Source organism: Ixodes scapularis, unplaced genomic scaffold (genome assembly GCF_016920785.2).
Source record: "Ixodes scapularis isolate PalLabHiFi unplaced genomic scaffold, ASM1692078v2 PGA_scaffold5__190_contigs__length_132052651, whole genome shotgun sequence".
NCBI lineage: Eukaryota > Metazoa > Arthropoda > Arachnida > Ixodida > Ixodidae > Ixodes > Ixodes scapularis.
In genome coordinates, this window is record NW_024609880.1 from 85,370,192 (window position 1) to 85,442,280 (window position 72,089).

Genomic DNA, 72,089 nt, shown 5'->3' on the forward strand with positions numbered 1-72,089 from the left:
TCGGCCAAATTCGACAGGAATACCACGCACGCAGCTTGTCGCCGTATTTCATCGGAGCGTCGCCGCTTCTATAGGTGGTTTGACGTAACGACACTCAGTTCATCTGTTTTAAATAAAGTTTTGATCTATTTTCGAGCAAAAAATAGGCGTCTTTTTGTGGTGTGGCCAGAGCGCGGCTGACATTTAAACGATAAAATATGCGTTAGAATTCCGTTGGAGAGCCCCTTTAGGATGGCATATGCGGTCTCACAATGGCGCTCACTTGCGGTGGAAAAAGTTGCCAGACCATGAGCATAGTTTACATCCCCTAATTGAAGCTCGGTGTGAGTCAATGCGCCGTGAAACGCAGGGAGAGGAGGAAAGAAGAGCGCGCGGGGATGTAAAAATGTCAATTTCAGGTTGGAATGATCAGTGGGTAGACCTAAAGCTAGCTGTCTTTGTCACCATGCGAGAGCCATACGCAGAATGCCGGCATTCCGCGTTCTAACGCGTTCTACGAGCGCAGTGGAGACAAAGGGTGCCCCTGTTTCCACTGCACTCTTCGAACGCGGTTGAATGAAAAAGCCAAACGACGGACGCCGGTGCTCGACGTTCTAACCCGTTCGATGAGTACAGTGTAGACAGGGGCAGCTGTAACTTCAGGTCTACCCACGAATCCTTCTGCTCAGAGCTCGGCGTGCTGACGTCCCCGCGTGCCCTTGTTTTTTCCTCTCCCTCACTTTCTCGTAGCATTGAGATGTTCCTCCTAGAAAAACCTTTCAAAATATAACCCTATATCATTCCTCCTCCTTGTTCTTCTCGGAATAATTTAAACCATTCTATGAGTTACAAAAAAAAAAAAAAAAAAAGTACAGAATTTACAACTGGTAGTTGTGTTCGGCAACAAAATTTTTCAACGCATAGTTGTCTTTTAGTTTCTTTTTGAAACTGTCGGCCTTTTGCGCCAACTTCAAATGTATTTTTATCTTCTGACCTATACTTGATACTTTATAAGTTATACTGGTATAACGATGTATGTTCATACTCGAATTTCAGTACACGCTACCGGGGCTTTTTCTTCTACCTTCCCTGTCGCAGTATAGTCAGTCAGTGTTGGCGGAAGTAGCGGCGTTACCGGTAACGTGTAACGTACTCGTTACATCTTCAAAACAGCAACGGGTAACGGACTTATGTTCTTTAGTTCGAGTAACGGGTAACAGAGTAACGTTACTGGTTATTTTTTCTTCCTAGGACATGAAAATAGTTACACTTCAATTTTTTCTTGTTTTAGTTGCCAAGCTGCGTGCGTTTTTTTTTTAAAGTTTTTTGCGTGTATATTTACGTTTTCAGAGCGCATCTCTTAGGCGCCCGTTTCCGGCTTGAGCGGCCTTGCCGTCGGCGTCGGCGTAACCGCGCGGTGCAGTATGCGGTGCAATTACCCCACTAAACGTAGCGGGGAAATCTCCCCCCGAAATTTATTGGAAACAATTGCCCGTTAAATCTAGCGGAAAAAATTTTCCACTGAACTTAGCGGAAAATTTCCCCGCTAAATTTAGCGAAAAAAATTCCCCCTTAAATTCAGCGGGAAAAATTCCCCGCTAAATTTAGCGGAAAAAATTCCCCGCTAATTTTAGCGGAAAAAATTCTGATAAATATAGCGGAAAAATTTTCCCGCTAAATTTAGTGAGAAACGTTTTCCGCTAATTTCTTCGCTAAATTTTGCGGAAAAATTTCCCCCTACATTTAGCGGGAAAAATATCCCCGCTAAATTTAGCGGGAAAATTTCCCCGCAAAATTTAGCGGAAAAATTTCTCCCTACATTTGGCGGGAAAATTTCCCCCTGAATGGGAGGAAAGGAGGAGGGGCATAGGCTCCTCTCTGTACCTTCCCCTCTTCCTCCTCAAGAGCTGCGCTCTATTTCGCCGTTATAGGGGATTCTAAACGTCTTACATTTCTTAGAGCGCAGCTCTTAGGCGCCCGTTCCCGGCTTGAGCGGCGTCGGCGTCGCCGTCGGCGTCGCCGTCGCCTTCGGCGTAACCGCGAGTAACCCTCGTAACCCTCGTGAGGGTTACGAGGGTTACCCTCACGAGGGCTACGAGGGTTACTAACCCTCGTAACCCTCACGAGGGTTATGAGGGTTATGAGAGTTACCCTCACGAGGGTGACGAGGGTTATGAGGGTTGCCCTGACGAGGGTCACGAGGGTTACCCTCACGAGGGTTATGAGAGTTACCCTCACGAGGGTCACGAGAGTTACCCTAACGAGGGTCACGAGAGTCGCCCTCACAAGGGTTACTAGGGTTACCGAGGTCACGTGACCCCCCGAGGGTCAAGTGGCCTGGGGATACTCCCCGGTTACGTGACCCCCGTTGAAGTCATCGCCACTGATGACGTCATCAGTGACGTCTCTAATGACGTCACCGACATCCGGATTGTCATCGGCATCATCACTGATGACGTCATCAGTGACGTCACTTATGACGTCACTGGCATCCGCATCGTCATCGTCACTGATGACGTCACCGACATCCGCATCGTCATCATCATCATCCCTGATGACGTCATCAGTAACGTCACTGATGACGTCATCGGTATCCGCATCGTGAGCGTCACTGATGACGTCATCGGCATCGTCACATGACCCCCAGGTCACGTGACAGGGGGGTCACGTGACCTGGGGGGGTCAAGCGACCCCGCCCCCCGAGGTCGCTTGACCCCCCCAGTACCGTTCCCCCCTGCTCCTCAAGGGCTGCGCTCTAATTCGGCGTTACAGGGAGTTGTAAATGGCTTTCATTTTTTTTGTGAGTATTTAGGTGAAACAGTAAAAATCAATCAATTAATTTTAGTCAATTTCTGCATGGACATAATGTTTCTTAAAAATGTGTCTCTTATGCATACCTGGGACGTCAAAACGGTAAAACGTGTTAATACATAATTTAACGAGAAACGCAAAAGTCATTCTCGTTACTTTTCCTATCGGTAACGGAAACGCGTTCGTTAACGTTTGAAGTTAAGTAGGAAGCTAACCCGTTACTTTTGTAACGAGTAGCGAGTAACGTAATCCATTGATTTCTATCGGTAACTCCTACAACACTGTATTCAATGCACCTCTCCCATTATAGTCGTGGCGTTTTTTTTTTTGCGCCAGGCAAACATATATAAGCAATCAGTCAGTCAATACATCAATATAACTATTTTATAAATTTGACGATTTCATGGCATTTATCAAATGTGCTCAGTGACTTGTGTTTCCGTTTTTCTTGACCGAGTTTAAACTTCTTCATCTGCTGCCTTGGAATTATCTTTTGGCCGCAAATGTATACAAAATCGATAAAAGCACGACGTCTTTCATACCACTGACCTCACGACATATGCGGTCCATGTAAAAGTGAGTTTGTGATCAATTAAAATTCCAGCCTCTGGGCGCGATATCGCGATTCAGGTTAAAAGACATCATTGACAATTCTTCTGCATGTGGTTTCACGGACTGTGTCATATTCAGAACACGATCTTACGGGTACTAGTGTTATATTTATTTGTATTTGTTCATAGTCTTTAGTCTTTAGTCTTTATTTTTTTGGCTCTGGAGTGCCGCGGCACCGCGGAAAGGCAGCAACCCATACCATGGAGACCCGCGGTACCGCGTCTAGTGAACATGATAATGTGATGAGTATGTACATGCAACGTGACGACGACGTGGGTTGCTGGTATAGGGAAGGATGGCAGTCTGATTCGCAGAAGTCCAGATTTTGTGGACGCGGTTTGGGCGTGTCAGCAGCGAGCCATGTGGATCTGGCACGCCGTTCGATCGGTGCACGAAGGAGCCCCAGGAACATGATGGAGCTGTTGCTCATTGGTGTCCATTGGGACCGAAGCATCAGGCTCCAAGGAGGTAGCCCAGTTAAAGTAGAAGCTGCCGCCTCCGAGGAACCGACGCCCAGGGCGCAGATTGAGGCACCGCCGTCGCCCGGTGTGTCATCCCCATCGATGCCCGCCTTAAGCAACATGCCTTCCCGGTGGTTCACCACGGCACAGGCGAAATGGAAGCACACACGCATACACATGAAATACCCTAACATTATACACACACACAAAAGAAATAACGAACAAAGTTAAAAAGAGATCGAAAACAAAATAACATATCCTAATATTACTTTTTTACATTCCCAAGCTTTCGTTTCGATAGCTGAAAGCCATACAGATATCAATTTGAAGTGTCCAAACATTAATAAACATGGCTTACAATCCGGTGTACTATTGTGTCAGTCTAATATTTCAATACAGATAACGCGAAAAACAAGAATTGATATTTTTAAGCCTGACTACACTGCCGGAGCCAGTGTTAATATACTGTAGATTAAAAGGCGAGAGAGTCATTGTTGCACCCGTCACTTCAATACCACCTTATGTTTAGTGTAAATATTGCAAGGTAACAAAATATTAAATACATTATTTTTTTAAGTTACAACTGAGAAAACGGAGCCGCCTCTTTTGCCTCACGTGTTTCAAAGCACTCATGCACATTTATAGGGTCTGGAGCCATATTTCACTCGCTAGAGTGCAGCGAGAACGGTTGGCAACGATACCTCTCGGCGCAGATGTTGCCTTTTTACAGGTCAAGGTCGTAAATTATGGTAGGTGCAACTGGCATCAAATTCATTTATTACCCTCGAGATAAATAATGGGGCACTAGAAGTTTCAGTAGCGAGGTACCATGCAAAAGGTCAGCTATGTTCAGCTGTAAGTATAAGTATTTGTTCCCACATTATATAGCATTGTGTTGCAACTTGTGCTCGTTAATTCTAATCCAACTGAAAATATATGTTCGGAAATACCTCCAAAATGTGATATATATGATCACCAGAGGTAATCATTTTTACACTAACGTCCGCCTAGTTCAACAACGTTATTTTTTTATTATTTGGAGTTTCTTTTAAAAGAAATATTCGCAATCTTTGGGGAAACATTTTACCTGAGAGAGAAGAAAAAGTGCAGCAATCAAAATCGTTTGCCCGCGTTAGTGAAGGAGGATCTTGGAAAGATAGCAACAAAATAAAACCAAGACAAATCTCTGGGCGTAGATTACTACTTTAACTATTTTGTCATTAAAAAAGACTAATATAAATATATTGTCTTTCCGTCCAATTACTTTTTTAAGCGTACTGACGAAGAATATTGCATCTTATTCACATTCAAACAAATTATTATAAGTATACTTGTACAATTTTCGTTAAGCGACAACGTAAGAATTTTATAATCATAAACTTCAATTATAACGGTAACTTGTTTTAGGGTGAACGACGCGTATTTTGCAATGTCAGCATGGCGGGCATACCACGAAAAAAAACAACTTTGTTTTAGTTAAAAAGGTGTGTATATTATGTTCCAACGGGGTCACGAATTATAAGCATAATATAATCCCAGTTATTCGCTTTTCTCTCAAGTAGTAGACACGGCAGGATGATGCACGCTTAAAGCTTAGTGAAAACAAAAGCATTCACGCCCATAACAAGCTACAAACAAAGAAGGACTTTCTTTCCTCATTTTGACGTGGTAGGAAAAATTTCAAATAACCTCGCGTGAACCTAAATGTAGCTTTTATAGTAAAAACTTTTTATGATAAAATATAAGAAATGCAAGATATTGTTTACACGAATTTAATAATTGTTATTATTTGGCCCCCACTATTCAAGTCCTATTGCCTCACTTGTATAAGAAATTGTCCTCCGGGAATCTCCATTACACAATCCCAGCTCCCTGTATGAACATGCGGCTACAAATATTGAATGCTTCTGTTTCAGCAAATAGTGATCCAACACAGCCAGAAAGCTTGATTTAACGTTTAAATTGCATTTGGATTTTACACTGCGCAAACGTAGAACCACAACTGGAAATGACAAACACCTGCACACAAAAACACAAGTTCACTTTAGGGACAATTAAGGACGAGGAAACTTTCTTCTAAAGTCATTTATCACAAATTTGCAAGGCGGAACCATCAGGCCCATTAGAAACAAAAAGAAACGAGCGCGAGCGAGGCTAAAACAGTAATTATTGCTACAAATTTCAAACTCCTTTATGTATCAGAACCCGCGATAATCAGAAACAGGCACAACGTAGAGTAGCCAAAAGAATCTGGCTGCTCGCAACAGGCCATGTTTGCCAAATTACGACAAACAAACGCTATCATGAATCAGGCACATTGGTATTAAGGCGTGCAATTCATTAAGGCCAGCTACTGCGAAATTCATTAGAACAAGCTTCAGATGCGTTTAACGCAATTACGGAACGCTCCAGCATCCCCGGATGCCCGGTGAAGTCAAAACGTCTCCTAAATTTTGCAACATAAACAAACCTTTTGTAATGCCCCCGATAACTGCGCCCAGATTTTTTTTTCTTAACCATTTAACGATCGAGTTTTTTTGTTTTTTTTATAAAATGTTGTTATTGGTCGGGTTCTGTTTCTAGTGAAATAGTACAAATAAAAAGTCGGCGCACGGGTTTTTTCTATCCTAATTATCTAACGAGAACACGTAAAGTTCTTGCAATGTATTTTGTTTTAAAGCATTAACTAAAAATTTTGATGGCGAAAAATTGTCCTCTTTCTTTCATTCGGATTAATTCTGCGGTCTTCACTTGCGCGACGTTCTGGCGGTTTTAAATTCCGAATTGGAGGTACATTAGAGAGGGTCTCCACCGGATGGCAAGCCCTCATCCTTTGAATATAATTTTGAGAAGTCTTAGAAGTCTGCATGGGAAGAGTGAGCGCTCCGATTTCCACTACCCCCAGAACAGCCGACATGCGAAACAACCGTTTTGGCGCGTATCATCTGCGCGGAGCGTCTAACTTAACAACAATAAATATTGTCACGAATGACAATTGATGAGGCGACGGATAACGAAGAAACCTAACCGTTTGATGGGTCGAACTTGTGCCCGGAACGAAATAGAAGAAGGCTAGCATCGCAAGTGTTGATGGCGACTTGACGGCAGGATCGAGCTCTGGGGGGGGGGGGGGGGGGGGGGGGGGGGAGGCTGACTCAGGATCGCCACGCGGAGCACCTTTTGCACACGCGTGGGTTTCTGGAACATTCGGCGTAGAACGTTCGGCGCGTAGAACATTCGTAACTCGATCAGACGACAGGGTTCTCAAACTTACGCGAACACCAGTTTGAAAGAATAAACGAAAGAAGTGTCCGCTCCCCTGGGAATCGAACTTGGAGCCACGGCGCAGCAGCTAAGCACGGTAACACTCGGCCACGCACGCGCTCGCTCGGTGACACGCGTGGAGATATCTCCTGTGAAAGCGAAAAACCCTGCTTACATAGCAATTATGCCTGAGTCCCACTATAACGACAAACAAAAACAAACAACAGCAACAGGCCTCAAACCAAAGTCTTTCGCGATTTGACAGGCTCTGTAGAATAAAGGAGGCTACGCGCAAACACGAGCACCAGGCACAGGAGGGTATCTTTGGCAGGCTTGCAATCACTCGTGCTTACTTCGTGAACACCGAACGGCTAAACGCCTGCCAAGGGTACAGTGCTAATCACACTTGTCTATAACGCGCGAGCGTGCGGCTTTCTCCGGGGAACGCTAGACTGGTGGCATTCGCGGAAACTAAGCTAGTCACGTGGTGCAACATGGAACGGCCCGCTCGAGGGGTGTCCTGCGCACTCTATCAGCTGGCGGCGAACGCGGAAGGATGCTCGCATGCTTTTTACAAACATCATTGCTCGAGCAATAAACAAACTAAAGCATGAAGGCGTATCAACGATTTCGTCATCAAAAAACAAAAATATATCATAAAGCGCTTTACTTTTATCGCTTATCAAGCTGGTAGAGTAGGCAGGACACCCCTCGACCGGGCCGTTCCATGTTGCGCCACATGACTAGCTTAGTTTCCGCGAATGCCATCAGTCTAGCGCTCCCCGGAGAAAGCCGCACGCTCGCGCGTTATAGACAAGTGTGATTAGCACTGTACCATCGCGAGCATGCTGCAAGTGTTTGCAGCTTGTCGCTGTCGCTCGTTTCTGTTTGCCGCTCTGGGAGGACTCAGGCATTTTAGTTCGCCAAAGAAAAAAACAAAATAGTAACGCCGCCCGCGGTGTGCGAGGTTTCGTGTTTAGCTGTGCACTTCCTAATGTGTAATCGACGCCGTACACACGTACGGCGGCGACCGTTAAAGAGTTAACTCACCGTTTGCTTTACGGCGTGCACTATGATACATGGGAAGATTCGAATGAAGTGTATTTTCTTTATTTATAGTAAAAGCTGTTTGCCGAGACACTATACTCCGTTTAACGTCATGTAAGTTCGTCTGCTTCTTGCGCAGGGGGTAGCGGTGACGTCAGAACGCCGAGCCCTGATTGGCTGATCGCGACCCCCTATCGGAGCGTCGTCTGCTCCTTTGCAACGTCGTCTGCTCGCAACGTCGTCTGCGTCTGTATTACCTTCCCTGCAACTTTCGGAAGCGCAGAGGCCAAATTGACGAAACGATCTTACGCCAGAAATGTGCGTAAGACAAAACTTAAGAACAAATTCGTATTCACGAAACAAAAGTTTCGTAAGTTTGGCGCAGGTTACGATGAAATCCTACGACAGCTCCGAAGCTGTCTTACGCACTTCTTACGATCAAATCAGCATGGCCGACAGCGTCGAGGTCGCGACGACCCACGGACGTTTATTTTTCTACTTGCGCTTCTCACGCGTCCCGACTTCAAGCAGCAAGAGAAAAGTAAAAAGTACTTGAAACAGACCCCGACGAACAAGAACGCAGGATCCACAAACACCCGGGAAAAGCTCCAACGGCCACGATTACACCGAACACGACCAAGCGAGTACGGTAGTTAGACCTAGCAGGCACTCCGAGACTCGGCGACCGTCTGCCCACGACCGGCTGGCGTGCCGAATGGAATATGCCCGCGCGACCCTTGTGAACCCTTCACGTATTGTACTTTGATCGCTGACATCAATTTTAGATTAAGAAGTCAATTTCTTCTTCTTGTTATCTCCTTGTTTCCCGAGGCAACGGTGACTCGCGCCGGTGAAAAAGTGGTGAATCTCCGACAGACGGAGGAAAGGTAAAGCAGCCATCGCTTTGACTAGCAGACGTAAAGCAGACGACGTTAACTGCGCCAACCCGCCGACGCCGTTAAAGAATGAGGGGTCTTGCCGCACACGAAAGGAGGGAAAAAGTATTTGGGAGGGAACTTGCGGGGGTTTACTACGGTTGATAGAATGCCATTTTGTCGAAGCACGTTTTAGAGAACGGGCACGTTTTATCGAAGCACAGTTTAGAGAAAGCAGAGCCTCAGTTTAGAGAAATGCCGTTTTTCGAAAAGGGGACGCTATTGGAAAAAGGGTTTTCTACTTCGCGCGTGTATCACTGGTGCGCGTGTTAACCCAAGCCCCCCGCTGCGCTCCCGCCGCTTCGCGGCGGCAGTCTGCGGCGGCTCATTACAAAAATGTTAACTCACCAGATTTATCCGCACACGCCGCTTCGCGGCGACCGAATTCGCTAAAAGGAGGCTCATCGCCATTTTCTCTAAACTTGGTTTCTCTATAAAGGCATTCGATAAACTGGGGTCGGTAAAACGACGTTCGCTAAAACGAGCTTCTCTAAACCGCATGACTCCGACTTGCGGGCACTAACACGCTAACCTCTCGGTTCTTAGCAAACAAACCTCGCCGCCCCGGGACACCTCGCCAGTGAGTCCTTTGACTTCCCTCCTTGATGCGCGTCTGCTAGTTGTTAGACAAAAGCAACGTACCGCTCAAGTTATTTCGTCTGCCCTCTCTGAAAGGCGAAGTCGAGCTCGCTCGACTCCGAAAGTCGCAGGAAAGGTAAGACAGACGCAGACGACGTTGCGAGCAGACGACGTTGCAAAGGAGCAGGCGACGCTGAGATAGGGGGTCGCGATCAGCCAATCAGGGCTTGGCGTTTTGCCGTCACCGCTACTTCCTTTCTCATGCGCAGAAGACGAAAATGAGGCCACTTGCGAGGCGTATATGATTCGATATAGCTAATGAAGCGAAGCAACGCCAAACGTGGAGCGTCAGGGCGCTCGCAGTGCTTGTGCGTTTACTCTCGCCACCTAAACTAATCACGCAGAGCGAATGCGGCGCGTGGTCCCGCGCTTTGGAGTGTGTGTGTGGGTAATTGGTGTAGCCGATAACTGGCAAATGATCAAAAGCGACGAGCAACATGACGATACACTTTTTTGAGCTGCTTGATTGGTTCCATGGGATCGTAGCGTTGCCTGCTGTTGGACCTAAACCGGAACGCAAGCAACCACTTTTACGCCATACTCCTACGACCATTAAGAAAATATCAAAATTTATATTTTTTCCATCTGCTTTACGCCTTATGGTTGTATTTGCGCCCAAGCAATGAACATTATAGAACCGACCAAATAAATTATTTTCGCTCAAGCCTAACTTTGTTTCGGGGTTTTGATTTGATTGATCCCCGGTGCGGTATAGAGACATATGCTCGTAAACAAAAATGGTTATTTTTTTTTTATCTCGCAGAGAGTCTAATAAACTAGAAATCTAAACCTCACATGCCGCCACAAGCAGTCGAGGCACATCACAACTCCTTAATGTTTGCTCCTAGCATAAGATTTAAGAATTAACCATCTCATACGGCAAAACTCATTGTTGGCGGATATCTCCTGAACATGCGGAATGCCACAACAACCTTTAATTAATTGCGCATTAATTTGTTTTTATTGTTCTTTAGTCGAACATGAATAAGGCTAAAACCTGCTCTCAATATCTTTTTTTTCTTTACATTTGACAATGCCATGATTTTTTTTCTCGTTTGTTTGTTAATAGCGTTTGTTGCTCACGGTAGCTTCATACCACAGAATCTTCGTTCTTCTACAAGTCCAGCCATCGATACATCTAGTATTTGGCCATACTGCTTCGATAATACCCTGTTTAGTGTTGAGTACACTCCCAAGAAAATTGACGTAGTAAACACATTTCGTTTGTCTGCAAAGCTAAGGAACATTAAACAATTACTTCGTAGCGTAGTGACATGTTAAATGTACTTACTGAAACACACCTGATTGTGAAAACATTCTGCTTCAGCATTTCATCTGTTTGATTGAAGGTAACAGTAAATTTGTACTTCACGTACACCTTAATGCAAGTTGTTAATGCGCCAAGGTTCAGCCTTCGTTTTCTAATCTTCTAAACGCGCGGTGAAAACCTTTCTTAAAAAATCTAAATAAAATAACAAAAAACTGAAAAATTACTCATTGCCACTTACAGACTTAGAGCTAGAGGGCGCGGTCGTCTTTGTGATGGTTGATCCTTTCGTCGCATATTTTTTTCTCCTCGTTGTATGCCGACATTGCGTGCATCGGGTACAAGGTGATTGGGGTGGGAAAAAACCTTGGGGTCATGAGCGGTCAAACGCACGTTGGGCGACATCATTAGAAACGGTTTACTCGACATCATCATGGATGACAACGTTTACTTCCTAGCGCAACCCTGTTGGTGATTTAAAAACAAAAAAAAAATTCATACGTTTTTGTTTTGTTTTTGTTTTTTGCTTTTTACGTAATACTTTTTTTTTTTTTGCAGCGGCTCCCGAGATCTAAAATATTTTCAAGTACGTTTTAAGAGATACGCTTCATGCAATTTGACACCAGGTTGCTCATATGTATGGAAGTTCACCATAAACATTAAATAATTTATAGTTACCGTTCTTTTTGTACGAGTACGTTAAAAAACAAGGACAACTAAAATAGGTGACGCACACTGCGTACAACTCACTTTATTTACTTATTTTCACTGGCATTATTTGTCTTCGAGCACTGTGTAAAACAGCTCGCCCGCCATAATGCATCATTTCGTACGCTATGGGTCATAATACTGTGTAGAAAAAATACTTACTCAAAAGAACACAATTTTTAATAGAGGAAACAATTTGAAGCGCTGATCAGTATCGAATGTTGAAGAGAACGCAAGAAGTAGTGCATATATTATTACGTTAAGCTGAAAAAAAAAAAAAAAAAAAAAACCTTTCATGCATCATTTATTGGCTTTTGTCATTTTCATTGAAAATGTCTCGGATGTGAGAAATACTCGTCGTCAGAGCAGTAGCTAAAGAATAGTCAATTTGTCCCGAATAATACGCAGATAAGTGTGACAAATCGCAATCCACACTGCAACGAGCATTCGATGCCATCTTCACAGCTATGCAGGGCTTTGCGAAAGGCAGCATTATTCTCTGAATTAGGCCTTGCACACTCTTATTATATATTGAAGGCACCGATCTTCTATAGCGCATTATATATTTTTTTAACATACATGCAATAATTACATAAATGACAATGCGTTCTTAGGAGGCACCCAAAAAGCAGCGCCGGCCCTTTTTAAAAGGAGAGTCACTCTCAGGTTTTACCTTTCGGGAACACCTTCATATCCTTTAGGCCTTCAGCAACCATTGTGACAACACGCAATCTCGAGTAAAGATAACTAAACGCGCTAGACATCCGCTGTCGATTTACAGCTTTTGTTATTTTCTCTAGAATGGCGCGCTCAAAATGAATGTTTCTTTTTTTTGCTTAATATGGGTAAAATGAGTATATAGACATGTTTATTTTTGCTAAGGTTGTGGCTCATGGTTCGAGTTGTTGTTTGGCCGTTTTACGGAGCTGGGTGCGTCAAGTACAAACATCACACCTTGATTGCATCAAGGTGTCTGTAACTTAAATATAAGTAATTTGTAGATATATGTCCACCAGTTGGCGAAGCTAATTTGTCTGAGCAGCCCAAATCTGGGAAACAATTGGGCAATAAAATATTGAGACTGGTTAAGATATGATGCGGTGGCATATGAAAATATGTTTGGCAAAACCGAATGTGAATTGCCAAATAAATAAATACTCAACAGGTATTTTGCAAATGAACAAACATAAATAACAGTATTTGATACAATGATATGGTTATTGGAATTGGGAGTGAAACATCTCGTTTCTACTTTTTTAATAATAGGTCTTAATCCCCGAATAAAACACTAAAGCGTCGTAAAAAACTATTAAATATTATTTTTTAAAAGAAATATTTTGTTTCAATATTTTTTGCACTATAAAGAATTCCTGCGATTTGTCATTAGAATTACAAAGTTTAAAAATATATGTTATAAAAACAAAAAACAATAAAATGGCGAATTTTATGCAGAGAGATATCTTAATAAAAAAAATCAAATGATACCGTTGAATACCAGTCCTGCGTTCACATTGTTCCATTCCTTTATTTCGTCTGATCAAGGAGCCTGCGCGCTCTTCTCGAGGTCTCAATCCCAGATGGCCCCACACCGCTGCGGCTCCAAGAAAAGCTGCTGGCCTCTCCTGGGTGCTCACGAACGACAACGTTAAACCTTAACATCGTACACATAACGTTTTATTTAGAACTCGAAAATATTGTTTTAAACACAGTGGGTGAGAGTTAGACGAGTTTTGGGTCTTCACCGTGTATTGTATCCGGGCTAAACGGACATTAGCTGAGGGAATCATGGTAACGATAAGTTGACGTAGAAAACTATTTTTGATAACTTTATTAATTCTTCGTTTGAGGAGTCATAACGGAGATGCACTATTGGGGACAATTAATATTAAAATCAAAACAAAAATTAAAAAAAAATATCTTGCGAATACCTAATGTTTTGTACGATATTAATCGATCAATGTTTGCGGTTTTGTTTTAAAGCAGGTTTGCGAGTACGGTGCGTCCTTCCGTTACGCTATTGCTGTGCGTGCTGTCTGATTTACTTCACATGTGAGTACTGTACTTTGGTACTGTTTCCAAGCGCCTGTATAAGCGCGTGTTTTTTATTGAACGGTGTTCGCGTTCAAAATGCAAGCGCACAAAACAAAATTAAGCATGTCTTTGTTTTACTCTCCTCGTTTTCGCAGCACGGCTTCTGATAACCTTATTTCCTTAAATGCGTTTAAGTAAAGGGCAACTCCGGCCAAAACTCAATATGAAATAAATTACTGGTATCGCTGTAGTGACACAAAATACGACCCCAGCCAAAACATTACGTCCGTGGGACGCCGCATTCTCAACTAATGCCGATAATAAACATGCGACCCGCCGCGAGCTGCCGCTCCTTAGCGGGCGGCCAGCGGGTTAGTGATCGCTAAAGCAACATTGGGCCGTGACGTCAGTATCGTTCTCTTTTTTTCCTCCGGTCCGGGCGTTGGCTCAGTGCGCTTCTTTCAACCGCTACCACCGCTACTTCGGCTTCTGATTGGCGTGTTTAGCCATTGCTTTTATCTGTAGCCCGAGTAGCTTCTGTATAGCCTTTTGTTTATTTTCCTTGTGAGGACTCCAAAACTCGTTTTAGCGAGCAGCTCGGGTCGCCCAAGACTGCCCAGCTGTTCCTCGAAAGATGCCGAGCACACCTTGTAGCGCTGTGGGCTGCTGAAACAACCCGCTGCACAACCCGGAGGTGCTTTTTCACCCGTTTCCAACGGACCCGAAATTGGAGGTGTGGGTGAACGCTGTTTGACGAGCGGACTTTGGATTTCGGCTTTTACGCGCCCGAGGAAAAATGAACGAAAAAACAGACGTGTACAGCCCATGACACGTGTGTTCGGGCGCCGCGGCCCACGCCGGACAGCCTCAAAGCTTAGTGTCTGGGACTGACTCGCAGCGCGAAAGCGAGAGGGCTCCCAGTACTATACGTCACTGGCAGCGCGGCGAAGAGCAACGCCGCTCCATCCACGGAGCCTCGATGGCAATTAAGGCCTAGCGACGAGTGCGGTAGACCGCACGCACGGCGACAGCCGCCGAGTACGCCACCGAACGAGTTCATTCGTTTTCCTGTCGCTAGCTTTTGGGTATAGAAGCGACGAGTACGGCACAGCGCACGCACGGCGGCGGCCGCCGAGTACGGCACCGACCGAGTTCACGGGTTTTCCAGTCGCTAGCTTCTGGGTATACCCACTAACTCTAGCTACATATGCTGGATAACTACCACGTTTACAGAATTAAAACAAAATCAGATACCTCCTATCTTTAGACGGCTAGCGCAACAGAGTTAGGTGCCGCTCGGCCTGCGTACTCGTTGAACGAGAACGATCCTGACGTCACGTTCACATAGCGGCTGATTTCCAGTGTTGCCGGGGCCTCGAGCGGCTTGTTTCGGTTTTGTTGGCCGCGCCGCAAACAAACTTTGAGGTGTCGATATATTTAAAACTACGCACAATAAAATAACGTGAAATAAATTACACCTTGCAATTCAGGGACGCTGACTGCACTAAAAACAGGCATAATCCCAAAATCAAAAATATGGACCGGAGTTCCACTTTAAGTAACGTTTTCTTCTTTTCAATAACCTGCATTTTTGGAATGATTTTTTAAACCGGTTATCATCTTTTTTCGTTTGATGGAACCGGTAACCGAACTGTTATTTCAAACACATCACTGAACCAGAACCACAACGGGACAAATTTCAATGCTACTCAACCCGAACCGAACCGGAACAATGACCAGTTCGATTCCCTGCTTTGAACCCTCGTTTACGTTTACGGTTACGTTTTTAGGCAGGTTTCCATAATATGCTGCTACACTCCCTTATGCTGGCGCCACGTACCAATACCAACTTGTCAGCGGTTTTTTGTTCTTGCCGCAGTGCGTGGAGATTTTGGGCACCTATACGCGGCGTCGCTTCTAACAGCGCACCAGCGGTTCTGTTGTGCAAGTATTCGAAGCAGTGAGCATGGTAGGTTCTCTTTGCGCCACGCAATAACTAAACATTTCTAAGGTCTTACTTAGCAAACAACACGCTATTCATGTATCTTGTGGGTATACGGTCCGTTTGCGAGAAAATAGGTGGTTTTAATTGTTGGTTTCTGTTGCGACTCGCAAGCCTATTACGCTTGGCAGCTCAATCGATGTCTGCAGTGACACCAAGTGCCACGAAGCGCATTGTGCGACCACCCTTCGGCTTAAGAAACTGAAAGTTTTTGAGAAAGTTTTTGCATACTTATTCAATTGTTTAAGGGCGTTGTAACGTCAGCAGCTTTATGCTACTTTTTTCCCGCAACACAGTTCGGCTGTCAATTGCAATTTTCTCACGTTAGAATCCGATAAGACGGGTGTGTCTGTTGTGTTAGAAGAGGGAGATTTTGTAGGTAAGGTGAACGCCGCCCTTTCAAAGAATTTTCTCAAACTGAAATCGCGACCGTCTGGGACCCTCAGGCCAAGAGCCAAACAACTCTGCTCGTCTTTGAACCTGTCGTCCTTAAAAACCGCCATTAGGAGTCCAGCAAAGCAGTATCTTTCAGTTTTCTTCACTGCAAAAACACATAAGACTGGAGTTCCCCTCCGAAGTATTGTGTCAGAGAAGGGTTGTTGGGCGCAGCAGCTCGGGCTGTTTCTACAAAAGCATCTGTCCTGCATCCACTTCCCTCCACCATTTAGAGTGTCTAACTCAATAGAACTAATCTCTGTCATCAGTTCCCAACATTCCTTCTCCTTGCCCCACTCTATTTTTTCACTTGACATCGAAGACATGTATTTCAATCTAGATCCTACCACTTTGCTTGAATCAATCTCCGACGCCATCTTTAAGCACGGAGCTGTGGATTTTAAGAATTCCTCCGGTGTCTCCGTTGCTGGATTCGTGGACCTGATTCATCTATATCTCCAGTCCACCTTAGTCGAACATGCAAGTGGGATCTACCGCCAAAAAAAGGGCGTTTGCATCGGTTCATGTCTCGCCCCTGTTCTCAGCGAATTGTTCCTTTTATTCGTTGACAGAGCTGTAAAAGCACAACTGGACATCTCCGCGCCTGGCTGCCATGTTTTCAGATGTGTAGACGATTACCTAATCATTCATCCTGCTCGAACTTCTTCAGATAGCATTACAGCTGTTTTTTCCGCTTGTTCTTCAGGCCTTACATTCACGAAAGAAGAACCATCGAATGAAGGTCTTCAGTACCTAGATTTGCGGCTTCGTGTCAGTGCCACTGGACTCTGCTGGGCCTTTCAACAAAGGTCTGCCAAACCTGTCTTACCGTTTTCTAGCGCCCAGTCGAAGTCGGTAAAACACGGTATCATCAAATCGTTGTTTTCTTCATCCTTCACGAAGTCTTGCTCTCATCTTACAGAAGATAGCTTCAAATTGCAGCACATGAGGCTCGTCAGGGCGAGGTTTCCCGTCGACCTTCTCCGATCTGTAATGGAAAGGATAATTCGCGGGCCTGATCGCCACTCACCAGCCAGAAAAAAGAAAGTTCGATTCGCCGTCATTCCTTACGTACACAATTGAGCCCACCGGATACAATCCATTGCCTCAAAGTTCGACACGAATGTTATCTTCTCGTGCCGCATGCGTCTTAAACAACTATGTCAACAAGTGAACAACAACCGGATTCCGATTGGCTGCACCGTCAAACACGAAAAGACATTCATTTGATGCAAAGAGAAGAAAGTTTACTCCATCCCCTTGAGCTGCGGCCATCAATACATAGGACAGACCGGCAGATGCACCAATCACAGACTCCGCGAACATCACAACGAAGTTTCTAAAGCCTCTCCAGATTCTTATCATCCCACAGTCATACATGCCCGTTCATGTTTGCGTTGTCATCCCCTCTTTGATGACACAAAAATTCTGGGGAGGCATGACAGCAGATTCGGCAGGGAAATCATAGAATCATTCGCGATGACCACAGCAAAAAACAACGTGTCTAACCCTTCCCTCCTGCTGACGAAAACTGAGGTTGAATGTTTAAAATCCGAGATAACCCTACCACCCTGACTTGCACGTTGCGTTTCTTTTCTTTCCTTCTCTCCCCCTTCTCTCCCCTACTCCTACTGGGTATAGTCGGCTGCTCGCGGCTTGAAAGTTTACTCGTTTGTTGCTAGTTGAAAGATGTGGTTGTGTTGTCCCTGTTTTAATTGTTGTATTCTTTCTTCATCCATGCATCAATTAAAGAAATGGAATAATAGAGTTGAGTCATTCCAGGAGTGGAAATGGGCTTAATGTTTTCATTCCGATGAATTGAAATTAATAGAATTGTTGGAAGTTGTAATTCTCCGGAATGGAATATAAATAAAATAGGGTTGCTCATTCCGCAACACTGCGCGAAGCGGATCAAGCCCGGCCGCGGCGTGGGGACCAGCTTTGAGCAGGCCCCCCTGACAAGCGGTGGTCACGAAGACGGCGTTCGAGGACCAAGAGCCGTCCACTTCGTTTCTCGACGACGTCAACGTATCCCGAGGCCGGAGGCAGGGTAGCACGGCGGCACCATTCTACCGCTCTTCTGTGGGCATACGCTACCAACTCTGGCCCATCTCCTGGGTCTGAGAACAGCGGCTGGCTGTGCGGGATCCCCCTCGTAAACCAAAGGCACACGAGGCCGGAGGCATGCGCCAGGAGCGGCTGAAGACGCTGTCTCCCGCTGGCAACGTAGAGGCGGCAGTTCAGCTGTTCTGACGAGACAAGTCCGACCTGGTTCCACCCGCTGTCCGGGGCCTCATTCAATCTCCTGGGAGTTACGCCGCCACCACCAACGCCGTCCAATGTCCGCAGCCGTCGCCGCAAAGCCCCCGTCGACGTTCGTCTGCGACCCAGAAGACTGAGATGGTGATTCGTCCTCGAATATTAGTGCAGCCCAAGAAATATATAGTGAAGACTGCATTCACATAGCAGTAAAAGTGCCTTTTTGAAGAAATTGTATGGGATGAAAAATATCACCTGGAATGTCTGTAAAGGCGCTCAATTATATAATATTTGGCGAATTTTCTAAACGGTCCTGGGGCGTGTTGTTGAAATAGTTGACAGTGAGATAAATTTCTTCCAGACACTGAGTATCTGAGTTGATCGCTGAGAACAAGCTGCATTTCAGTTCCCAATAACCAAGACTTTCAAATCAGGCAAAAATCTATTCGCTCAAGTAAGTTTTTTGGCACAAAGAAAAACATTTTAAACTGTTGAAACTAAAGGGCTTCCGAACAGATGACAAAACTTCACAAGTTTCGGAACCATTCTTATAAGCGAAAGTGACAGACCCTGAAACCTGAAGGGTTGAATTTGCTTTCCGCCCTCTCACAACATTTCTGAATCGGAATAAGATCACTCTAATTGACGTCCATTTTTCTGCTTTCACTGGAAGCAGCAACTCTCTGGGGTGCGACAGGCGACTTGACAGATAAAACATTTGCAGAAGGAGAATGTTTATTCCAATAAAATTAGTTATGGTGAATAGTATATTATACGGATATCTTCCCCAAAGACTCAAATTAACTGTATGGTTCTCGACGTTTGTGAAGGAGCGTTGGAAATTAAAATGATGGAAGTAATATGTTAGTAATATGCCCTACTGCTCACTCAGTGCCGACCCCTATATCGTTTCCACGGGGCTCGCACAAAAATGCTCAATTATCAATACTTCCGAAGTAGGTTTTCATTTCCTGTTTGATTTATTTCAAATGCCCAAGAAGAAGTTATATTAAAATAAACATGTTCTGAAGTTGAGACACATGAGTGCGTGTTTTTGTAAAACTTGATGTGGCCACCGGCGTCTGAACGGTATCGTTGGTATGCTAATAAATTGAAAGTTACGAAACAGTCGCTGTAGTAGGCGTCAGTAGTCCTTGTTATGGTTTAGGCGCTGAAGGGCTCGTGGAAGGAGAGAATGGTGTCAGCGCCGAATTTGTTCGCGCGTCAGTTAGGTCGTGCATTTCTACCGCCATAGCCTCTTAAAATTACAGGCTCCCTTATTTTATACTGTTTCTTCCTAATACATTGTACGGATTGTGACAACTAGTTTGTAGGTACGGGAAGTTTTGACCACCTTGCATAAGGGGATGCTAAAGGGAATATTGTAAAAGCTACACTTTGTGAAAAAAAAATAAAACCAGTAGTATTTACTAGGTAAAAGCTCGTAACCGCTTGCCAGATATGCTATTAGGTACCCACTAACCGTATGTAGCAACAGTCAATCAACTAACGATTACTAGGTCAAGAAGCTAGTAACGGTTACCACCCAACCCACTATCTTTCATTACCTTTACCTAGTAACAGACACTAACTCTCATAAGACCCAGGTGGCGCTTGTCAATGTAATTTTCAAAATTGCCAAAAAAATACTATTTATGGTATAGATTTTTTTACGCTAATTACAGTCACACTTGCATATCACTTATTTTCCATTTATACACGTATTAAACATTTAAAATAGACAAATAATTTAAACCAAGTCGGTTGGTCAGTGACCACCTCGTCCGTGAACGATGTTAAATACACGGTTCTGCTTTCGCGCCAATATTGTTGTCCAATATAGTTGCTAAACATTCTAGGGAACGTATCTCTTACTACGAAGTTACGGTAAACACAGTAATTATTTGCGACAGTCTTTAAAACAGCGTCGCCATAGGTTTTCATCAGCCATGTTCTCGCTTCCCCGCATGGACTGGCCCCCTCTGCGCAGGCGCGTCTCTGTAGCAATCGCATCGCCTCTTGCGAAAGAGGAACATATGATTTAAAGAGTACAAGAATAGAAAAAAACAGACTGACCCGTTCTTGTCTCTTTGAGCGTTTTTAGCACGTGCAACGTGGCTATCTTTACCCCAGTTAAAACCAATACCAATATATTTAACGCTTCCAAATAATACAAACGGGAAGGACGTCAGGATCACGGTCAGAAGCCGCATGGCCGTTGCATCAAGGATGGCCACGTTCGCGGCACCGTTGGCTTCCACGACGTGCTGGAACTGAAGCTGCGATTGTTATAGAGTCAGCTCCACCAATATCATCTGTTGGGCTAGTTGGTTAGACATGATCAGATAAAATTAGCGCAAACGACAAGAGAAGAGAAAGGTAAGACAGGACAGGACAGAGCGCTACTCACAACTGACGTTTTAATAGAAAAGACAAGAAGGAAGTGAAGCATTTTTAAAAATTAAAAGGAAGAGGAAAACCCAACGAAAATACGCCCGCGCCCTAGGTTGTCTTTCTAAAAGAAGAAGAAAAACGTCTAAATCGTGACTACCTTGGGTTGCTGTACTAAAGGAAGAATAAATAAGAAAACATCTCAGAAACTAAGCTAGAACGTTCAGATGTTGAACACTTCGTCGGACCTAATGTGAAACAAAAGTTAAAATTCTATCTTCATGTACACTACACACTTCTTGCGGCGTATGGATCGTTACTGGTGGAGTCCAAGATAATGAAGTTCTTTTGGTGAAAGGGTCACCGAAGGGGCACTGATGCAGGAGTTCCCGCGCGTGATGATGGCTTGCGCCTCGAAAATTTCTCGAGCTCTTTTTTCGCCGTAACGTCTCAGCACTTTGGTGTTGTTCAGCAAAGGCGAGCAGTGACAGTCTCGTACATGCACGGCTAGGTGTCCTGCTGGTGTAGACTTTAGTGCAAGAGCATGTTCTCGAAGACGGTCATTAACACATCTCCCTGTCTGGCCCACATACACATGTCCGCATGTTAACGGTATCTCGTAGATTACACCACAGCTGCAGTCCACGTATTTGTGTCGATGGCTTACTCCACATTGTGCATGTAGTATCTGCGTGTTGTTGATCTTCGGACAAAGCTTCTTCAACTTATCCGGTGCAGATAGCACGACTTCAACATGGAACTTGGAGGCCACCTTCTTTAAGTTATGCGAAATACGATGAATGTATGGTAGGATTGTTGGTCGGTGTCTTCTGTCCCTTTCTTTGTCTTGTTTACCGCGTGAAGTAATCAAACACTCAGCGACTTCATACAGCAGGGAACTCGGGTACCCAGAAGACTTGAGTCTTTACACTTGGGCATTAAAACTATCACTTGCTGAATGTGCACAAGATTTCTTTAGTGCTGCTTTCAAGCAACTGGTAACAATACCTCTTTTTATAAGCTTGGAATGGGCCATTCCAAGCTTATAAAAAGAGGTATTGTTACCAGTTGCTTGAAAGCAGCACTAAAGAAATCTTGTGCACATTCAGCAAGTGATAGTTTTAATGCCCAAGTGCAAAGACTCAAGTCTTCTGGGTACCCGAGTTCCCTGCTGTATGAAGTCGCTGAGTGTTTGATTACTTCACGCGGTAAACAAGACAAAGAAAGGGACAGAAGACACCGACCAACAGTCCTACCATACATTCATCGTATTTCGCATAACTTAAAGAAGGTGGCCTCCAAGTTCCATGTTGAAGTCGTGCTATCTGCACCGGATAAGTTGAAGAAGCTCTGTCCGAAGATCAACAACACGCAGATACTACATGCACAATGTGGAGTAAACCATCGACACAAATACGTGGACTGCAGCTGTGGTGTAATCTACGAGATACCGTTAACATGCGGACATATGTATGTGGGCCAGACAGGGAGATGTGTTAATGACCGTCTTCGAGAACATGCTCTTGCACTAAAGTCTACACCAGCAGGACGCCTAGCCGTGCATGTACGAGACTGTCACTGCTCGCCTTTGCTGAACAACACCAAAGTGCTGAGACGTTACGGCGAAAAAAGAGCTCGAGAAATTTTCGAGGCGCAAGCCATCATCACGCGCGGGAACTCCTGCATCAGTGCCCCTTCGGTGACCCTTTCACCAAAAGAACTTCATTATCTTGGACTCCACCAGTAACGATCCATACGCCGCAAGAAGTGTGTAGTGTACATGAAGATAGAATTTTAACTTTTGTTTCACATTAGGTCCGACGAAGTGTTCAACATCTGAACGTTCTAGCTTAGTTTCTGAGATGTTTTCTTATTTATTCTTCCTTTAGTACAGCAACCCAAGGTAGTCACGATTTAGGCGTTTTTCTTCTTCTTTTAGAAAGACAACCTAGGGCGCGGGCGTATTTTCGTTGGGTTTTCCTCTTCCTTTTAATTTTTAAAAATGCTTCACTTCCTTCTTGTCTTTTCTATTAAAACGTCAGTTGTGAGTAGCGCTCTGTCCTGTCCTGTCTTACCTTTCTCTTCTCTTGTCGTTTGCGCTAATTTTATCTGATCAGCTCCACCCCTTAAACATGCACCTTACTTCAATATTTGATGCTATATTTTGCGTGAATTCCTCCCCTTGTGTTGCGAAACGGTAGGGAGTTTTAGGGAATCGTTTTTGCACGTCCGATACGGTATGGTGGGCCCTCCGGTATGAACTGCGCATGCGCTACCGCGGAAGAGTCGCATATTCGCAGTTCGTACAGGAGGGCCCATTGTACCGCATCGGATGTGCAAAAACGTTTCCATAAACTCTCGAGTAATGGACCTTTTCCACATACCGACGGCACCAGGCCGTGGCTGCGCGAACTAAAAATCGAGGAAGTGACCTACCTGCGCTACCAATCGATAATAGGAGCTACGCTATCAGTTTCTTCGCTCTTTGAGCATCGGCGCCTGCCCAAAGCGACTTTAAAGAGGGGCATCCGTGGCGTCCACCCAAACGTCGTGTTTTCCTTTCCGTCGTCGTTCTTTTTTTGTGTAACACAATTATATATATGCTGGAGTTACGTGTTCTACACGCTGATATACAGCCTTCTTCCGAATTTCCTCGATTTTTCGTTTCGACTTCCGCCGCATGGCATCGGGCGCTCGCGCGTGCGCAGAACGCTTCTCGGAAAGGTTCATTGCGTCTGTAACGCTGGCCATCTGCGATGCACCAGACGCCGCCATCTTGTCCGCCCGTGTGTGCTAGTGAATACCTTGTAAAGGGGTGGTAACGGTGAAGAAAAAGGTAGTCACTGCGGCATTTACTAACGCCTTACAACTTATCGCGCGTTTGAGGTAGTAAATATTTATTGAAAGGCTGTAACAGTCAGAAAACGGTAGCGACTGCTACAGTTCCACGCTTTTTACAAGTTTTTTGTCTAAGAGTGTAGACTCGGAAAATATATTCAATATTTATACCACAGCAAACAATACTATTATTTCAGAGGCTTGTGTTTCTACTGTGTACCTTGAAGTATATTTCTAGTGCGCAAACTACATTGCGTGAGGCGCAGCGTTTGACAAGCGCAACTTACCACGCATTTCACTAATTATGTCACTACGCACAGTGTCGGTTTAAAAATGACAAGGTACGCACCTACCAAAAAAGATCACAGTACTACCCCCTAATGGATACCAAGAATAACACCAGTATAATAAGTTATGCTCGTCCTCTGTAAGCTGAGTTGTTAATAGTTCGGACACAAACATGACTGCATATTAACGAAGATGTTCTGCAACCTAAGTTTTCATTGGATTAATGCAAACCTGATCAAAAATACAGTTAGAGGCAATTAGCCTGGCACTCTTAAAATATTGTTTTTAAAGAGGAGGGCGGCGGGGGGGGGGGGGGGGGGGGGGGGGACGTGCGAGACAGATTTTATCAGCATTTTTTGGTTTTCAGCTTTTTTTCGAGGAATTCACAATATAGCTCTTCCAACTTCATAACAAAGCCTCAATATTTCGTCAACTTCGATCGAGCTTCACAATAAAGTCTCTAGTGCTCCCTGCGTGATGTTTTCTTGGAGAGAAAACGTCTTATGTAGTAGAGGTTTAATACAAGAGTCGTTGTTACTGAGTGCAAGTTATAATGTGAAGAAGCAAACAGACGGCGATGGATTAGTAGATTTTAAGTCATTGGAATTAAGGCGAGAAGGTAAATCCCGCTGTGTGTTTCTGTGCCGTCACACATAAAACACCTGAGTTAGTAAAAGGCGAAGTCGAGAAGAGAGCCAAAAACAATTCTCAGAACAATATGTAAAGTAGTGGGTTTTGTTTTCGCTTGGAATCTGCATATCACGATAACATACATTTCACGTTACAAACCGTTTGAATAGACCTAACAAATAATTCTTATATTTAGATAACATCATTAGGGTGATTAAACGAAACGTATTTGTGCAAAAAGTATCTTATATACCAAGTAACGTTCCTTACCACTTAACACGCTCACTGTCTCCATTCTAATATGTCTTCCTTACTTATTTCTTTCCGGCTACATATTTTTCTTCGTGCTCGCGCATCAATTTCGTTTTGGAAAGTGTCATCAATAAAGTTGTAAAATGAAACCTGCCGCAATTTTAAAGTTTGTAAATACAACTACAAAAAAAACAAAAGTGGAATATAAAAAAAAAAAAAAAACGTACAGAAGCTCATTTTGGTTTAGTACCCCTTCCACGTTCCGCCAAAAAATATTGTGCGTTCAGAACGAATCGCCACATTCCTCCTTCCGTTTTCCATTCTCATTTCCGTATTCCTCTAAATTTTCCTGACAAACAAACACCGCAACACGCACAAAAAAGGAAAAGCAAAAAAAAAACAACAACAACAACAAGATTTTGCCGCCGCAACAAAGAATATAAACGAACAAAAAATGACGACTGCGATGATATTATTAATAAGTTCAACCACAAAACATGCAGCCAGCAGACCGTGCTCGGAGCAGATGCATCTTCGCCAAATGCGCAGCGAGGAACGGACAACTGCTGCATTGTCGTTTATTGCGGGGAGCGGATGCGGATGGTTTGAAGCGTGCAAATGAATAATGCATTGCTTTCCACTTGAAAAGGGTGGAAGCCTTTCCTTTTTTTTTTTTTGTGGGGGGGGGGGGGGGGGGGCGAGACAAAATAAGAAGACGGGGACACTCGTCGTCGCGGAGACGCTGCGGCAAAGGACAAACCGGAAAGGGGTGGGGGTCCTCGAATTCGGTCGAGGAACCGCAAGGTTGCGTCTACATGGAAGGGCCATAATATACTCATAATGCATTCAATGTTGTTTTTTTTTTGTATTTTTGGTATATAAAAGAACCATATTCTGCTTTATAGTTTTTTTTAATCATTTTGCCACTCGTCAGATTTTGATCAGCGTTGCTCGATTTGATTGTTAGCAACTGCCGTGCCAAAATAATTACAAATTTGCGAAACTGTTTTTGAGGAACTGTTTTTTGGGCTTGGCACTCGCCGACTCTATATTGCGATCGGCATTTAGGTTATTCCCGTGTCGCTCTTGTTCTGCACGGAATCCGGCCCCGATAACCGTCAAGATCGCACCATCAGACGGTCTGAGGAGGCTTCGAAACGAGTATCATCTGCTGCATGACATCGCATCCAGAACAGCGGCACGTGCCGGAACCGGAAGAAACACCTTTTTACGAACCTTGGCCAACAACGTTGCTGCCAGCGGCGCCTATAAAAGTAATGCCAAAAAAAACAAAAACAAGAAGAAGGTTGGCTTGACACTTGCCAACAGAATATCGTGTCTAAACCATGCGCCTTCTTTTATGAGGTTATCCCCACGTTGCTGTTGCTGTGCATAGAATCCGGCCACGATAACCGTCAAGATCGTACCATCAAAACAGAGTCTAATGATACATTGAGGGGAGGAGCACCAATGGCATGACATCGCATCTAGAACAGCAGCAGATGCCAAAACCGGAGAAACGCCTTTCTATTAAACTTCGTCAAGAATGGTGCTGCATGTCGCGCCTATAAGAATCAAGCCAGGGTCGACCAATGCAAGTGGGCTTGGCATTTGCCGGCAAGCTATGAGTAAATCATGCACTCTCTTCATTCGGGTTAGTCGGAAAAGAGTGCTTAACTCGTTTACTACTAGTAATCGTTTTCTAGTTGTTATAAAGAGCTCACAGTATTTTTTTTTGTTTGATGTAGTGTTGTGCATGTATCTTAAGCCCTCTAGTTTGTGGTAACGTTGAGTGAAATCCAGGGCCAACCATTTACGAAATATTGATAAACATTAGTGCTAATGTTGAAAAACTTCTGAAGCGTACTAATGGTTTGGGGGAAAAGTTAGACAACATGTCCGCTCGGATTGCGTTGAACGAAGACCTCGGAAAGACCGAAACAGAATGATTTCAGGAATATGTTCACATTCTGGAGCAAAAGGTTGACGATCTTGAAACCAGCAAACGTAGAAATAACAGAGTGCTCAATGGCCTAAACGATCCTGCAAATGAAAGTCCGTCTTCACTAAGCGATTAAGTGCTCACGTAAGTATTCGAAGAAAACTTAGACGTCGCGATAAATCCTATCGAGCCCACCCATCGCCTGGGAAAGCCTCGCGGAGACTTCCAAGAAAATGGAGCGAACATGCCGAATGAATCAGACAACGGTAAACTAACAAATTGTGGTTCCTAAAAATAACGTTATACGGAACATCCTATCCGATAAAATGTTAGTATACAAAACCATTATTAGACCGATCCTTTAATACGCATCCGTGGTCTAGGATCCATGACGGTGCTGTCTTATTAAGGAACTTAAATATGTACTACAATCACTGGCAGCAAGTGTAATATTTTCAAATTTTAGAACCCCCATGTCGGTTACGGGACTTAAATCAAAAGCAAATTTACGACCACTGGTACATAGCAGGGCGTGTCAGCCGGAGATTTTTTTACCAAATTTAAAGTAACCACGAAATATACGGTTTAAAATGCATTAAAAAAACATTCCACCCTCAGCGCTTAAACCATTAGAAGATTGAGACCCCTATTATTGCTAAAATAAATGCCTTAAATCAGTCTTTTTTTTTTTTGGGGGGGGGGGGGGGGGTGTTTAAAATTAAATTGTGGGATAAACTTCCAAGTGAAATTGTGAATGTTGATTATTTTTACCTTTTTGCAAACGCCTTAGACCTGGTTTGTGAGTATTACATATTTGTACTTCCAGCGTTCTTGATTCTTGTTTTGTTTACTGTATTCCACAATAAATTGTATAAAAATATCAATTGATATCGCTTTGTCGGAAGTTAGAACACTCTTATGGCTGAGTGTGATAGAAAAAGAGTGTGCGTGTTTTTTTGTTCTAAATTTTAAGTTAATTTTTTAACGTCTACTCCAGCCCTGTTTCTATAAAGTTTCTATAAATAATTTATCAATAAATTATTTATTATAAATTTATTATTAATTATTATAAAACTGTTTCTATAAAGTTTCTATAAATAATTTAGCAATAAATTATTTATTATAAATTTATTATTAATTATTAAAAAACTGTTTCTATAAAGTTTCAAAAAATAATTTATCAATAAATTATTAATAAATTAAAAGGAATGATCTCAGGCGGAAACAATTTTTACGTGCACTTAAGTGTATTGCAAAGTCTTGTAGGAGACTACAAATTATTATTACATATATTAAACATTCACTCGTTTATTCTAATCCTATCCTGGTTGTTGTCGTCTGCTTTCTTTGTCATCTTCTTGTGGTCATTACGTTTGTGGCTCTCTTGAACTTAGACTTGTGATGCTGACATTCGGGACAGGTAGGAATGCATTTATTTGTATCCTGCTCCATGGTTGGCGACGTGAACCCCTTTGTGAGCTTTTTGTTGGTTGTCCAAAGGTTATCATGTCCGCCAGGAACTGGGCTTTCATGGTATTCTTGTAGAACGGTAGGAATCATTTTATGAGGGACTTGAGATTTACCACCTTTGAATGACATCTATTCAGTTTCGTCCGAAAACTTTACTTGGTTTACTTTTCCTTGGATGACGACATTAAGACAAACAAGTCTTGCAAGAGCATCTGCGTCGGTCAGAGCTGGTCCAGGACGATGTATAATGTCAAAGTGAAACTGCTGAACCTCGTTGATTTACCTCGCAAGTCGGCTTTTGGGTTGTGCCACGCAAAGAAAGAGAGTAAGAGCTTGGTGGTCTTTGAGATGTGCCAGTGTTTCTTTTTCAGTTGTGCAAACCGATTCCGACTTGTCGAGCCTATAGCTGCTGTAGCCCACCACACGAAGTCGTTTTTTCATTGGGTGCTTTAAGATTGCGCTTGTATAGCAATGCTCCTCTTCCATAATGTGAGGCATCAGGACTTAGTTTGAACGGGAGCATGAAATGTGGCATAGAGTGAATTGGGAGTAACAAATTGCATAAACATGTCACGGTATTCTCGCTCACGTACTGTTTTGTCTAGTCAAAGTTCACCTTGTTTGTGTGGGTCTCGTGAAATATTTCGTCTTCAGAGCGTCTTCAGAGTCATCTAGGCATCGGAGCCAAGGAAGACGACCACCGGATGCAGGAGCAGATACCGCGGGAGCTGGGCAAGCACATCGTCGTGAGCCCAATTCCGCGGAACATGACTCCCACATTCCATCAAGAAAGAAGAGAGGCGAGAGCCAAGGCGCTGATCGCGCTACACGCCGGCGATGAGGGAGCCGTGTTCGTGGACGCGGCCAGTTACAAGAACATCGGCGACGCCTTCAGCGTCAGCGTGATCGGAGCCAAAACGGGTGAGATCAGGATGGCGGCCAGCGTGCGGACCACTGTGCCCAGCCAGGCAGAAGAAGTGGCGGTAGCCCTCGCCATCGCGGATCCCAGAACGAAGACGGTGTTGTGCGACTCGTGAACGGCAGTGCGCAACTTTGCGAAACAGCGAGTGTGCAGTGCGGCAGCGCGCATCCTGCGAAAGGCCGAAGTCAACGGAGTCATCACCAGTGCGGTGATAAAGTGGTTTCCCGCCCACGCGGTCGCGGAAGTGGCGGGCTCGCTGGGGCTCACCAACCACAACAAGACGGCCAACTCCGTGGCGCGTGGACTCGCCGGCCGCGCCCCGGTAACGGCCGCCGCTGACGTGGTGGATCGCCCCGAGAAGGACACCACAGACGCTTACAACGAGGTAACCCTGTGGTACCGGTTAGCCAGAAAAACGATGGCCCTGCCCCACCCCCGTCTGACGCGGGAGGAGGCGGTGGTATTCCGCCAGTTACAGACTAACTCCGTGATAACCCCAGTGTTAGCAAAGCACCTGTGGCCGGAGGTATACGTTACAGACTTATGCAGACTGTGCGGGAAGGAAAGGGCCACGTTGGCCCACATCCTGGAAGACTGCGAATGCGCGAACGCGGACAACAGTGCAGACGTTCTCCCGCCCCTCATGGAGGAGGCGAAGAGATCCGAAGACTACGACGTCCAACACACGGCCGTCCAGCAGATCCCAGCGGCACTCGAGAAGCAGCGACCGGACGGGATGGAAGCAGAAAGGGTTAACCCGAGTACGCTGAAGCCCGCCGCGAGCGGCTCTCCCCGCTAAGAAGACGTCCGGCCACGTTGCCCCAAGAACCCACCTAAGAGGGTGGGATGATAGGGGTTACTGCAGGAGACCCATTAAAGTTGCTCTCTCTCTCTCTCTTCAGAGTGTAGTCTTCACCTATGTAGCACCCCAGAGAAACGCCCAACTTGGGCGAAAGTATGGCAAACGTAAGGGCCTAACTTGGGCCAGTTAGGTTTTTCTCCATGGCGCTTGTCAGTGCCGAACTACGTTGCCTAACTCTAGACCCAGTTGGGCGATCACAGGGTATGCCAAAGTTAGGCTGTTTTCTGATTGGCCAGAGGGATATCGAAGTACGTGCCATATTTAGCCGTTAAGTGCCAAAGTTCGGCTTTTCTCTGGTCCGCCAAATGAGTGCCAAAGTAATAGCCATAGTTGAGCCATAACTGCCAAAGTAAATGCTGATTTGGGGACTCGAGTCAATCCAACGTTTGGCTTTTCTCTGGCTCGCCTCTGAAGTGTCAAATAAATGCAAAAAGGGCCAAAAAAAAGCCCAGAGGCCTTCTGAAGTTTTTCATTTCTGTGGTGTGCCACAAAAGTGCTCTTTCACGTGCTCCAGAACAAAATTAATTTCAATTGGTGTTCGAAACACGATGCTCAGATGTCATCATCTCCACTTTTAAGCACCACGGCGATACTTGGCGGTGTCGTGTCAGTACCGGCCAAAAATCGGTTCCAATATTGCCCAAATGTCCAGTTTTGCACCACCGCTTGAAATCCGGCAGGTATTGGCGTCGTGCATGTCGTGCACGTCAGCGTTGTGTAGGCCGTTGCATAAGAATTGTGGCATATCAATCACATGCAAGGACAAACAAAATCGTTTTGGATTGCTCCCAGAAGTTTATTAACTCTTTCCTGACCCCGGTAAAAATAACTATTTTCAAAGAATACCTGGAAAGCTTTTTTTAACTAATTTGAGTATGCAGCAATATGACACATAAAATGAGGCCAATTAGTTGTTCTTTCAAAATAAACAGGGATAAATATAATATGAGAAAAAATAATTTTACGTTGGAAACGTTCCCGTAATCTCACCCATAAGATTGCAGAAAACGTTTGTCTTCTATTTATATTTGCCGAATTCTTAAATTATGTACTTATTCAGTTTACGAATAGTACCGCAAATACGTATAGTAATGCGCTACTCTTGGTATGGTACCATTTCCATATGTCCTAATTATGTATGTATTCGCGGTACCATAAATAAAGGCGTGCTTGAGCATTTATTTATGACAATTTTTCGTGTCGTTTGTTTGTTCCTATGGAGTATTTTTTATCCAGAAACAACCGCATACCTGAGTTCTGAGCACAAAAGAATCGTGATGGTGATTCTGTTCCGGGAACGCCGTCGCGGTAAGCGGCATAGGGTACGTGAGGTACGAGAAGAAAACGTTACGCGAACAGCCCCGTGCCCCAGGGAAGCATCATTACCCTGATGAGGCGGAAAACAGTTTTCTTACGGCACGCTCCTCTGCGGCCTTTGTTATTTTCGGTGCCTCTTCACGAAGAGATGTGGTGCGGTATACTCGTTTATTTTTACAATATCGCTGCTCTGATCGAATGTTTCGACACGGAATACCTAGGCCAGCTTTAACACTTTGCTTACGAAGTTGATCGGAGAAAAATTTAAAGATAATGTTATAAACGCTAACTGCGCCAAGCCAACAGCACACTATTCACTACAAAATGCCTAATAATTATCAGAGTCGCAATAACATACATATGGTATAGTATTCACCACCAAAAGTGTGTGTTCTTGTTTTATTTAAAAAATAATTTTATATATCACACCGAAAACTTTTGCTTCAGACTTAGTGAGTGTGCGTTGCAGAGTGTGCTTGCCTGCGGTGCGTTGGTCTCAATATGTTTTACTGCAACTTACGCCGTATTCGTTGTAGAGGGGTGATCCAGCAAGTACATTCCAAGTGATAATACACATAGACTTTACCATATGTCGTAACACTTGAATCTGGTTCCATTTCCCGCGGGATGGGAATCCTGAAAAATAAGCGTAATATTTTTGCTAAAAAAATTTAAAAATTTTAAACACCAGTTATAGGAAAAGATAGCGACATCAATCATGCGCATTAAATTACAGAAGAAATATAGCGGGTTTTTTTGGAAATGCGGGCCAAACCGCTTTTGCGAAAACTACGCATTGCACAGAGGGGAGGCTGATGCCGTAGATGTTTCGCCAAAGCACCAATGAAGAAAATATTAGCGTTCAGCGTAATTGGGTAAATAATTACTGTTCGGTAATTAATATTTTAGTTATCATTTTAAAGGTACGGTTTCAATTAGAAACTTTACTCGAATCATCACAAACCACTAAATGCACCCACATTATAATAATATCTCTCAAGCGCATATTTTTACGTCGTTAAAAAAGTTTCTCAATTTAGAGTCCCGTTTCTAGGTTTCGGTTTCTTCTCGGGGCGCATATCCGCGCCAGAATTTTCACTCCCCGTGGCAAGACGGGCAACGCACGTGCACTGCCACGAATCGCACATAGACGAGGTTAGATAAAAAGCCTCCGGACTGCCGCTTCATGTTTGCCTTTCTGTCGTCGGTGCCAGTGTGAAGATGCACCTTTACGTGTGATGAGTGACAGCGCACGCACGCGTCGCGTTTTAGCCACGGGGGGGCGCGATTGCTAGCGCTGAGATACGCTCCGATAAGGAACGGAAATTTATGAACGCGTCCAAATTGATTAATTTATCAGAACGCCGTACAATGCTGCAGGTGTTTTACATCGTTGTAATATGGGAGGACTTAGTGGCTTTTGGCGATTCGCATCAAGTTTCTAATTAACATCGTACCATTAAAATAATAATTACGTATCTAATAACTAAAAACGTTATTAATTACCCTATTATACTGAACGCTAATAATTTCACTTGATGGGTCTTTTGTCACAGAATACTACGGCATCAGTCATTTTTCAGTTCGATGCGTCGTCCTCGCAGATGTGATTTCGCCCCCGCTTCCAAAAACACCCTGCATGTGACATAAGCTCAACTGCTTTTAGACAGGTACTATTACAACTTCCGCGGAATTGACATTTCGGCATAAAATTTGATTTTTACCTTTCTATATGAGGCACTACTAAACTCGTCATTTATATAAACGAAACAAGCACAGCGTTTATTTCAAGTATGTACATGCAGAGTCTTACAAAACTAAAAAAACACATCAACCTGAAAAAAATACAAGAAAAAACAACGTAACTTTCTTTCAAAACCTTCGCCACTTGTTTTCTTAATTTTTTCTCAAGCTTGCGAGACCATTTTTGGGCCAGAATACGATTATCTCTAGAGATATAAACGCATTTGAACAGGGGATCTTCAGAGCCACTTCAAAAGCTCCAAACTTTATCACACGCACTAAGTCTAATGAGATTAATTTAAAGTGCACGCTCTGACTAGTTTTTTTTAGGGGGGGGGGGGGGGGAGGGACAAGCTGCTTTATCAGCGCTCTTCCCAAAAACAAAACAAAAAACCAAAAAAAAAGAAAACATCCCGGTGATTAGTTTTCTTTCCTTGCAGTTGAAATACTAAAGAAAGCATACACAGCAAATTTCGGTTTTAAGGCTGCGGTACCACGGCGGCCATCTTGAACAAGACATTAGTTGAATTACCAGGGCGGCGTTGGCTGTCCGTGTGAGCTAGAGTTCCTATATAGGCTCCCTACGGGAGCCAGAGTTGCGCATTTATTTTCCCCGCGCCGCCACGCCGCTATTCGCCGAGATCCATCACGTGAGGAGCGTATGTTTCCCTGCTTTCTGCGTCCTTTTCCTCCTTTCCTGCTTTCCATGCGCGGCGGCGCGCGCGGCGCCGATATTCGCAAAATTTAGTCACGTGAGGAGCAAAGCATCCAGCTCGTGCGGGAAAGCCGGTCCTACGGCCACGCGCCGAGGCTGAATGCGCAACTCTGCTACCGTAGGTAGCTATATACGGGAACTCTAGTGTGAGCAAATGCTGCAAAACCTGTGCGCCAATTTCGAAACCCTTTTTCCCGTCGCTGGCGACCTTGAGTTTCCTTCTCCACTTTTACGCCCCTCCTTTCACGTGTTCACCCTCTGGCGCGTCGCGCCCATGTTCATTGTTGGGAGGACAATGTACCGAATAAATCCCCAACTGGAGGCCCCCAGCCCCAAATTGTCCCGCTGCCAAGTGATTTGACCGAGATGGGGTTTTGAAGCGGTATAGAAAAGTGGGACCTTCAATTTTGAACTATGCTTTTTCGATACTGCATAAGTTGTGTACGGGGCTGGCAAAGGCACGGGCGCGAGGACGTAACTGTATACAATGTTTGGGTCGCAGGAGCACTCGCGCGTAGAAATGGTTGGTAGGAAGCGCCTTTCTGGAAATCACACGCCTACATTCCCCAGCGTTGCAATCCTACGAGTAAAAAACAGTACACCTTCGACAGTGCGTCAACGCCTGATGAGTTCATGAGCGTAGCAGTACACATCTGAGCTCGCCCTGGATGCCGGCCGTACGAAAGACACACCTGGCGCAATTCCTGTCACCACTGCCTCTGCTTGCACGCGCTGCCGATAGGCGGCTCTTTCCTTATTTTGTTTCGTCGGTCTTTTGAAAATACTGAAACTAATATTTTCTCAGACCCTGCTCATATAACCTTTGCACTACAGTTGTGTAAGCACATTGTGATGTAATTTGAGATATGGGATGGAGTGTCTACATTCTTATTTCGTGTGTAATGCCAACATAATATTCCTTTGTTGCGAGAGGGTCAAAAGAATGGTAGGGTCGGCAGCAAAAACTATTTCAATGACCGAATTATGATCAAACACCAGTAAGAACATAAAAAAGAAATCACATGGGGACAATAAAAAGATTACTACAACAGGATGGTTCGCGGGGCACAAACAATATTCGGAGTGGCGTTGAGAGAACGCGACAAGCCAGATCTTTCCTGATGGCAGCCATAAAAGGAACCGAGGTAAACCTTGATCTGGTGCCTCGTTTTTATTGGCTTTGCACGGAAACTCGTCGGCTACCGACTATCTTGTCAGTGGTGAACGTAGTGAGCATGGACTGGATGATTTTTTTTGTTGTTTTTGTTGCTGTACTTAAATGAGAGTATGGAAATATGAGACGCCGCTGACGCTTGCGTTGGCTAACGGAACCTCAATCGCCGATCGCGGCCGATGTCATAGGTGTATACAAAAACATCAAGTCGTCTGAGCGGGAGCAGTTGAAGCGCCGCACTTTTTTGGCCGGTCAGTAGAGACTCCTCGAATTCTGACTTGAGGCTGCTCTGTGCGGAGGGAGCCGCTACTGAACACGACCAATCGGAAACCAAGGATGGCTGAAATTTTCTAATTGCCATGAGATTTGCAAATTCGTTCTTCCCGTCGTAGTAAATTCGTCCGAATCGCCATTCGATTTACTAATCGATTATTTGGATGAAAAGATATATTTCAAAATTCGTACGTTGCCCACCAAATGGCAATAAAATTGGCAGAGGATTTCAAACCTATATAGTGTTACCCTAATTTACAAACTTGTTTCACTTGAAATTAGAGTTGACGCGCAAGCGAGCTGGTGGAAGCCTATACTAAAAAGGCCAGAAACGGGGGGATAAACACCACACAGTCTCAAACCGGGGTTTTCCCAGGATTCTAATCAAGGGGGGGGGGAGGGTTCCCAATGGCTCGAGGGGGGGGGGGGGGGGGGGGCGATGCGAGGCGAGGTTAGATAAAATATAAAACTGTTTCTTTTTTAGTCCACTAGCTAAATTACAGATGTCTATTAACCAAATGCTCATACCCGTAATGTATGTTTCCCTTTCTCTATAGACCTTTTCCGCTTACTCTCGCCCCCGACCGTCAAGTAGGCATATCCGGTACGGGCGACGAAAAAATATCAGAACGTTTCAACCTGCAAATAGTAAAAAAATAGTGAGGAGACAAAACTAGAATGTGTGACGGTTACGTTTTTGCCCTAAATGCCTTCTACTGGGGTGGCGACGGCAAAGCAATGTTTTCGCCCATACTGGAAGTGACGACAATTCAAGATGGCGGCGCCCTTGCGAGAAAGGTCTATATATACACCTGAGAGGTGGTGTTTTCTACTTAATCTGAAAGAAAGAATTTTATTTTATTTTTCCTTTCATTTTAGATTCAAGGGGGGGGGGGGGGGTGTCCAGGAAACCTAGGGGGGGTGGGTCTCAACCCCCTCTAGGGCGTCTAGGGAAATCCCTGGTCTCAAATCACAGCTGAAAATGGTTACTTGGTGAGTGTAAATGTCCAGACATTGTATTAGTAATATATATATATATATATATATATATATGTATATGTATATATATGTATATATATAAAACTGAGAAGAAAAAAACCCTTAGTGAAAACAGCAACAACGGACGATTTAATCTTTGACGTTTCGGCCGGAGTCCGGCCTTCGTCAGGAAGCTTCCTGACGAAGGTCAAACTCCGGCCGACACGTCGAAGATTAAATCGTCCGTTGTTGCTGTTTTCACTAAGGGTTTTTTCTTCTCAGTTTTATACCCACGCCTTCGGCCTCCCGCCACCATGCCCGTTGTTCTATATATATATATATATATATATATAGTCAAAAATGCGTACTGTCGGAGTCACTAATTAGAAGTTTATTACGACGTTTCGAGCCGGGACCGTTCTCCATTAGGTGATGAAGAGTGGTCCCCGCTCGAAACGTCACAGTAAACTTCGAATTAGTAACTCCGACAGTACGCATTTTTGACTTCATATATATATATATATATATATATATATATATATATATATATATATATATATATATATATATAGATATAGATATTTTCCACTATTTGCTGACTGCCGAAACTAACTATGCACCATAATTTTCGCTGAAGGCTACCGTTATTTACAAAATATGACGGGCGTAGTTATTATATCTGCAATAATTTGATAGCAGAAACGTTATTCGAACAGGCATTATCAAGCTACTCGTCACGCGGCCAACCGGTCCCAGAATAGTTTGTCCCCTCAAAAATGTATTGTTCAATTTTGTTCGGGCGGACCAGGGATGGGCAAAATACATGCAAATATGTATCGAAATACAAATACAAAATACTTCGTCAAAAACGTATTTAATTACAAATTTAATTACATTTCCAAAAAAAAACATTTAAATACAAGATACAAATACAACCAAATGTATTTGGTCTCCTCCAAATGCTTTTCCAAATACATTCCTCAAAATTTGCGTCAGCGACTTCAGGGCACCTGCTACAGGTTTCTGGGTATCTCATTTTAATTTTGCATCGCACACTCGGGAGTTAGTGTGCGAGGCTCTAGTAACGTAATATAAATATAATAAAAAAACATGTAATCAGCTTGGGCGTAATAGGTGAAAAAGGTGCAGAGCTTCAAGCAGTTTTTTTTTTTTTTTTTTTTTGTCGATTACATTTTGGTAGACCAACAAAGAACCGAGACGACGAAGACGCGCAGCACTAGCTGTAGAATTTTTTATTGTTGCAACTCGCACCAGTTACGAAAATCTGGACGACCCGCGCATTTAGAATGTTCCAGGTATGGACGGAAATCAGGCTGGAAAGCATCACAAGTTGTCACAGGCACTTATTTAGGCAGTCTGCCTCTGAACGTCGATTTCGTGACTATTCTTGCCCTGGACTAGCACCGTAATCACATAGTCACTAAACGCTTGTGCTTGATTGAGAGACACTGAATTTCGTGCAGAACATAGTTTTCTTCCTGCTCTGGACACGTCTTAGGATGAGCAAAATGAGTCGTGACAATAAATTTGAGGGATGTATTTTCGCCCACAAAATTGTATTTAATTACAAATTATTTGAAATACCCAGGTTTTAGTATTTAAATACACATGTCAATAACATTACCCAATTTGTAATTAAATACAACTGCAAAATACACAAAGTATTTGAAATACTGCCCATCCCTGGGGCGGACAAAGTGGCTCACCTCATATCTTAGTATGTCTTTGGCTTCCGAAAGCCGAAAATTCTTAACAAACGTTTTAGCTTCTGGTTCGGTCTCGAACATTGAATGTTGGTTCGGCCTGACAAAGTTATCTTAGCATGTCTTTCGCTTCCCAAGTTTAGCTTCTAAGTCCGTCCCGAACGGTGTATGCAGGGGGCGACGGAGAGAAACTCACCGGAGAAAAGCTCACCGCAAAACCGGCAGATGCGGAGAAAAGCTCACTGGCCTTTGAGCGGACGCGGAAAAAAGCTCACCGATTTTTTTGTTAACTAGGAGGATTCTGTGTCAAACGTGGCAATTTAACACAATTCGTATTCGTAACTTTATTAAAAATGTCATCTTTTTGTAATATTCTTCAGGTTCATTGGGCATATTTACTAATTCCTCAGAAATTTGTAATCACCCATTTTGTTTATTAATGAAGCCATATGTATAAAGTCCGAACATTGTACACCGGTAAAGAAAGACAACGCTTTATTACAGCTGACAGTGCACCGTCAGTAGCTCTGTCAGATAAAGAGGTTTGTTCTTTGCGAGCTAATATGAACAGCGGCGTGGGAACCATTTCAGCTCCAAATATTGTGTAGTGCCTAATAGATAAGCAGGTGTTTGTTTATGTAGTCAGTGTCGGCTACGCGGTTTTCTTTCTGTTAATTTCACTAACAAAACTTTAGTTCCGAGAACAGCTTCGTCCTGTCGTGTTTGTTGTCTTCACTCCGTAGTCATCGTTCGAGCGGTTTTTATGATACCAATTCGCCCTACAAACCTTACAGAGGACCACTTCTTATATAAGTCACGAGTAACAACGGTGCCAGTGTGCAGCTCTGAAGGTCATGGGTGGCTCGCCGTAGAAGGGCACTATCACACAAATGCAACGTGTGGAAACACCAGCGCGAACGGCTAGAAAACGTGCACGTCCGTGGAAAAAGGAAGCCTCAATATCCCACTGACGGTTTTTTTTTTCTGTTTTCAAAGGTGAACAAAAACTTCAAAAAGAATCTCAGGCACCACGCTCTTGCGCATGCACTTTGGGATTTTCGGCATTTACAGTTTAAATGTGTAGGTTTTAGGCAGACATTATTAAGTTTTCGAACTTTTTCTTGTTCTTCAAGTTCATAAAGTTTTCAGTTTGGCTTTCGCTGCTTAGAGAGTAAGCCACAGAAAACACTCACCGCAATTATTGATTTGGGAGCAATATACCCAATAAGCTTAACAAATATTACAAAAAAAGACATTTTCTTTTTTACAAAGCCGGCGATTTTTTAAGGATAATAAATTGACATATGTTACGCGTGATCCAACAGTCTCTATATATGAAAAGAAAGAAAAACAAATCGGTGAGCTTTTCTCCGCATACACCTAATGGCCGGTCAGTTTTTCTCCGCAGCCGCCGGTTTTGCGGTGAGCTTTTCTCCGGTGAGCTTTTCTCCGGGATTTGAATGCGGAGGCCCTATAAGAGCGACTATTTTTAAACTCAGACTACATTCAAAAGGATGGAGGTGATCGGAGCAGAGAGAGGTAGAGCCATGCTGCTGCTCGAGGCGTACTCGTACACATGCAGCAGAAAGAATTTCGATACTTATTGTTTTTCTCGAAGAGGTGTATGCAAAGCAAAGTAAAAACTCATTTGGCTGCCAGTCGCATTATTGCTCGTTCAAGCCAGCAACTGAGATCAACCGGCTGAGGAGTCGTAATATAACGCAAGGAAAAGCGGCTGAGTATTGTATGACTGGTTTTTCTAACCATTGGTTTATGTGACAGTGGGAAGTCGTGAAACTCCCCATCAGTGAATGTGGGCAGTTGTTGAAATTTACAATTTACTATCTTCCCCCGCCCGATCGATGTGACCAGTTGCCCGCATGACGAGTCATCCTGTGACGAATGTTCCTATGTGACGACTCGTGTGACCAATCGTCCTGTGACGAGTGAGCATTAGGGAGCCTTCATGTGCGCTTTGCCAGGGTGATGCCACCCTTTGTAATACCAGTCGCCGACCAACCAGCAGCCATTTCGGTCCTCGGCGATAATCCGTGGGCTTATAACCCTCCCGGAAACAGGCACCTTATATCACAAGTTCGGAGCAGCGTTGTGGAACCCGCGGAGGGAGGATTAGCATTCCCCCCCTCGGATGGGAAGACCGATGGACACAAAGGCCACGTTCCGGCGCACGGGGAAACAATGAGGAACAAAATGGCGGTGGACGAGGGTGTGGTAAAGGGAAACAGGCAGTTGGCATCACCCTATGCGAAGCGCACATGAAGGCTCCCTAGTGCGCATGTGACGAATCGTCCTCATCCCCAAATGAGCACTGGTCACACAGGCCGACTGGTAACATAATTAAATAAAAGCACCCACTTCACACAACAGGAAAAAACAATTTCATTAGACGTTTCGCCTCCCATGCGGGAGGCATCTTCAGTAGTTACACAAGAATCCCCGTGTAAGCTTCGTGAAGAGGGCCGCGGTTTTTGTTACACACGGATGTATCTTTGCGAACAAACCACGATTCTAGGAGTTTTTGGGACCCCCATCTGTCCTCCCTCGTCACGGTCGTCGCGGCCGGGAAGTCAAAAGAATGCCCCATTGTCCACGCATAGTACGCCAGTTCAGACCTCAGTCGGGTCGCGTGTAATGCGTACGTGACGTCACGCTTGTGTTTACAAAGCCAATGCAAAGTTCAACCTCAAGTCAACGCTATTTATCAAGAATGTCCGTATAAGCTTCGTGGAGAGGGCCGCGGTTTTTCTTACACACGGATGTGTCTCTGAGAACAAACCACGATTTTAGGAGATTTTCGGGACCCCCATCTTTGTCATAGGGTGACTCGTTTATCGGACTGTTCGTCGCAGCGAGAGTGCAGGGAAGGATAGTAATCCATCCCCGATACCGTGCAGAAGAGAAGACTATTAAAAAAAAGAAGAAACGAAGCGGGAATTCCGATCTTCCCTCTTGTGGACAGGACATTGTAGGTGAACGTGGCTTCGTTGTTTGATTCGCCAAAGTAGCAACAAAGCGGCATTTTACGATCGAGCGAGCACCGTCCGAAACACTGCTTGAAATAATTTTATCGGGAGTTTCACGGCATTTTACTGCGACATAAGTACGTGGATAGAAAAACAAATATTGACGACAATAAATGTCAAATATTTTTGGCACGCTCACACCTGCTTTTTCTTCATAATTTGATGACTCATATGCTGATTTTGGTTGCGCAACCGTACTTCTGACCGGCAATTTTATTGAGTACGAGAAGCTTTTGCGTACGATTCACTAAAGTTCATTATTTTTGGGTGTCCAAGTTGAAGCGGTGCGTGTTATTTTTCGATCTCTGTCCGAATGATACGAAGTTTCACGTTTTCATCCTGTGAGTGAAGTGAGTTGGTTAGTGCTAGCATCGAAGGCTAATTTGGAAATAATGTCTCTGTTGCTGCATCGCGGACAAAGATATATGTGCTCTTATCACTGTAGCAAAAGAATGTGGCAGGATTTGTGCTTTTGTTATGATCGTGTACCATTGTAGTCGACGTCATCCCAGCACGGCGTATCGTTTTTGTATTCTGTTCAGCCCTGCGAACCACACTTAGGAAAAAAATAAAAGTTTGCACGTTGTTTGTTAATTTTTTTGCTATACTGCAGAAACACATTGCGCCCCGTGTTCTTGAAGGCACGGTAGACGGTGGTTACGGTGAGGTGGCCGACCCCCATGTCCGCCGGCGTCTCGCTCGACATCCTCGAAGGACAGGTCGTTTTTACTGACGACTGGTGCATACGTGGAACAACTCCGCGTGCATTGCGTTCTCCATCTCAGAGAACGCAATACATGACTCAGCTCTATCTCGTCATTGCTCCAAAATGACAAGTGGAATTCGCAACTGTAGTCGGTGGCAGGTGAAGAACGAAGTGGAAGCTGCTCCCACCCTGTTCCACTTCAGCGGAGCGAACGGTGGAGAGGAGGTCGCCCCCTCTCCAGCGTTCGCAAACGGCAAATTTTAGTTTATCAGGCCACTAACTGTAAATTTACGCTCGTTCCTTTACGGTCGCCGCAGCCGATTATATTATCCCGTAGGATTACCAAAAGTATCATTTCTTTCAGAAAAACAAACAAACAAAAAACATAATAATAAAACGCCCGGTATATCACAGCTTTGACAACGCTTCGTGTGTGATGTTCGATGACCGACAGAGAACCACCGCTGGCCGTGCTCCCGAAGCGGCGAAGTGCAATTTATGGAGACCGATCATATTATCAGAAAGGTGCAGACAATCCAGGAAAAGTATTCTCGCAACTATGAGGTTCCAGTTGTACTTACACATGCATTATCATCAAATTTGACGGAGTTCCTTCGAATACTAAAGAGTTGTCAAGAGTGAAGATTATAAAGGAGAATATCAGCAGGAATCTATTGTTTATTCAAAACAAAACAAGCATCAGAAAAACGCATTTGGGTGGCCAGAAGCACGGACTACGCGCACCCAGCGTGGAACCAGCGAATGAGAGGGCACTCCTAGCAATCTGTTTTTGAGAGCCACGGTATGCCGGCTGCCGGCCAAATGTCCACTTCAATTCTATTATGGCTTTCGACACGTAAGTACACTCTCGAGAATTTTCAACAATATCACGCGAGCGCCGACCGGCCTGTAGATCAGCGCATCGTCACGGCGCGAAGTAGCGATATTAACGACAGTACGCGCGTGCGCAGAAGAAACGCGCCGAAGTCGGCGTCGGCTCCTAAGCTGTTTTCCCAATCACGACCCACCCCTGGCGCGACGCCCACCGCTTGCTCCGCCCCATAAACAGGTGACTTAATAATCAAAGCGACACACACGATACGCAAACACGAACACCAGCCAGTAGGAAGGACACCAACACGAGCTTAGTCAGCGAACGAAAAGACAGACCCAAACTTCACGCTAGGCACACAGAGCAGGGGTAGTTACAAGGATGAGAGGCACGCGCAGACGGAGGTAAGCAGTGCACAATAAATACGCGAAAACTCGCAGCAACCGAAGAACCACACAGCAAACAGGTACGTGCACACGAACCAGAAGCACGTGCGTCACGCTGCGTATCGACGCGGAACCGGCGATTTTGGCATTTCGGTAATTTGAAACTTCGATATCGATTGCGTGAACGATTTATTCAGCAGACTGAACCGCTGGAGCCTTGTATAAAAGAAAAATCGTTTGACAGTATGAAAGCGATTGAAACTCTTCCTAAAAGCTATATTAGCAGAAAGTACCGTGTTATAAAGGACCTCACGAGTTTCGACCAAGTTTTCCAGCACGTTATTTTGCAAGAAACGCAAGAAGCCAGGTGTACAACCAGTTTCCGAAGCTGCACAACCACAGCTGGAATCAGCGCCATCCTCGACAGTTTCCTGAACCTCGCGTAGTCACATTTCAGCCGCCACCACATAGAGGGCACAACCAGACATCCAATTTATTTTTTCTGTATTTTTTGTGATTTGTTTAATAATTAGGCTCGATTAGCAAAATGTGGGCTAATCATCAGGACCTGGGACAGTAATCTCCATTTCAAACTAAAAATATCGGCCTAAATGTCTGCCAAAAGGGGTCAAAATACTCGGTTTTTACTATCAACAAATTCGTGATTTCGCCTGTATTCAAACGTTTTCTATGGAAAATCAAAGGTGAAATTTAGAAAAAGGGCCTCTGATGACAAAGCAGAATATGTTTTTCTTTGCAGGTCTACAATTTTATTCAAATGTACCAATCCCTAAGCGCTGTACCACTGTACTACCAAATGAAGTTTGCCAAAATTAACTGTTTTGGTCACTTTTCACGTGAGCATTCCGAAAAAAGTTTAGGCTATCTTACAATGAAATTTAGCGTACCTCTTTCTGCCATAGTTGCAAACATATGAGAAAAGTTTCAAATAAAATAACCGAGTAGGCGGCTAAAAATTCGCAACTGAATGCGCTTCCGCGAGGTAAATATTTTATTGTAGATATCTGTCAAAATAAAAAGAAAAACGAAAAAAGGGGCTGTGTTGACAATGAACGCACTCTTCTTCTATAACATTCTAAACCTTGAAAGAAATTGCTCCAATCGTGCACCCTGTACCACTGTACTACGAAACCATGTTTTGCCGAAAAGGCCAATGTTCGCGGGTGCCGACTGAATTAGCGTTTTGCACTAGGAAAACAAATTCTGCATCAGAAGAAAGATAATGTTGTGCAGTACAAGATGATATATAACACATAATTTTAGCAAGCTTGAACACGCCACAATCGCATTTCGAAAACGTGCGGAAAGCGTCATATGTCATGGCCGCCGTGGGACCGCAGCCTTAAGAGAGCTTTCAGGAAAAAGGTATGCTGTCGCATTAAACACCAAGGCGACATATTAAGGGATGGATTCTCAGAAAGAAATATGGCTCTTAAATACTGTGAAGGTTATTATTTAGACTTATTGCTATTATCGGTGATATGTGTTTACATGCACAGCCGTTAGGTTTCCTACACCATTCACACGGTCGTACGCTATGCACACTGTCTTACATTATTCACAGATTTAGCTAATTTACCTTTACGGCCTGTGGCGAATCAGTTCACGCTCCTCCACACGTGACAAGTGCTCGCAGTCCAAGAGAGCAGGCTGATTTGTCGATTGCAAGTGCGCCTATGTTAAAGGTACTTTTATGCTGGCCTTGTGAATAGGGTATAATATGCCATTCCCCGATCCTTGATATATTTCATCTTTCTCGCCCTTCCGCTTTTTCCTCCACTGGGTTATTTTACCAATCTGTGCAGCCATCGAAGTTTTTGGAGTTATATGCTTACGGGTGAGGCGCAATTATTTCATTTTGTTCATCAATAAATTACGTCGTAACGCAGTCAGAATCTTACTTGGCGTGGCAGTTTATGTATTTAAAACTACCGTTTACTTTGCAGACTGAGGCTCTGATATTTAAAGGAATTGAACACTGATTTAAGAGAAAACCTTCATGGTAATAAATTCCCTAAACTTGTTGTAATGCTATCTAATTTAAGTGGCGTCAAATAGCTCATGGCGCTACTCAGTCTAACCGTAGATGTACATATTTCTAATAAAAAATTAAGTGTTTCAAAAGAAAGTAAGATATCCCCTAGATTTCCGGCTATCGGTAGACAAATGCAAAAATAACGTGACTGAAACAAACAGACTCGCAAAATGTGTTGATATCTTCACGCTAACGGCGGGCATAGAATAGCAACCCCACAAACCGGCTCAGGCTCAATGGTATCAAACCGGAAACGCAACCTTTTACTTTATCAACTTCGCTTGATGCTAAATAATCGGCGAGTGGAAAGCGTTCTTTCGGAAAGCCAAACAGCGCACCCTAGCTTCCTTTGTAAACCCAAACAGGAATGTGAATCTCCAAAACTCTGAAAGCCAACAAACACGGTAGGAGCCAAAACCCGGACAAAGCAGAGTATACATACGCAGACAAGAGTGCATTGAGGAGCTGGAATTCGGTGCAAACCTCGCTCTTCCACTAACCAAAATACCCAAACCAAAATAAGGAGAGGGAAGGGGCATGAGAAAGTGGAAGTAGAGCAGGATGCCTGCAGGGAGAGTTCGTCTTCCCCCTTGTTCCGTACGTGGTCATCTATCGGCGAATTCTCGGGGGATGCGTGGCCGGCCTTTTAGGCAGCCAGGGACAATGGTCGGCTCGCAGCCCAATTTCATCGCGTCCCCTTGTGGCAAATTTGAACGCATAGCTGCCAGCCAAACCAGGAACAATGGGCGGAATGAAAGATAAAGAAGGGGAATGGTTTAGGGGAAAACGCTCATTTTTGCCCAATACCTCCATGCTGGACACCGTAGCTGTATATATTGACACAGTAAGTAGGAAGGAACAGCGGTGAAAGTTGCGTCCTCCCTTTGTTTTGTTTTTATTTGTGATCTTTTTTATGATTAACTTAATGCACTTGGAAGCAGATAAGTCTTCTGGTTATGATTAGTACTTCACCTTCGCTTCTTTAGTTATATGAGATCCGAACTTTAAGACATATTTTTGGTATGATAATTGTTTTTATAAGTTGTGTAATGGTGGCAAGATTAAAGTGGGCTGCGGGTTGGCTTTGGACCCGTCACCGCTGAGAATGTGTTTTTCGCCGAGTTTCAGAAATCAGGTTTAGCAAATTGAATACTTAGTCTGTGTACCATCCAGAGCTTTGGCGGAAAGCAATTTTTAGTAACTAATGGCTATTAGGAATACCGTGTGTTAAATTCCATGAAGCTTTTTAGAAAACGTCGCGGGAAGATGTAGGATCTTCCTGGGACTGCTCTTATTACTTTTGCTTGTGTCCTTTCTCGTTCAGATTCAGTCATATTTTGTCCTAATATGATATTTCTGATATCACATCCATATCGTAATATAGTGATTATTCTGCGTTGACTAATTCAATCATTAGTAAAATAAAGATTAATGTATCTTTTTACATTTTTATTTCGCTCGTGACTATGATTGTTTTGGCTGTCTCTTTCCAACGCTAATATTAGTGATTAAGTTGACATTTCGTTTCTATACACGTTTGCAAGTCCGGCTTCAGGGCGCTGCCATCTTGCTTGGCTGGGGTGCGCTCGGACGAGTCATAATCCAATTACGAAGCCTTGCTAAGGCGTCGTAATCGGATTATGGCCGCGCCCAAGAGCGCACCCCACTGAGGAAGATGGCGGCGCCCTGAGACCGGACTTGCAAACGTGTATATCTTTGAAATGGGAAGCGACATAAGTAATACATGTCTGACGTATTTTGATTATCGCTTGAGCGAATGTCAAAAAAAAATTTAACACGAAAATAATTAAAGCTGTTAATGTTTCTCATAGATTTGAGGGTATATAGTTAGTACATGGACATATGCAGCCGGCAATACGTTAAGTCAAAAGAAAAATCAAGTAAAATATAATACCTCCGCGCACCTCATGATCTTCCATCGCCTCTGGCAATCTTGAATTGCTACGCATGCTTTGTGCAAAGTTTATATAGGCATATTACAATTAACGAACTGCTGCAGAAGTACCGTTGACGTTCACCTTCCTAACAGCACAAATTTATTAGCTTAACCATCACCTTCTAAAAACTAAAGCGCGCGCGCTTCGCTTTAGGCCGTCAGCTACGTCACAGCCCCTAGGCACTCGTGAATCGATTAGTCTAGTTGCGAAACTCCGTCAGAAAAAAAAGGGGGAGAGGGAAGGGGGACTTTTCCTCAATCCCTACAGTCCGCCTCCTGATGTTTGAAGCGCCATATAGATTTTCTTTTGAAAACTGTGTGTACCGCAAGTACGGGGAAACGCGACATAGAAGCTGTGCTTCAAAACATAGGTATTTCATAGAATTTGCTGCAGTTACCATAGCAACCGCCCTCCGAAAGCGATGGAGCGTCAAACGTTGGGAGGGGAGTCGGAGGGAGAGGGGGGAGGGGTACTTCTCGTATAAGCAGCGCCGATGGGCTGTTTAGTTACCTAGCTAATCTGGTAACGTTGACCTCGGCGAAGTATCGAGAGCCAGTAAAGCGTCTGGAACCACCGAGCAGCTGTGAAGATTATGACAATTCCTTCCAGATTGCCCGCTACTCTGCACTTTGTTTGTTTGTGTGTGTTGATTTTCGTGCGTTGTCATCCTCGTTTTTTGTTTTTTTTTTGTTCTAAGTAGCGAGTAATTAAGTTTTGTTGTAGGGTCTAATGGCTAGATATAATCAAATATTAAAAATAAGATTACGCGACGTGGCGAAGCACCCTTATCTTGCACCAGACGGTTCTTATGCAAAAGAAAGCAAATCGATGGATTTGCGTTGTTGAAGGTCACTAGGTATGCAGGGACAAGACGTTTTTCTGATCGTCCTTCGCCGAGAAGAGTTTTTACAACAAATGTGAGGATCAGTATCTTGCAAGTGTTGCGTGCCGGGGTGCTGAGAAACGTGTGCCGGGAAGCCAATGTTCATATTTCCATCTCATTTACGAGCAATTATGAGAGAAATGAATTAAGTCGGAACCCCAAAAGGAATATAAAGTTAAGAGTTCTTCGAAGGTATCTCAAGCGGTTTTGCAGCTATCGTTTCTTGCTGCAATTACATACTGGTACTGTGTCCCGCGGCATTATCTAGTGCGATAGGCTCCTTTATTATAGTACTTATTTATTTATTTATTTATTTATTGTACCCTCAGGGCCCGAGGGAATTACAGAGGGGAGTGGGTTACAAAGTAAAATCACTAAGAAACAAAATGACAACCTAAGAATAGAAACACGAACATAAGAAATTTTAACTTAGAAAAGTGGTTAAACAACTCTTAAACATAATGGCGTCTGTTACAGACACAACTGACGATGGAAGGTGGTTCCACGTGATTGTTATTTTGGGGATGAATGAATTATAAAATGTAGTGGTTTTGCAAACAGGTAGACCGATTTTGTGTTGGTGATCGACACGTGGCGAGACATATGAGGGAGGAGTTAGTAATTTTTGATGCAAGGAAGAATTATGATGATAAATGTTATGAAACAGACAAAGACGGGATAACTCACGGCGTGAAGAAAGGTTGGGTAGGTTTAAAAACGTTTTCATGGATGTTACGCTTGCACTACGGTGATAGTTAGTAAGAATAAAGCGAACAGATCTATTTTGAATAGCTTCGACTGCTGTTGTAAGGAAGTCAGTACCGGGATCCCATATAGGGGAGGCGTATTCCAATTTTGAGCGGACAAGGGTTTTGTATAGTAGTAGCTTGAGAGATACATGGACAGATGAAAAATTACGTCTGAGAAAGCCAAACATGCGGTTAGCATTGTTAGTTATGTTGCGAATATGAGGCTCCCAAGACAGGTTCGATGAAATATGGATCCCCAAGTACTTATACGATGACACACCTTCCAACAAAACACTGTTTAGATAGTAGAAAGTAGAGTGCGAGTTAAGACGCGAAACAGTCATTACTTTAGATTGGTTAGTCTTGAGCTGCATGTTCCTTTGTTACACCAATTAGAAACACAATCAAGGTCAGACTGAAGGATAGCAACATCAGAGGTATCAGTTATTTCTCGGTAAAGAACGCAATAATCTGCAAATAAGCTAATAGAGGACGAAACGCTGGAAGGTAAGAAGTTGATAAAAATAAGAAAGAGCAGGGGACCTAACACTGAGCCTTGAGGTACGCCTAATGTCACGGGAGCTGGACTTGAAGAGGTATTATTCATAGACACAAATTGAGATCGGTGATTAAGGAAAGCGAGAATCCATGAAAGTACATACTGATCAATGTTACGTTTGCTAAGCTTATGGAGTAGTAGATTATGTGACACCTTATCGAAAGCTTTGGCGAAATCAAGGAAAATACAGTCCACCTGGGAACCATGATCAAGAATAAGGTGAAGTACTAAACCACTTTCTTTTCTGCAGTCTCAAGAAGGCATAGTACATACTTGTAGGATGAGCTGCAGCTTCCGAAAAGTTTTGAAATATTTTGATAACTTTAGCATGTATTCTTGGCAAAAAATGAAATACGAACACAGGAGCTCGTGGCTTTCGGTACACGCTGCGACGCATAGAGGTGAGCATAGTGGCGAGGATGTGTGGCCTACTACCAATGTGTATACGCCCCTCCCTCGGCGCCTCCCAAGCTTCGGCATTGCGCCCCTTAGTGCGATGAAAGCTATCAGCACACGCGTTTCTCGGTCGACGCGTGCGACGCGAAGAAGCTCGCCGCCAGAAGCAGCAACGATAGCGTTGATAGCTTTCACCGTACCAAGAAGTACAATGCCGAAGCTTGGGAGGCGCCCGAGCGAGGGGCGTATACACATCAGAGTAGGCCACACATCCTCGCCCCTAGGATCACTTCCAGGCGGCACAGCGTGTACCGAGAGCCACGCGCTCCTTTGTTCGTATTTCATTTTCCCACGGTAGTGCGCAACCTTCTCATGATGTTCTTATTCGTGTTCAGCTCGTCTAAATGAGTGTAAACTAAAATAGTTTGTTCTACCTTTATCTTATTCCTTGGGCTCACTTCAGACGCAACGCATTTTAAATATTAGTTTTATTTTTTAATATACACCAAGTTTGTTTGGTGGGAACAGCGCAAAAACGATGCAGGACGAGGTCTAAAAAACACGCAGACAGGGTGCTGTCTGCGTGTTTCTGCGACCTCGTCCAAAGTCTTTTGAGCGCTGTTCCCACCAAACAGTATGTACCACCAACTGGCCCAATTACATGCCTTGCTACACCAAGTTACTGAACTTACGTTATATGCCAAGAAAATTGAAGCAATGTGGTGAGTTGGGCTAGTTTGTATTGAAATGACGAAAAACTCTGCCGTCCAGAGTTTTTCCGCGAAGATACTAAGATCCAAATAGTGATGTGGTATAAACCTTTAAGCACACAAATGTAGATACCGTGGATATTCGAGCACTCGTGAGCATCTGCAGACTTCATAGGTTGGAGCTTTAGTGAGCATTCATCTCGCTTCTTTTAATCAAAATACTAAACATGAATGCCCGTTCTTAGCAATCAACTATACGAACTCATTTCGGGGTGAAGGAATCAAACTCATTCAATACCTGCGGCAGAAAAACATTTAAGCACACGCTCTCTTGTTTCTATGTTATATTGTGTAAACAGAGAGATAATTATTCTTGTCTAGCATCCCACTAAAGTTTACGTAATTTGTAAAACCTTTGCCATAAAAGTGCTCATCTTTCAAATTTGCGCAAGAAATTGCAGGAGCCCGTTACTATATGGAAACTATTTATTGAATTGACGAGACCTAAGATACCATCTAAAGTGTTTCAAGCTGAAACATTTGTGATTGCAGTCCATTGTTCTTGAAGGTTCATAGGGGTAATATAAACTTTGAGACAAAGATGTTAGAAGAATGTTTATTATTATCGTTTTCACTTGAGGGTATTCAATAAACAAACGCTAGAAAACAGAGTTTTCTTTCAAATTCTAGGGATAAAAACTACAGCTCTAATATTAAACCTTCGCTATGCGCCCGTAGATAAGAATTGTACATCCCCTTCAATTCAAAGCTACAGGTTGCCTAGCCAGCGCTCCGGCAATGCCAAGCCCAGCGACTTTGTCATTTTTCCGCGTGCTAAACTGGCAACCGCGACATCACAGAGCAGGCGCGCAGTGTTATTGCTCAATGGTTTTGGCTTCTCATGCATCCCGTCGGTGCGATTAGAATAGGTACGCGCTGCCACTTGCGCCATAATTGTTTGTCTTAACCAATTAAGCAAAACCAAATAAGCACATTTTTTGAATGCAATCTTTTCAAAATGTTGTGGGAATTACATTTGTACCAGCCTTCTTTTTTGTAGGTTAAGATGACAATCTGGCGCACGGACAGATGCATTAAAAAAAATTGTCCAGCGTGAATCTTCCAATGAAGCATCTCGCACCTTGCCAACGGCCTTTGTTTCAGTAGTTGTTTCTGCAAGAAAGCACAATGCATCGGCATCCGCTAACTTCCAGACTTGAAAGATTGTTTAATGGGGTTAATTAAATTCACCTCTTTCTCACTTGAGTCTCACTTCACCTGCCGCCTGAGATAGTTATAACAACCTGCTGATTAATTGCGTTTCTTCCTCACCCTTCTGAAAATAAAAAAAAAAGGTAGTAGAAGAGGACATTGAAGGAGCTTGAGGACCCTTGGACCATCCTTCTTGGCCTCCAGGATGGGGCAATCAAGACCCAACCGTAGAGCCGCCGACCATTAATCTTATTCGCACGGCGCCTTGAAGTGTCCCGAAGGTTACCCAGTGAACAACTCCGCGCTTTCCTTCAAGGGCCACGAGCTTCTATAGGCGACCGTGTTCACGCGTCGACTACTTCTTGGAAGGAGCGATTGATCTGCTTTTCTGTCGAGCTGCAAATACGAAAAGAAACACCGCATCAGTGCAGTTTAATGACCAAGCCGTAAGGGAATATAGCTTTATCTCTCGTTCCACTAATAAATATTCACTACATTTCTTAGCTTGGAAACGTGTGGTAGCCAAAAACTATTCATACGTTGTTATAACTTTTACCTTACTGCTGCTATGGCTATTGCTGGGACTGCTCAAAGCATTCTTTTAAATCAGACGTGTCCTGCAGTTCTTATAGGCAGAGTTCCGAATTACCCTTTAATTCAAGACGACGCTAGTCCCTATCGTCTTAAGAAGCGCAGGGCATGTCTGTCCCGGACAAGCCATAGTAGTTTCGCAGCCAATAAGAATGAGTCAAGGTTCGATAAGTACGCCGAAGGACAGATTACATGCAAGGTGTATCAAGCCAGACCCTGCGTTTATAAACCTGTCAGTTACTAAGGGTTTGGTGCCAACCCGTTTTCTAATCTTCGCGCTACCTCTCAGCCACACTCTCTTTCGCGTACCGTGAGGTCTTGAGAATGGCCACTGTCGAGAACCTAATTTGATTATTGGGCGCTCAGAATATTCCCAATGTTCTTTTTCAAGTAAAAGCCTTTGCCATTCGGTCCAAGCAAGCGCGCGCTACGGAGTCAGAATTTCGGCCAAACCAATGTTTGTTTTAGTAAAACATATAAAATAGCGCAACAGGAACAAGGACAAGAAGTAAACAGGACAGGCGCTAACTTTCAACTAGTTTTATTCTGGAAAATCGAACACATATATACACACAACAGGCAAAGCAGCTCCACGTAAAAGTTGATTAATTTTTCACCCGATCATTCAAAAACTGATATTCATTACAATGAAGAACAATAGAAAGTCGCTGACACATGCCGTCCCACTTTTTTTGATAAAGAAAGCTTCCAATAGCTCTCGAGCGACCGTCTCTCGGCTTCTTCCTAGTATCCGCATCTGCTGAAGTCGCGGAACACAGCCACACGTGTCGCAATGTATCGGCAAATGAGAGCCATATTTATTTTTTACTGATAATGCGTGCTCCCGTGCTCGGTCATTGATGCACCGCCCCGTCTGGCCGAGCACGGGAGCACGCATTATCAGTAAAAAATAAATATGGCTCTCATTTGCCGATACATTGCAACACGTGTGGCTGTGTTCCGCGACTTCAGCAGATGCGGATACTAGGAAGAAGCCGAGAGACGGTCGCTCGAGAGCTATTGGAAGCTTTCTTTATCAAAAAAAGTGGGACGGCATGTGTCAGCGACACTTCTATTGTTCTTCATTGTAATGAATATCAGTTTTTGAATGATCGGGTGAAAAATTAATCAACTTTTACGTGGAGCTGCTTTGCCTGTCGTGTGTATATATGTGTTTGATTTTCCAGAATAAAACTAGTTGAAAGTTAGCGCCTGTCCTGTTTACTTCTTGTCCTTGTTCCTGTTGCGCTATTTTATATGTTTTACTAAGATGAACCAACTAGCCCAACAACGTACCTTACTAAACAATGTTTGTTTGTTTTTGTTTGTTTGTTTTTTGTCGGGAGGCTTTTCTTTATCCTTGTTTGGGTGTTCGCGTGTGTTCGGTACTTGCTTAGCGGTAAATTTAAACTCTCCCATTTTGTTTTTAGCTTTTTTTGTCACCAAAAAAGACGTTTATTTTTCTTACTCCCTTTTAGGTAACAAGCCGCTTGGGTTATCGCCGGGGTGAGACTTAGTGCGGAACCCATAGATAGACTTATTGCACTGACACAAGGCTGCCTCTTTAGAAAATATAAACACGTTTACTTTGAAATGCATTTTTTTATGACAAGCCTTTCAGTGTCTATACCTTCAGAACAGAGATGGGATTACATTTGCTTGTAACGCTCACGATTGGGTTGCATCACTGTCAAGCGAAATGGATTAAGAAGGCAGGCTCACTAACTAACCTAAGGATATTACGAGGAATCGTAATACAGAAATGTTCGTACTACCGCGATGAACTTAAAAAAAGATCTAACAATGTTTGCTAATTTTAAATCTCATAATTCCTGCAGTAAACAAATTGACTCACCAATGACAGTTCCAAGAAAGCAGTTAGAAAAAGTAAGTGAACGCAGGCCCGATTACCATAACAAAACCCATAGAGATGCCGGGATTCCAAACACCAAGATATATTTTTGTATCTTTATCTTAACAATATCCCTAGATATGAAACAGTTAATTTTTCTTATTTTTTGGCTATTTGCGCTCTTCATCGTGCCGTAATCTAAAAAGAAAAAAATGTATCTCCCACTCGGTTTCGCGGTTCCTCTAACCCGTGTTAATAATAAAAATAGATCGCAAGAACAAAACTACCTCTGTTGAAGCGAGCGCGAATACCCCAATACTCCATCCTCTTTCTTGTGTCATTTCAACTGTTTCTGTGCCGCGCCCGTTGAAGCCAATCACACATCATCGACAATTTTCGAGCTCCGTTGCAAACACTACATTGTGTTTCTGGACAAGTCACATTATCTGCTGGCTAAAATAGACACACTAGTTTGAATTTTTTTTCCCGTGACATAGCGATGTATTACGACCAAACACACAGCCGAGGAAGAGCGTTCCGCTCTTCGAAAGTGGCGTCTTCATTGCGCGGCGCGCCTCTTCGAAAATGTTAGAATGCTTGAGATTCGATGGCGTCTCCAGTCGATTATGTTGTTGATAATAGCACGAGTGAGTCAGGATATGACGTAGGATCATCTGATTTCAATTCCGACAGTGATGATTTGGTAAATAAGCGCGGAACATTGAATACAGCATGTCGGTAGGGCTTGTTTCGGTTTCGGTTTTGGCTTTTATGTTTTCTTGCTGGTGTCGCGTAAACATCCTGCCGGTTTGTCTTATTGTCAATGCATCTGGTGGTTTTATTAGACAGTCTGGTTTTAGTTTCTGTATAGTTTCCTTTTTCTCACAAGATGGCGAATTACTATAATCAGATGCGCAGCCGAGGAAGAGCGCCCTTCGCGCAGCGCTACTCTTCGAAATCGTTTAAAGTCTCACGATTCAAGCGCGTCTGTGATCAATTTCGTTGATGACACTTGCACGCGTGAGTCGGAAGGAAGCATCGAACCATCATAGTATTTTAATTCTGACAGCAGTGATTCGTTAAATCTGCACGGTACTTCGACGACTGCATGTCGGTAAAGCTGGTTTTGGTTTTGGTTTTCGTGTTTTTACTGATCTCTTGTGAAAGTCCGGACGATTCGTGATTTTCACCCGTGCTTTGTGTGGTTAGATTAGATACTCAAGATTGTGTTTTTTTATAGTTAATTTTTCATTTCCGTGAGATGGTGATTTATAATGGACAAACAGGCAGCCTATGAATAGGGCTTGGAGGAGGTTGCGCTACGTTTTGCCAACATGGCGTCAACGCAAAGAGAATCATGGGATTCCCATTTGAGTTGAACGATTTCACATGGGACAAAAGAGTGAAATGAGGTGATGTCCTGTGGATACAGTATCAAAATGTATTCAATCTTTAATTAAAAGAACGAAGGATTATGCACATGATGAGCACTGTACATACAGAACAACTGCATCAATAGTGTCCAAAAATAGAGAAGGGGCGCAACCGCAACCTGCGATACGAATAGTGCTAAATTGAGGACAATACAACTGTTTTTTGCAGTACATGCTACATTCACCAAATCCAAAAGCTGATTCACTGAATGGCGTGCACGCACGATGGTTGGGACTGTGTGGTAGACCTTGATAAGTTTTCTCATCTAGAGCACTGTGATTTCCAGACTGTCTTACTCTTAAAATTTGCCATACTTTGTATCATTTTATATTTAGTGGTCACATTTTCCCGATATATCTGCGCACATTTCATATTTTTGTTGTACTGGCCCAATAATTTTGGCTTTAAAATTAGTTATTATTTGTTAGACTCCTATTTTACACATTTATTATTAAAAATAACACATATTGTGTAGCATAATGATATACTGCAATAAACTTTAGAAGTAAACCATTTTAAGAAAAAAATGGTATTGGAACTTTCCAAAAACGGCCAGCATTGCCATGGTAAGAAAAGAGTAAAAACAAAATGTAATCCTAAATACAAGAACTGCCGCGTCATGTGCGAGCATTCTCTCGCCGTGCGCAGCATATCCTTCTTCGAGTTTGTTATTCGCCTCTGCGCGTCGGTTCATTTGCGTGCTTCGCGTTTTCTCTCTTCTAAAATTCTTCCCGAGTTCGTCCTCCGCTCACCCAGGACGCGTTCCCTATTATGAAGCTGCTTACTTTGCATTTGGCTAAATCTTTTCTTCTTTCGCCAAGATCATCGCATTGTATTTTATTGTTTTTATTGTGACTTCTGTTTCCATTACCTTGAGAGACACTTCCCATTCACTCGTGTTTTTCTACGTTTCTCAACATTCTCTTTTCGCAATCTATATTGAAAGCCCGCGGTTTAGTTTTTTATACACATTTTTGCTTACAATCCTCACTGGCTTCAGATTCAATGTGCGCGTTAGTGACACAAACAATTCAGTCGAAAATCGCTGATGCATGCTGAGCTTTGAGAGTGCGTTTTTGGTCTGCGTAGGCGGCAGAGGCGCATTCTTTGTTTTGAAGGAAGTGATTGAATTTTCTCTTTATTTTGGCTTCTCCTTGATTTACGTCATATATGTGGACTTTGTCAAGGCTAAAATTCATGCGTTAGCGTAAACTTAAAAGAAAAAGACACTGCAAAAAAAATTTTTTAAGGGCACAGGTGGGACACGTGCGTTTTGGAATAAGTTTTCCACGAAAGAAAAAGACAAATCGCGCGATATTTACGCCATTAAACGAAATTTGGATGCTGAAGGGGGTGGTCGTAGCTTGCTGCCCCGCCCCATGCTCACAAGGTGCTTACATCTCTCATTGTGTGTAGAGATGATTTACGTGTGAAAGCTTGGTTGTAGATTTGTATCTAGCTGTCGCAATAGTGTTTTAATTTACTACTTCTTATGTTTAAGAAGCAAATAATCAAGATAGAGTTATTGTTGTTTTCAAATGTATTCTGAGACTGCTTCTCCCGCTTTGGTTTGAAACATTAACAAACATGGCTGTTCGCGTCTTCGGGGAGCTAAGCGAGCGAAGCTTGTTGAGCTGGTCAGTTTTATGAGTGCGAGTGGTTTTGAGTTCACAGAGGTGTTTAGAGGAAGATCGCCTGAACCGACGTAGTTTGCAGCAAACAACTGCCGCGAGTAAGCGCCTTCGAAGCGCTGAACGGATGCTTGTTCTCGTAGGGGGACAAGCCTCAGCCTAGAGTCCGAGATCAGCTATTTTGATAGGGCTGGCTTGATTTCTTTCTTTGCCCGTGTTGATGCCGAATAAATCGTTGGTGCCCGTGAAAGCGGCCCCGCTGCCATGTAAATTGTGCAACCGTCGTGATTCCGACCATGGTTCCTATACCCGAGAAGATACCTACACAGTTAAAAATTTGCGAGCGATTTGGTTGGAGGCGATCGGGCGTTCGTCTCGCATCACATTTCCTCTAGGAGCGTTACCGTCATTGAGCCTTGGAAGGCAATCCTTTTAGATTTTGCAGTGCACCTGGCTTTCCAAACAGAATATTTATGCGGCGCGTTTTAATTGTGCGTCATTGACTCTCACCCACCTTGCTTGTAGATGACATGTGAAAAAAATATAACAAGAACATTAAAGCCTGGAAGACTGCATATATATTTTTGTTTATATTTTTAGTTCTCTAGGTCGCTTATCACGCGCATCCATAGACGCTGACATACGCTTGTATTGAGCCGGGGCTCGTGCATGATGAAACGCTAGAACGTCGTTTTGACGGTCGCGTCTTCTGAGTGTTACATTTTTAGGCCGCTCAAGAATAGCAGAAGGAGGGAGGTGAAAATGGGCGCCGACGCGCAAATTCCGTTCCCGCGTCCCACGGCATTACAGACGACGATAGACGGCGGTGAAATAGCAGATAATGCCGGAGGCTGTCGCTCGTCTGCTCGCGTGACTAGCATGCGATGTTGGAGTTCCAGACAAGACGCACTGGATGACGCAAAAGGGAGACCCTCCAGTTTCTAACCTGTTTGGTTGAGCAGCCATGCCAACCCAGTAGTAATGGGCGGGGCCACTGATCTGTGGGTGGGGCTTAGAGTGGCCTGTGACCTTAACCTAAATTGCGTCTAACGGCCTAAATATTGCGCGAAAAAATATATTTTTCATGGAAACATTTTGAAAAAAATACGTGCCCCATCTATGCCCCTTCAAAAATATTTTTTTTTTCTCTTGCAGTGTGCCTTTAAGATGTGTTCCACGCACACTTTGACTCTGGCATATTTTAGAGTTCAGTCACCAAAGGCATTCAAAGGAAACTTCTCTAGTCATCGCTAGAAACCCATCACCAGGTTGCTATCTCCTTGTAAGTTCATGGCGTCGAATAAAAGATATGCGTCTATAAAAAAACAAAGGCTCGTATATAAATTCTAGGCTCTGCCAGAGACGGAGTGTGCATTTTTTTCTTTTTGTGTGTGTTCCCCCTCCATTCCGTAATATCAGGTTCGATTATATTTGCGTGTCACCAGCTGCTCACTTATAGTTTAGACAAATCTGAAGCGCGGAAGTTTTTTTTAATATTTTTTATATTAAATAGTATTTTCAAGAAGTATGTGAACATCTCAGCAAACTTATAATGTACAATATCGTTCATTCTTAAAACATGCAATTCTATACAAAACAATATTTAAATGCCTGGTTAGGCTATGCAGCTTTATCCTATCTTTTGTTTGTCGGCTCTTTCATATGTTGCGCACCGTAGTTATTATTAAAACGTTCTTTTAGAGCATTTATAGTATTGTCGACGTGATTACACTGTTCTTTTCAATGGCCCCAAAATATTAGACCCAATTCGCACGCCTTCGTCCATTTTGTTTTCAAATCGGAAAGATAAACATACTACCTAGCCTACTCACTTAGCCATTTAATAGAAATCTCTAGACTTTCGTAAGCATGATATTTAGCTGATCCAATGCCGGCGCCAGGTAATAAAATAGGTAAAACATTTTGTTTGTTGTTACGTACTGCATGTAGACACTAAAATGGTACACTGGCTTTATTTTTTAGAAGGATTACGCCAGCTCGCTACTGATTGTGTCTGAAAGGACAGCGTCGCTGCATAAGGACTCATAGGAGTAATCAACTGTGGTAGCCGTATATTTAATTTCTAACATATCAGATATTTTTCATATAATTTTCTTATCCGAGGTCAGCATGGTTGTCATTCTGGGGCATCCTATAGCACTATGCTTTTGACGGTTTTCACTTTTTTGAGGGCGTCATTGATGCTAGAAATAAAGTAGACGGCTTGTTCGTTTTTTTTTTTTTTACTTACGAAAGCGTTTTACCTTAGAAACCATAAATTCTTAATTTACAAATTTAGCTTTCTCGCTATTTATAATATTGTTTTAGGTTGGCTTCAGGACTACCTGAGAGAATGAAATCAGTGTGTGCTAAATGATGAAAGTCCGAATACGTTGGTGCTACATCTCGTGTTCCTCATGGTTCTGACTGAGCCCTTTGCTCTTCCTGGTGTATGTAAATGATATTATTAATAAAATACAATTAAATATAAAACTATTTGCAGGCGACTGCATTATTTATAGAGCAATTAATAATTCAAAAGTGTAAATTCCTTACAGGCAAATCTTGACAATATTTAATGAGCTGCAAGAATTGGAAAATGAATCTGAACGTTAAAAAACGTGTTCACGTGAGGTTTAGTCACAAGGGAAGCTCAGTTCGCTCTGCCTACATAATAAATAACAAAATAATTCAGGTTCTTTTTGAAGCGTAAATACCTGGGGGTCATTCAGTCTCGCGATTTAACGTGGGAAGTTCCTGTAGAAATAATAACTCCAAAGGCTGTACGCACGCTTATTTTATATGACGAACTTTTCGACAAGGTACATGCAAAATCAGAGAAACATCTTACATTACGTTTATTTACCCGTGTATTGAATACGCGGCAGTTGTGTGTGACCCCCACCACAACAACCTATTAAATATAAGAGAAAACGTACAGAGTCAGTGTGCTAGATTTGTTTTAAATTAGTACTAAGGCTTTCCGAGTATCACCAGCACGAAGGAAAATTTAAAATGGGAACCATTAGTTGAAAAACGTTTAGACTAAAATTTTTTGAACATATATAACGATCGCCTTCTGATCATGTCGATAAATGTTTTTACAGGAACTTTTTTAATTCAGGGAGGGAAGACCTCCAGAATAGAACTCGACTATACATTTGCCGTACCAATGTTTTTTCGTTTTGTTTTTATCCGAAAACAATAGCAGAATGAAGGAGGTTCGCGATTGAAGAATGTGTTTGACGTTTACACAAGTTTATAGATGTTTCGGTGTGTTTGTTAGAAACGAATGCGTCTTATGTACTCACCCCTGCTATGATGCCGAACGGCGATGCATTTCTCTGTGTAAATTAATCAACTGGTCATGCAATTGCAATAAAAAAAAATATTGTTTCGTTGTTGAACAGTTTATACCGCCACCCGTGGAATGTGTTTTTAAACCCAAGTGACTAGTGCAGTTTCGAGCTCCAAAAGACATTTGATCTTGCTTAAAGGCAAATATTGCGCTTTTAAATATCAAAAGCACCTACTTTGTGCGGAAAATATACTGTTGCTCGTCCCGCCAGAAAACTCCAGGGGTTTGATTAATAATTCAGTTATCAACACCCACTTCTTTGTCGCCCAAGACAACGAAAAGTTCCAAAACTGATCTGTTTCTCCGCTGGCCGTTACGAAATGAGTGCACCTCTTGCAATAGTTCATTACTGTGGGAAGCTAGAAGTTAAAGAAAATGCCAGCTCCCGTTGCTATCACAGATACTTCAAATGACAGCTGGCTGTAAACGGCGTGCTCTTGCCAGGAAGTTTCTTTTTTTGTTTTGTTTTCATTGTAAGCTGATGACAAACATAATTTTTGTTTATTAAAGCAATATGCATTCTATTATCCTTATCCAGTATTCTATATTTTAGTTCACAAACTGAATCAGCAGAACCGTGGTTTGAATAGCAGGATTAATTCGTGCGAATTAAAAAAATACTTTTTGTCTTCTTTAGCTCCTTTGTAATATGGCGTTTGAAAACTAAAACAATACATAAAATAATACCGTATAAGTCATAGCCGGGATTTTGTTTACGTCATTAGCTGTTCTCCCGCCAAACGCAACTTCACCCGGTACCATGCAAATGAAGGCTATGTGGAGGGTAGAACTCCTATATGGGTACATAAACTCGAACGGGAGGAGCGCGCTGCCGGTGTGTGCCCAAGGTTGCCTGCAATTAACGCTAATGACTCTCGCGATGACAGCGGCAGAGCATGGAGTGAGTGCTGGCGGCAGGTATTCAAATTACGCTTCCGCGGCGGTGGGTAAACGTGGCGGCCGTGGTTTGTTTATTCTGCGGTCGAGCTGCTAGTTTGCTTGTGTGGGATCGTCTGTGCGAGAGAATGTTGGTTTTATATTTCTAATGGATGCACGAACGAAACGTTGAATGCTGAAGTTTTGAAGTGTTTGAAAGTTGTAACTATGCAATGAAATGATAACTGTTGTTGCCGTACAAGTCATGCCTTTTATTGTGCATTGGATGTAACGATTGAATCGTGAAAAATCGTGTTTTGAAATTTCCTAACACACTTTTGTAGTGTGCTTTATTGATGTCCGAGAATAAAGTTATCGTGTTATTATGTTTTGATTACACACCACCTGCGAACAAAGCCAAGGCATTTCTAAAACCTGTGACTTCGCACTTTTGGCGTACTACATGCTAAAGGGGGAAACTATGTAGTTTTACAAATCCGTGGCCTATTGTGATAGGGCGGCAAGCGATGTCCAATTTTATTGTCACTTCCGTGTTTGGTTGTCGAGAAACGTGCAGCGTATTAGTAATCCTTGCTGCCATTCATTATGGTAACGTTTGGTGCGATATCATTTGCAAGCTTCCCAACAGAAAATGTAGCATTGGTGCAGAAAGCTTTTTTAAAGGCTAATGCCAGAAAGACGTTTTAAAGACACACATTGGTATACAAAATAAACAATATTTGCTGTGTTAATATTACAACAGCGACTGACGCGTGCCTCACATAATGTAAAAGAAATGTAATATTTCCCTATGCCTTTCTTTTTTTTTCATTATCCTATATTTTCGTCGAGTGAAAATGTGGGTAATAAAGTTATATTTGTCTCTCTTAGAGATAAGGAATTGCATGAATAATTTGCGCAGTAAAACAGCGACGATCAAAGACTTCTTTAGTTAACATTGATGTACCCGGCGAAATGTTCATCTTCATATTTCCGGGGTTTCCTGCAATATATCCTGTAACGCTCGATAAATATTTAATTATCAAATGTACCACTTAAAGTTATATTTATCCTTTCTTCGAGCTCATCTAAACAAGAAACTTCGTATAACATCACCTCCGCACACAATTTTGCACGCACAATTTGGTGTGCCTCACCAATATGTCTTAACAGGCTTCAGCTGACTTAGCACACACATCTTGCTGATCCACCCTAAATCGAATACGATTCTGCCAGATGAAATCGTGAGCAAGCGTACTATCGAGGACACTGTTAGCTATAACACGGCAGCGGCGGCCGTCCCTAGAGTTCCTGTATAGGCTCCCTGCTACCGTAGGTAGCGTATACAGGAACTCTAGCCGTCCCGTACCCCCAGCGCCCCATAGCAGGCGCCGTCCGAAACTCGGCGCATGCACCGTGTGGCGGACTCGCTCTTCCCGCCTGCGAGCACAACCTCGCTTTGCCGTCTGCTACGCACAGAGCAGACGACGCCACAGCGCTCGCCAATTTTCGCTGAACACGGTTCAGCGAACCACCCCGTAAGAGGTGCCCACGGTCGATTCCCTGACTCCGCTGGCTAAGTATAATCATCGCCACTAAATGTAACATCTTGGATAATTTTTTTTATAGGACAAAGTTGAGTTATACTCCGTTTCACTTTAGGTCTAAGCGCAGCGGACGCCACGAAACGATATCACCAACCAAGCAGCGACAAAAGCACCTTTTGCATCTTATTGGGTCCCCCGGTGATGCACTCCATGACGTCGCACTTTTGCCGCTAATTGATTGGCTCTGTCGTTTAGTACGTTACGCTGCGGTCGGACTTGAAGGGTGGGGGGGGGGGGGGGGGGTGCAACGATTTCCGGACTTTGGTCAAAAATTTGTGGAACTTGCCCTCTGACACTTCTGAAGTAACGAACAGAAAACCGGTTTGGCTTGCGTGTCCTAGTTGTTGCGTAAAAAAAAGAGATAAACATAGGCATTTCGGGCACCCCTCAACTCATTCCCAGTCTTCAAGGTCACACCTGGTCCCCCTCCTAGGGACGACATTCGGAGTGCCGTGTGGGTAAAGGCCCGTTCACACATTTGCGTTCGGAGCGACCACTATGCTTACGAACGAATGCAACCGCTGCGACTTCAACGACAACTGTGCGCGACGTGTACACACACATGCAACCGCATGCAACCATACGAAGCAACAGCCAATGAGAAACGAGCTTCAGCTCTTGCTCCTAGCCAATAGGAAGCGACCCAGCTACGCTTACAAACATGGCGGACGGTTTCGTGCCCGACGCGGGGTAGCGGGGTCCTCACCGGAGCAGCCCGAGGGTTCGGCTACGGCGTACAGTCACGAAGATCTGCTGTGCGCCTACAAGAGCTGTGTAAAGGCTGGTTCAGACATCTGAAACGAACCCGTTATCCGCGACTGCGTCCGTTGTGACCAGAGCGACCGGAACGATCGCTCTGCGCCGCGCGTACACTCCTGCTACCACTGCAACAAGCGCAGCGGGTCGGCAGCACGGCGACCGCCTCTCCGTTGCCGTCAGCTGTTTCAGCGGTGCCTCCAAAAAGAAGGGGACGCGCTGCCACTCACTTGCGTAACAGAAAATAGACAGACCGTCTTCTATGACCTCAAGCTTTATTACTCTTTATTTCAGGATACGCTTGCAGGGTAGTGCATTAAAAAAAGAAAAAGATGCAGTACGCCGTCTTGGACGATCACGACTTTAATACACGACTTTGCCAACAGTACAAATCTCGCCACACGCCTTTTTTACGATTATAAAAGACGATGTAATCTTAGCAACGATATAGCAACGTAGAAATATAATTTGACAGACGATGCGAGCGTTCAGGATTGCTAACACTAATAACCTTTTTCGGGCGATGAAAACGAGTAAAAAATTCGCATCCTTTGTACGGTACGCACCAGTAATACCTTGAACTTGAGCACACGCAAGGAATGCGCCAAAAAAGAAATCCGGGTGATGTTTGAGGACACAAATGCTAAGAAAGCACCACTGTAGTCGAAGTAAACAAACACGACGGCACGGGCGTTTCTGCTGTCTTGAGAGTGCCGCCACGAGATCGCTGCACAAGTAGGTGGATCTTCCCTTCTAGTACGTGCTGGGTTATCCTAACGACACACGACGAAAATTCACAGTCAAGGATAGCCCTTTTACGGGAAACGATGAGCCTTCACCACATCGTCCTGCCGACGATCACCACCGACGCCATGTTTGCAAATAGAAGCTAGAAGGAGCCTGGAACGACCGGCATGCAACGCGCGCGACCGAGCTCCTTGACCTGTGATTGGTCTGTCGCTCCCGTCGTTCCCGAACGTAACGAAAAAGTTCAGCCCGGCTCAACTCCTTGCGTTGCGAACGAACACGAACGAAACGACCGTTTGGCGCTTCGTTGCTATGGTAACTTGTCGCTCCAACCGGTTGCATTCGTTCGTAAGCGTAGTGGTCGCTCCGAACGCAACTGTGTGAACGGGCCTTTACCGTGTGCTATCTCGGAGGACGCTTCCTCTCCCTCTCTCTGCTGACATTAGCTGGCTTTATGCTGCAGCTTAGAGCCGAGCGAGGTCACGTAATCTTCTAGCCGTAGTTCCTTCGGCTGCCACTTACGGCCGCAGTTGGGGGAAAAAGCTCGGCTTTTGCTTTGCGATTATGCAGCGGAATCGCGACATTTTTAATGAAGGAGATGTTTTCTCTATTGTCCGGGACACGATAAATAACGTGAAAATGACGAGATGAAAATTCTTTTAATCATAAAATTGTTGCACCCCTCTTTTAAGGTGAAACGGAGTATAACAGTCGATTTCTGTGTCAGACCTGCTGCGCTGTAAAAATGCATTGCGCACGCCTGTTTCTGAAAAAGCAATAATAAAAAAAAAATAAACTTAAACAGGGGTAATGCCCTAATGATTCTGCAATCTGCCCAATAAAAATCGCCGGTTGAAAATGAGTCTGAGACCAGTTCGCTATGGCGAGGGTACCAGACGAGCACCACTGTGGCATCGCCTGCTCTGCGCCTAGCAGACGACAAAGCGACGGTGTGCTCGCAAACAGGAAGAGCGAGTCCACCGCACGGCGCATGCGCGGAGTTTCGGACGGCGCCTGCTATGGGGCGCGGGGGGGTACGGGACGGCCGCCGCTGCCGTGTTATAGCTAACAGTGTCCACGATAGTAAATTATATATACTATTGATTCTCTTAATAACAGTGTTGTTTGCTATATTTTCCCGATTATTCGCAGTTTTATAATGTCACAGCCGTTCAAACGTTATCCTCAGTTGTTGGACCTACCACGGCTAACGCGATCGTGTAATACTTTTTTATGAACATCTTTCCCTGCATCACCCCCCATTATTTCTTTCGGATACACTCCTTCATCTTTCACCGTTGTAATCCATCATATAATTAAAAACGTATTACATTCCACATCCTTATTTATGTACAATCAGTTACACCCCAAATGATAATGGATTAATATAACGCTCCGGATTACATAGCGACTGAAGTCAATAGATTGAGAATTTTAGGACGTATTGTGAATGATATCTAATCATGTCGTATTACACCTGAGACTGCGGTGGAAGAAATGTAATACGACATGATTCGCTACCACCATACAATGTAATACGACATGATTAGCTACCACCAGCTCGCCTGCACTCTCACCGTCTTTTCAATGATATCTAGCCTGTTTCTTTGGCTTTCTTCGCCTGTAGTTTGTTTATATTATTATTTCTGTTGCTCTTTTTTTTCTTCTTGGCTTTCATATAATTTTTAATACCAAAAAAATTATTATTTCTGAACTTTGTTTTCTTCTTTTATTTCTTATTCTCTCTAAGCAACCCAACTTTTTGCAGGGTCTTTATGGCTGTTCAGAATGGATAAATAAATTAATGAAAAAGATGTGTCAAAACTAAGGAGTTTATCCAGATCTATTTTAGCTCGCAGTCTCCATCTCGAGAATGTTCAAAACCTACAGCGGAGACAGACTGGTTCCAATATCGAGACATATGCTACACAAAATCTGAAATGTTTAACAATTCGTGACAAACTTCCCCACATAAATTATGGCTTTTGCGTTTTTGACTGTGTTTGGTTGCAAGTCTCTTTTGAAACATTTATCACCGCACGACACCGTGGCGTCAATACACTTGAAGCGGTCTGCTGAGTGTGAACTATCTCGTAGAGGGGGGCACAATGGCAGGAACATAAACGCAAACGAAGGTGCAAAGACTGTCCTCATAACTCACAGGGTTTACATCTCCAGACGGAAAATAAGGCCGCCATGGTGTCTGTGCTGTGTCCTTTTGATTTAGACCAATAGCTACGTTGCGACAAAACGTTTGCCGGTGAGTAGAATTGTTTGTTTGTTTTCATTATACCATTATCTCAGTGAACGATCGCGGTGTCTTAAACCAATTTTTGTAATACGCTTAAGACATGCACACACACACACACACACACACACACACACACATATACATATATATATATATATATATCTGTACGAAGACAGCTGATCTTTTATTCTGCCCAAAAATATTTTATTTCTGCGTATTATTTTATTTTAACGCCATTGGTGTTTAAAATTCATTTAACGCTGAGCGTGAATTCTACATACTTAGTTAACCACAATGCCACCCATCTAACGAATCACTTAATCGTTGAATTGGATGGGAGATGTGTATATTACATCACGTTATTTAGAAGCACTGGAAATTCCATCTAGTGCAGTCATCATACGCGAACTAACAACTCATCCCGCCTAGAAAATAACCTCGTTTCCAACCTAGCTTTCCTTGAATTGGAAGTTGCTGCAAATAGTTTAGTGAAGGCTCCAGCTCCCTTTCTTGATGTTCGAAAAAAACACGCGGCACTTTGCTACGGTGCATTTTAGAGTAAGTACGGTAGATAATCTTGACCGTGATCGTTGGCCACGCTACAACAAATGAACGGTAGAAGGATGTTTTATAACTGCATCTAAAGTGCCAAATCAGATTGAGACGTGATATTCCACATTTTTCGCTTTTATATGCTTAACTAACGTTCTTACATGACGTATGACTGCATTAATATTCGCCATTTCGTAGAACACAAAACTACTCAGTTTGTTTCATGGCCACTTCCCAAACAACTGGGAAAAGCCACGGCCACTGAATTCCCTGTCGGTGGGTTTGAATTCCCATTGAGGTGCCCGCAATCTGACAGATGTTTGCTTACACAGAATTCGCCGTCTAACCGAGATTTCCGTAGCACGTCAAAAGGCCCTCCTGGGGCGGTTTGCTATCTCGCAACCGCTACCGCGGTTGCCGCCAAGGGTGATATTTCTGCCATGTGGCCAGCTCCGTGGGGACCAAGGAAGTACAGAGCGCGACACTGCTAGCGCGAACAAGCGATCGCCGTTTTTTTCTGTTTTTTTTTTTTTATATGAAACCAAGGGATGTCATGAAAGTTATTATTGCTACGGAAAGCGTCACGAAAATGAGAACTCGCAAATTATTCCAAAAACTTCAGCTTTGATCTAAATCGCGAAATATTGAGCCCGCGAAAAATAAGTCGTTTACAGTATCTTCGCCAGCGACGAAATTCCCAACCTTCTGCTGTAGCCGAGGTGTAAGAGGGCCGGGACCTGTCGTCCCGGTGTGAAAGGTCTGGGTTCAAATCGTGTCATAAACCTTTCACAGCGAAGCTGTATATGGCTAGGTTCTGGCAGATCGTGTCCGGCGACAAGCAAACAATCCTCCTCTCCACCGCCGCCGCCTCTTTCCGAGTCGTGTAACCTCCTTGCCACTCGCGGTGTCTCTCTCCCCCCTGATATTGCGCACTACCGCGCGCCCTTCGGCGTCCACCTTTGCGCCGTACTAGATCCTGCGCTTTGCTTGGCGGAGCCTCGCTATTATTAAACGTACTTCTCTCCCCTTGGCATCACTGCACAATGCCGCAAGCTCTTCTGAGCGCCAGCTTCTCTGGACTTTCCTCTTCACGGGTTGAGAAGGCTCTAAATTTTTTTTGTTTTAATTCATATTTTGCGTTTGTGTCTTACTTTTTAACCGTGATCATTTTTACAAATCGTCCTTTCCATGTCTGGGTTTTTGTTTTTTGCTCAACATCCATTTTAATAGTTTCCCTAAATGCAGCGACTGTATTTTGGTAAAAAAGAAATTGTTAAGGTTCAGGCAAGCTGGTGTGTGTTTCCGCGTCTCAAAACGGCTGGCTACGCTACCTGTTGCGCGTTTTCTTCATTTTCGGCTCTGCATCACCTGCATTTCTTTCGACCGTTTCTTCTCCGACCGACATGCTCACCGACTCACCGACGGACTGTTTACGACTTATTTGCGGACTTATCAACACTCTCCGTATGTGTATGCTAACCTAGAGACCTCTCATCAAGGTCGAGACTCCTTGCTCGGCCCCGTGTGTGTGAAAATCATACCGATTCCGTCATCTTGGTTTCCTTCTAATGGACAATATGAAGCGATTGTATTAGAGCATAACTTGGCTTAATCTTTTTTTTTCTTTTTCGGTGTGTCGATTCGACGAGTGGGGCAAGCAATAAAAACCGTGTAAAGCGCAGTGGTGCAAGTAAATTATTTGGATGCTTTGTAAAAAGAAATCACTGTTAAAAATGAAAACATGCGCGCAAATTCTAAATAAAAAAATTGTGACGAGTATTGAACCCGGAGTTTTCACGCCGCGACGACAAGTCCTGGCCCTCTTACTCCCGACTACTGCAGAAGTCTCAGAACTCCGGCGCTTCGCAGATATATACATATACAACCACGCTTCTATCTTGCGTAATTTTACCTTTATTTTTGCTCATATTTACCTACATGCCCGTAGATTTACCGGTCGCTTATAAAGTGTAAAGGGGCGCTTAATTGAACTCCAGTTGAAATCCTCTGCGATCTGTTTTTGTGAGCGAAATTAAACTTTTGTGCCCGAGGCGACCCGAATTCCTCTGCCATTACGCAGAGACGTGGGCAGAGACGCTAGGTACTTCCTTGACCCCATGGAGCTGGCCACGTGACATAAAAATTTCTTCATGCCGCAACCGCGGTCGTGGCCGCGAGATGAGCAAACCGACCGAGGGTGTCAAATTCAATATTCCGTTTTTCGATTGGACTGGCAGATATTCCCTATTGGTTTGTCACGTATATCCTTAATTTGGTCAGTTCGCTTGTCCAAGAGGCCTGTTTGTATATACAAACTGCTTCGAAAGTGAGGCCTTGGCTTATATAATTAATCTAATCCCGGGAAATTCTTCCTCTTCCGGATAAGTGTTGCAACTGCGGGCTAGCTTTAAAAAATAACCTTCATACCTTTTATTACGTAATCATTGGAAAAAGACGAACTAAAAAACATACACTGCGAAAAATTCAAAGCCCATTGTTCTAAAACAAATTTTTAATTATTTGTGTGATTCATTGAACGAAAGTACGATTATTTGCATATTATAGCGGTACTTCGGTCGATTTTCGCTCTAGCATTCTGACTTGTCTCATTGATACATCCTGGTCTTCAGTTGGGTAACAATTTGAATGATTTCGTGTTTTGTAGACGTAAATAAAATCTAATTTACTGCCCTTCTATAAAGACATGTTTAAGTCGGTGATACCTGCTCCAGGCACAGGGGAGTGAAAATGTTACTTATACCTTAACACAGCGAGCGCGAACATATAGCGCCACTCCTTTGCTTTTTGCTTAGGTGGTAAATTAAGTATCACTTATTTTCCCTCTACATTTTTACCCAGATGAATTCCTTTTAATGTGTAATTAGATTGATTGAGAAAAGTTTGCGTTTCAAGCAAAAGATTAAAAAAAACAGTGGGTTCTACACCTTAATACTGTCTCGCTTTGCACAATAATGAATGGTTTTATGAGATTACAGCCAGGCATACTCGATCAGTTCTTTTCATTCACGAAAATATTGAATCAATGACCTCAGCGTTTTTGTGAATTGGTATGTTCCACCAAAGCTAGCCGAGAATCCACGGATAAATGTGACAAAAAGAACGTTTCTCGTTGTAGCAATATTATAACTATTACAGGTGTGAATTAACCTGCACTTCTAGACAAATACAAATACAAAATAGTATTTGCCTTCATAGTTTATAAGGGACATTAGTTTCCTTTATGTATTATCCATAAGAAATATGGCCTTTTTGAAACAGTGAAAGCAGGCTAGTCACAAATAATACACACGTGTTCGACGTACAAATCTCTTCAGGGAAGATGGCAAGTGCCTCCATTTTGCAGAAGGTTTCTTGAAATGTCCACAAAAATGCGTATCTGAATATTCAACTTTGACCATAGGGGTATTTGGTAGGGAAGTAGCGCTTTCTCTCGGATAATGCAACGTTTTGGCCCTTTGACACCTGCTTCAACCTCTTCAGAGAAGGAGGTCTTACAGGTAAAGACGAGTCTGCGCTTAAAAACTCCATAAAATGGGAGCATTCAAGACTCGAAGGAAACTCAATAATGCAGGAGGTTGTCGTACTGGAACCGCTTTCAAGAACCGAAAAGAAATGTTTTCGGTTCTTGAAAGACTACCTGAACTCTTCAGCCTAATGTATTTTGTGTAACAACGTTCAGTCTTCTAATTCCACTGCACATGACAAATCTATTTTCGAACTAACAAAAAACGGTTACCGTTATTTTTTTTTTTTTTTTGCTGCGTACATATTGTAGTTAGACCAGTGACAGGCAACATTGTGCTGAAAGACAAAACAAATTATTTCAAAGTTTTTTTTTTTTTTTGTTAGACATAGTGGTGTCTCTTCATTGGTATGTTATATTGAACTAAATATTACCTGCACAGAAATGTTGGTTTGGTAAAATATTTTAATTATTGTAATTTTTATTTTTAGCACAAACCCATGGCCCATATGTTGATATAGCGAGAAAGAAATAGGTAGAACCTGTTCACAATGCTTAGACCGCTCACCCACTGGTGTTCTCTTTCCTGTCTGCCCTTACGCTAACCTTGCGAATATTTAAGTTGAAAACTTAAATATTCGCAGGTGTTTTATATGGTACGTTAAAAAAAGCAAGAAAACATATGCGGGACTGGACGTCGCTTCCAAACTGTATCGCCAGAAAGTAAGAAGGTTCCAAATTTTATAAAAGCTGTATGCTCCTTTAATTCTTGACAACGGACGGAACGTTTATGTGGCTAGAAGTACACTTCGGTGATTTTTTAGACATAAAGATTATTTTGTAGAAATTTTTACATGCACGCTATACACAAATACGAAGATTTGTGCAACTGTTTATACAATGAAACTCTGAATGTCCAACTGTAAAGAAGGTCTTTCCATTTTTTTTTTAAATTTCCTTTGCTATTACTGAGTGGCATGCTATTTTTTTAATACTACGGGGGTGAGGCGTTTCGATGTTTGTTCTGCAAGACTTCCGGAAGCATTATTTGTTATGTTGATTTGAATTTAACATGTGATTTAAATTTAACATAGATCTCCAAAACTGGGCACAGTGTCTGTTTTGACGGTGGTGTACTAAAAGTATTCATGTATCCGTATAAAAACAATATGCTTCTTTTTTTGCTTTACAATCAAATGTAAAATGGGCTGGTGAGAGTAGTGTAAATGAAAACAAATTATTATAAAGCGAACAAAACTTTGGAATTCATATACTCAAAAAACTGCATCCCGTCCGACCCTCATTGCGGAATGCACAATGTCGGTAAAATAACATGCCACTTTCAGTGATGATTCGAAGAATATCAATAAAATCCTGTAACATTATTACCTCCCCTTTTTAATAATGCAAATCTTCAAATATTTTTCAACAGTTTTCGGGCGAACAATTTGACATGTACTATTGATTTGTTCAAGATTAGGTCAGTTAAC